Source organism: Gopherus evgoodei, chromosome 2, assembly GCF_007399415.2.
Source record: "Gopherus evgoodei ecotype Sinaloan lineage chromosome 2, rGopEvg1_v1.p, whole genome shotgun sequence".
NCBI classification, from domain to species: domain Eukaryota; kingdom Metazoa; phylum Chordata; order Testudines; family Testudinidae; genus Gopherus; species Gopherus evgoodei.
Genome location: NC_044323.1, coordinates 18,369,747 through 18,441,835, shown reverse-complemented (window position 1 = coordinate 18,441,835; position 72,089 = coordinate 18,369,747).

Below are 72,089 nucleotides of genomic sequence, written 5' to 3'. Positions count from 1 at the left end.
TCAGCGCTGTTTGCAAACTCAGGAAACACAACCATAAGTTGACTTATCCTCAGTTCATATTTTCAAGGTTATCATAAGGATCAGTTAAGACTTGAATCCAGGCCTCCAGGTCTATTAGGCAACCAAGAGCCCCACACTTGCAGTCAGTGCTACCTATAAACAACCCCACATCACAATCCAGAGAGGCTACACATTGCGAGAAGTCCCACTTTAAGTGATCTGACTGACAGTTGTCTTAGTGATCCCTGATTGACTCCTTGATCCTAACTAAACCCCTGGGGGCATACCTGGAAGTGTCCTGGCAACAAAGTGGATCCCTAGCTAGCTGCCATGACCTGCTTCTCAACTCCTGATATTGACTCCAGCTTGACTCGGATTCTGACTCCTGATTGTGGCCTGGAACTTTAATGCTGACCATGATTTCTGATACTGACACTGGCTCTGATCCCTGGCTTTGGATTCTGGCTCACACTAATTCTGCCTACCTTCACCGACGATTCTGAAAATTATTTTCACAACCATACAAGCTAGAAACATCATTTCTTATACACAAGATTGTAAAACTGATTAGAACAATCATAGTGGGTCAGACTATGTCCATCTAGCCCAGTATCCTGTCCTTTGACAGTGGTCAGTGCCAGGTGATTCAAATGGAATGAACAGAACTGGTCAATTTCTAGTGTTCCATCCTCTGTCATCCAGTCCCAGCTTCTGGCAGTCAGAGGTTTAGGGGCACCCAGAACATGGGGTTAAATCCTTGACTATCTTGGCTATTAGCCATTGATGGCATGAACTTATCAAAAAATTTTTTAACCCAGTTATACTTTTGACCTTCACAGCATCCCCTGACACTCACGGATTAGTCAGAATGTGTTAAGGATTAATTACAAATAATTAAACCTTTTGATAATTTATGTGACCTCTTTGTTCTGGTAATGAAAATTCCTGACCATTAAAAGTAAATTATTAGATTCATAGATTTTAAGGTTATGAGACCTCTGTGATCATCCAGTCTGATCACCTGCATAACACAGACTCCAGTCCTAGAGTCTATGAGTCTATGAGCTCTTATCCATGCCCCAATCTCTTCCATACTCTGGGAAATGCATTCAACACCCCTGTTAGGACTGAATGAGTCACAGAAATAGACCTTTCGTACTAACCTGCTCAACAGCCCTGTATGAACATTGAACAAGAGGGGGACAAGATGGAACCTTGCAGAACCTTGCATTAGAAAGCCCTTAGAAGAACTACTGTATAAATATTCCCCAAGACTCATAGACTCTAGGACTGGAAGGGACCTCAAGAGGTCATCGAGTCCAGTCCCCTGCCCTCATGGCAGGACCAAATACTGTCTAGACCATCCCTAATAGACATTTATCTAACCTACTCTTAAATATCTCCAGAGATGGAGATTCCACAACTTCCCTAGGCAATTTATTCCAGTGTTTAACTATCCTGACAGTTAGGAACTTTTTCCTAATGTCCAACCTAAAATCTCCTTACTGCAGTTTAAGCCCATTGCTTCTTGTTCTATCATTGGAGGCTAAGGTGAACAAGTTTTCTCCCTCCTCCTGATGACACTCTTTTAGATACCTGAAAACTGCTATCATGTCCCCTCTCAGTCTTCTCTTTTCCAAACTAAACAAACCCAATTCCTTCAGCCTTCCTTCATAGGTCATGTTCTCAAGACCTTTAATCATTCTTGTTGCTCTTCTCTGGACCCTCTCCAATTTCTCCACATCTTTCTTGAAATGCGGTGCCCAGAACTGGACACAATACTCCAGTTGAGGCCTAACCAGCGCAGAGTAAAGCGGAAGAATGACTTCTCGTGTCTTGTTTACAACACACCTGTTAATGCATCCCAGAATCACGTTTGCTTTTTTTGCAACAGTATCACACTGTTGACTCATATTAAGCTTGTGGTCTACTATGACCCCTAGATCTCTTTCTGCCATACTCTTTCCTAGACAGTCTCTTCCCATTCTGTATGTGTGAAACTGATTGTTCCTTTCTAGGTGGAGCACTTTGCATTTATCTTTATTGAACTTCATCCTGTTTACCTCAGACCATTTCTCCAATTTGTCCAGATCATTTTGAATTTTGACCCTGTCCTCCAAAGCAGTTGCAATCCCTCCCAGTTTGGTATCGTCCGCAAACTTAATAAGCGTATTTTCTATGCCAACATCTAAATCGTTGATGAAGATATTGAACAGAGCCGGTCCCAAAACAGACCCCTGTGGAACCCCACTTGTTATACCTTTCCAGCAGGATTGGGAGCCGTTAACAACTACTCTCTGAGTACGGTTATCCAGCCAGTTATGCACCCACCTTATAGTAGCCCCATCTACATTGTACTTTCCTAGTTTATGTATAAGAATATCATGCGAGACTGTATCAAATGCCTTACTAAAGTCTAGGTATATCACATCCACCGCTTCTCCCTTATCCACAAGGCTCGTTATCCTATCAAAGAATGCTATCAGATTAGTTTGACATGATTTGTTCTTTACAAATCCATGCTGGCTATTCCTTATCACCTTATCACCTTCCAAGTATTTGCAGATGATTTCTTTAATTATCTGCTCCATTATCTTCCCTGGCACAGAAGTTAAACTAACTGGTCTGTAGTTTCCTGGGTTGTTTTTATTTCCCTTTTTATAGATGGGCACTATATTTGCCCCCTTCCAGTCTTCTGGAATCTCCCCCGTCTCCCATGATTTCCCAAAGATAATAGCTAGAGGCTCAGATACCTCCTCTATTAACTCCTTGAGTATTCCAGGATGCATTTCATCAGGCCCTGGTGACCTGCAGGCATCTAACTTTTCTAAGTGATTTTTTACTTGCTCTTTTTTTATTTTATCTTCTAAACCTACCCTCTTCCTGTAAGCATTCACTATATTAGACTTTCCTTCAGACTTCTCAGTGAAGACCGAAACAAAGAAGTCATTAAGCATTTCTGCCATTTCCAAGTCTCCCGTTACTGTTTCCCCCTCCTCACTGAGCAGTGGGCCTACCCTGTCCTTGGTCTTCCTCTTGCTTCTAATGTATTGATAAAAAGTCTTCTTGTTTCCCTTTATTCCCATAGCTAGTTTGAGCTCATTTTGTGCCTTTGCCTTTCTAATCTTGCCTCTGCATTCCTATGTTATTTGCCTATATTCGTCCTTTGTAATCTGACCTAGTTCCCATTTTTTATATGACACCTTTTTATTTTGTAGGTCATGCAAGATCTCATGGTTAAGCCAAGGTGGTCTTTTGCCATATTTTCTATCTTTCCTAACCATCGGAATAGTTTGCTTTTGGGCCCTTAATAGCGTCCCTTTGAAAAACTGCCAACTCTCCTCAGTTGTTTTTCCCCTCAGTCTTGATTCCCATGGGACCTTACCTATCAGCTCTCTGAGCTTACCAAAATCCGCCTTCCTGAAATCCATTGCCTCTATTTTGGTGTACTCCCTTCTACCTTTCCTTAGAATTGCAAACTCTATGATTTCCTGATCACTTTCACCCAAGCTTCCTTCTACTTTCAAATTCTCAACGAGTTCCCCCCATTTGTTAAAATCAAGTCTAGAACAGCTTCCCCCCTAGTAACTTTTTCAACTTTCTGAAATAAAAAGTTGTCTGCAATGCAGTCCAGGAACTTATTGGATAGTCTGTGCCCCGTGGTGTTATTTTCCCAACATATATCTAGATAGTTTAAGTCCCCCATCACCACCAAATCTTGGGCTTTGGATGATTTTGTTAGTTGTTTGAAAAAAGCCTCATCCACCTCTTCCACCTGATTAGGTGGCCTGTAGTAGACTCCCAGCACGACATCACCCGTGTTTTTTCCCCTTTTTAGCCTAATCCAGAGACTCTCAACACTTCCATCTCCTATGTCCATCTCCACCTCACTCCAAGTGTGTACATTTTTAATATATAAGGCAACACCTCCTCTCTTTTTCCCCTGTCTATCCTTCCTGAGCAAACTATAGCCATCCACACCAACATTCCAGTCATGTGTATTATCCCACCAAGTTTCAGTAATGCCAACAATGTCACAGTTGTATTTATTTATTAGCACTTCCAGTTCTTCCTGCTTATTACCCATACTTCTTGCATTTGTATATAGGCATCTAAGATACTGGTTTGATCTTGCCTCCCAGCTTTGCCCTGGCCCTCCTTTCTCTCTGCCATTATAGCCCGTGCTCCCTCCTGTTTCCAACCCATCTCCCAGGTCTTGTTCCCCACTTACCTGTGGGGTTTGCTCACCTGTCCCCGTCGAACCTAGTTTAAAGCCCTCCTTACTAGGTTAGCCAGTCTGTGCGCAAATATGGCCTTTCCCCTCCTCGAAAGGTGAACACCATCTGTGCCTAGCAGTCCTTCCTCGAATAGCATCCCGTGGTCGAGGAAGCCAAAGCTCTCCTGGCGACACCATCTTCGCAGCCAGGCATTCACCTCCACGATGCATCTGTCTCTGCCCGGGCCCCTACCTTCGACAGGAAATCGAAGAGAATACCACCTGCGCTCCAAACTCCTTAACCCGTACTCCCAGAGCCCTGTAGTCACTCTTGATCTGCTCAGTGTCACACCTCACCTTTCTGAATCTAGTCATTCAAGGGCAGTCCCACCTTCCTCTTCCCATGAGTTGCTCAGCGAGAGGGGAGACTGTGGTGCATCATGGGTGATGTAGTCCAATGAAAGAGTTCATCCCATTGCAGAGAACATGGGCATGAAGGACCTGAACTATAATTCCCATGAAGCCACAGCAGCATTTTCAAATAGAAAATTCCAAATTTGGGCCAATAGTGTTTGGTTTTTTTTGCCAAGAAGTCAAAATTTTCCATTAAAGACACCCCCTCCAATTTTCTGATAGTTCTACCCTATAGACAAACACAATCATTTTCTAATTGATATTCTAGGAATCAGCAGCAAGCACAACAATGTGGACAAAGGACAAACACCAGAATGTTTTAATGTTCTTAGAAAAGGGGTACAAAGCAAAACAAAATAATTCCGCAAAAACCTGTAAAAATCTGTAATTTTTGAACTCTTTATTCTTTCTGTATCAATTTATTTTTCATCATAATTCGAATTGTGCTCACAGTTTATATTCTCTGTCTTTTATTTTGCCATTTAAGTTATATTTTCACAAAATAAAGGCTTAACGTTCCTGTTAAATCTGAACTCTGTAATTCAACCTTAACTACCACTGCAGCGCAATACTTTCATAGAGGTACATTTCTCATGTTTAGCTATCAAATGCCTCTTCTCTTTTAACTTCCAGCCAAGCTGGGAACAGAATTAGATCCAGCTTTAGGGCACAAGCACTCCAGAAGCTGATCACCCCTGGCCAGTGATCCTATGTAGCCATGTCCACTGGGAAAAGGATTTGCTTAGAAGAGAGCTATGTTTAGCAATTTGTCTTCAGTAAAACCCACTTTTCATGGAGCTGGTTAGTGGTTTCCAGGGGAAATTGCAATCCTAGACCATTTCCAGCCACATACTATATTAAAGGTACATTGATTAATAGTTAATAGAGGGTTAATAAATGAATAGATGTTATAAGCCTGTACGTAGAGTGTGATAGATAGTTATAATCATGTTAATAGATGGCTTTATAGATGGTTATATGACATGGTTATAATCAACCTAGTTACCTGTTGGATTCTAATTTCTAACAATTGATTAACCATTTATTAAAACAGCAACTAATCATTTATTAACCCTTTATAAACTATTTATAAATGCAATCAATGTACAGTGTGACCCCATTCTCCTTTACAACCAATTTCCTGCAGAGAGATTGATACAGGAAGAAAACTGAGTATTTCCCCATCAAGAAACAGCATGAGCTAAATACAAAGGAGTAAAGACTGAAAGAAGGAGAGAAGAGATAGAAGAGAGGGAAGAAAAGAGACAGAGAGAAAAAATAGAGGAGGGAGGGGGTGCAGATGGAAAATTACTACAATCCTAGTCTAGTGAACCCCTGCAGCCGAAGTACTTTTGCACAAGGATGGAGCTTCACACTGTAACTGATTAGAACCCAAATCAGTTTCCCTCTGCAGCCCTTTCTTTAGTAAAGCTACTGCTGTGATCCTGCAGAGAGAGAGGTGGAGAAAACAGCATGGAATCAAGTAAAAGTTTGCGGACGATACCAAACTGGGAGGGATTGCAACTGCTTTGGAGGACAGGGTCAAAATTCAAAATGATCTGGACAAATTGGAGAAATGGTCTGAGGTAAACAGGATGAAGTTCAATAAAGATAAATGCAGAGTGCTCCACCTAGAAAGGAACAATCAGTTTCACACATACAGAATGGGAAGAGACTGTCTAGGAAAGAGTATGGCAGAAAGAGATCTAGGGGTCATAGTAGACCACAAGCTTAATATGAGTCAACAGTGTGATATTGTTGCAAAAAAAGCAAACGTGATTCTGGGATGCATTAACAGATGTGTTGTAAACAAGACACGAGAAGTCATTCTTCCGCTTTACTCTGCGCTGGTTAGGCCTCAACTGGAGTATTGTGTCCAGTTCTGGGCACCGCATTTCAAGAAAGATGTGGAGAAATTGGAGAGGGTCCAGAGAAGAGCAACAAGAATGATTAAAGGTCTTGAGAACATGACCTATGAAGGAAGGCTGAAGGAATTGGGTTTGTTTAGTTTGGAAAAGAGAAGACTGAGAGGGGACATGATAGCAGTTTTCAGGTATCTAAAAGGGTGTCATCAGGAGGAGGGAGAAAACTTATTCACCTTAGCCTCCAATGATAGAACAAGAAGCAATGGGCTTAAACTGCAGCAAGGGAGATTTAGGTTGGACATTAGGAAAAAGTTCCTAACTGTCAGGGTAGTTAAACACTGGAATAGATTGCCTAGGGAAGTTGTGGAATCTCCATCTCTGGAGATATTAAGAGTAGGTTAGATAAATGTCTATTAGGGATGGTCTAGACAGTATTTGGTCCTGCCATGAGGGCAGGGGACTGGACTCGATGACCTCTCGAGGTCCCTTTCAGTCATAGAGTCTATGAGTCTATGAGTCTATAAACAGGAAAGACTGAAAGAAAAAAAGAACTGATTTAGGAGAGAAAGAAAAGGAGGGACAGAACACAGAAAAAGGAACAGAAAGAAATGAAGAGAAAAGAAAAGAGAGGAAGAGGGAAGAGTAAAACTATGTAAAAGAGATACACATGCTGGAAAGGCACCGCCTCCTATGCATAAGCGTGTGTGTGGAGAATACCTTTGTAAATCATGCAAGGAATCCTGGGATGCCTTTGGCAGAAAACAGGCATGGAAGGCCCCAAATCCAATCTTTGCTTAAAGCTCCATGACTCCTAAACTCAGCTCTGGGTGGAAGTATCATATAGCAGACTTGTTCTCTTAGCCTTGTTGTCATGAAAAGAAGGAAGGACTTCCAAGAAGCTTGCTGCCATGGGCTTTCTGGTCAATTTTGCAGACCCAGGAAGTTTGGGTAAGGTTCAGACAAGCAACCAAGTAGTTGTATAACCCCAAATGCAACATTTTTGTTGTTTACCCATCTTTGTAACAGCATGTTGTCTTCTCTAACAGACCACTGACAACTGGCAGTCTAGGGATCTTCAAAAAATGGAACTACTTTCTGGTTTTGTGTAAGGTGTTTCCTTTCTAGGGCCAGATTCAGATCTCTGGGGTCTTGATCGTAATCATGAGTAACCCCACTGAAGCCAATTAAAATACACTGGTGTAAAAACATGTGATAAAAATTAGTCCTATTAGATTTGTTTAGGACATACAGAATAGCAACTAAGCTGGTTTGTGGGATCAACGATTTACCAAGAATTTAACTACTTAACTTACCTAGAATATTCCATCATACTGCTCTGAGAGATGCTGAAGGAAAGAAAGTGGTTGAAGTTGTTTGAGATGGTAACATTTACATTAAGAGGCTAGGAAATGACAAGCCACATTACCAAAAATTTCAGAACTTCTTTTTGCAAAAGCTGATTGGAATGTTGGCCACATGAACAAACTCAGCCAAGTAATCTGTACAACAGAACAGGGAGAGAAGCGGTTGTTTGGAATAGGCAGGTGCATGGGGTATACTCATTAACTAGAGTGATGGTGTAAGATGACAGAAAGAGGTTATGATGGGGTTATAAGGGCAAATCCTTATTGATCATATGGTCTCACCTGGACCTCAAGGTTTCTGTGTTAAAATCAATAACCTTATTTTACACCAGTTTTACATCGCTGGAATCAATGACATTACACTGGTATACAACTGGTGTGACGAAGTCTAGAATCAGGCCCAATTTTCATACATGGTAGGTGGAGTTAGAAATGGAAAGTCATGGAGAAAAGAATGTTCAGGGTCTTCATGGCAGCTGTAGATTAAAATCTGATGAATTTTAAAAAAGCCTTCCATTCATAACTCACAATAAAGCAGAAGAGTCATCATCGGTGCATATTACTATTTCTTTTTGCAAGTTGATTATTTTAGTTAAATTGCTGTCAATAGGAGATGATATAAAAATGGAGCATAAAATTTGTAGCAAAACAATGCTACATATATTATAATGCTAGCTAGAGTAACAGTTAGGAGCAGTTTATATAGACGTGGAAAGGGAAAACAAACAAATATTAATTCATTCATGGACAGCAAGCTCTGTGTCTCTTTTTAAGGCAGGGACAGGAGGAGATTAAGGGGACACAATTATTATTTTATTATTATTGTAATTGTTTTGTGATAGGAGCTCTAGTCGTGGATCAGGATCCCATTGTGCAAGGTGCTGTACAAGCACAGAACAACAAGATGGTCCCTGCTCCTGAGCATTTACAATCTACTGATTATGGTTTGCTAGGGAATATTTTATATATTAAAGATAAAATAGCAACAGTGTAAGTTTGAATGATTCAGAACAATCAGGCTATGAATAGTGTCACCTTTGGTAACAGCAGGATTTTATCACTGTTACCCTCATCCTCCTTCCTCCCACCCTCCTTATGTTGTCATGTTCCCATGTTGTATCTTGTATCAGTGTTGCCAGCTCTTGAGATTTTTATCATGAGTCCTGCAAAATCAGGTGTTTGTCTTAAAGACCTCGCTGCTGGAGTCCTGTGACTACATGTAACTCTAGCTTGCTTTTTTTTTTTTTAAAGTAAGGCTGTGTATAAATGGGAATGTTTACCAATTATATCAATATAGCCATCCCACTGTAACCACCTCCTTCTTATGAATGCTATTATTGTGGTATGAGTGCTTTTTTTGGGTTAGGTTAATACCCTTACCGAGTGACATAAACTAAACCAAAAATATTTACTTTTATACTGGAATAAGTGTCCACATTGGGCTATACCTGTATAACTACATCAGTTTAAATGTGTTCCCGAGATAATAAAATGATGATTAAAAAGGCATGGAAATACCTATTCTAAGTGCCAGCTTTGGAAATGGAAAATGGATTCTCAGAGGTCAAAGCCTCACCCAGTGCACAGCCTGAATGGACTTTGGTTCTTCCCCAAAATTGTGTGAATCTGTGTATGGGAAGATTGTCCATACTTTGACTGCATCCTCTCCCTGGCCCTTCACAGACTGTGTGTTACCCTGGGATTGTAAGCTCTTTAGAGCAGAGATCATATGTTTCTGTAAGCTCGAATGGTGTCTAGCACACTGGGATTGCCAGGGCCTTCTGCCTTAGTATGACCTGTGGCTGCTGTTGCAATCGATAGAATTATTAAATAAAACAACAACAAGAATAATGAAAGGAAAATGATTTTTTACATCTAACTCACCTGAGAGCAAAAAGGAAGTAAGACTATCAGCATACCAGCCCTTACTTCTTGCATAACTTTCCTATGCTGTTCCCCACTGAGTGAAATTTACCCAAGTGCAGAGGGCTCATAGTAGGCGCTGTGCACCACTTGAATCATAATTAACCCCTTAGCATGGGGTTTGAATGGTGCAAGTACTATGTTTTAGGAGTGAACTTTTCCTAGTAGTGACTGTTATTATTGTTTCTATAGCAGGAGTGCCAAGAGGCCCCATTGTATAGTCCTGTACATGCACTGATGTTAGAAGTTTTAAAACATACTGAACCAGAGCCTCAGCTGGTGTAAATCGGCATAGTCCCATTGACTTCGATCTGACCTACTGCTTTATGAGTGGTATAATGATGTAATCTGACTGATAACAGACGTAAATCAAGACCCAGGATATGTATAAAGCAGGGACCATCTTTGTTCTGTGTTTGTTCAGTGCCTAGCAGAATGGGGTCCTGGAATATGTTAATATAATGATAAATAATATTAATGAAAGACCTCTAACTGGAATGTAACAAACTTCATTATATTTATCATAGTCTACAGATTCTCCAATGGATGAAAACGTTCATTTAGTTTATATCAGAAGGCACAAATAAGAACATGAGACCATAAGATTGGCCATACTGGGTCAGACCAATGGTCCATCTAGCCCAGTATCCTGTCTTCTGACAGTGGTCAGTGCCAGCTGCTTCAGAGGGAATGAACAGAATAGAACAGTTTTGAATGATCCAGCCCCTGTCATCCAGTCCCAGCATCTGACAGTCCAGACAATGGGGTTGCGTCCCTGACCATCATGGCTAATAGCCATTAGTGGGTATATCTTCCATGAATTTATCTACTTCTTTCTTGAGCCCCGTTATACTTTTAGCCTTCATAACATTCCATGACAACAAGTTCCACAGGTTGACTGTGCGTTGTGTGAAGAAATGCTTCTTTTTGTTTGTTTTAAACCTGCTGCCTATTAATTTAATTGGATGACCCGTGATTCCTGTGTTATGTGAAGGGGTAAATAACACTTCTCTATTCACTTTCTCCACAGCATACATTTTATAAACCTCTATCATATTCCGCCCCCCAGTTGTCTCTTTTCTAAGCAAAACTGTCCCAGTCTTTTTAATCTCTCCTCCTTTTTAATCTCTCCTTATCCCTAATAATTTTTGTTACCATTCTCTGTACCCATTCCAATTCTAATCTATCTTTTTTTGAGATGAGATGACCAGAACTGCATGCAATATTCAAGGTGTGGGCATACCATGGCTTTATATAGTGGCATTATGCTATTTTAAATGTTATGATTAAATATATTTCCTTGGAGAAAATGTAAGCAAAAGTACTGAGAAAAATCCTACAGGGTTACTGATCTGAGTAGTCCTGTTGTCATTAATGGTGCTGCATGTGTGAGTAAGGTGAGTAGGATTTAGCCTAATATTTGTACCAAAAATACTTTCAACAGATACTTCAGATCTAATAAGGAGCTGTTTCATGTCTTTAGTCATGAGACAAAATTACCTTTTTGCAGCCTTTGCATTGCAGAGAACAGCTCTAATAAACAGATTCAGCAACATTTTATTCCTATTCATAAAAAGTTAGCAAAAACAAAAATTTAAAGTAAAGCGATTACTTGTATTACAGTACATAATATCAACATATAATCGGTTTGCAATTCAATCTAATGATAATCTGCCACCCTTTCATTTTTTATGCTAGCAAACATTAAAGAGTGCAAAATTATCAATCCAGGTGTTTCCTTTAGTATTGCAATTTTATAGGACTGATTCTAGTAATTCAAACTTGTTTAGGGAACTTCTAGACCATATATTTTGCACAGATAATATAAAGAACATTATGCACTAAATAACACTTTGACGAACTTGGCACCTTTTTCGATTTCAGAATTCACCCACACTTTATCCTCCACTGAGCACTAAAACGGCTTTATTTTTAAAACCTGTCTAAACAAATAGCTTATGGCTCTAAGTCATCATGGTCCTTCAGCAAAGGTTATTGCAAAGGCCCAATGAACAACCCATTTGAAAGTGTGCTGGCAAAGCAGTAGGCAGGGAGTTATTCACATGACTCCTGTTACCAGTAATTCTTCTCCGTGCACTGACTAAAGCAAAAGCTTGCTCCGTGTATTTTATAATTATTGTCATTAAATGTGATTTGATGTGTCTAGGTGTTATGTTTGGGTGCGAATGATTCCTCTAGCAATAATAATTGCTGGAATTAAAATGTCAAAGCTGCCATTTAATTCGGTGTTTTCAATTATATAAATTAATTTTTGATTTGACATTCCGTAACTAGCCATATTAATTAATAGGAAAAGATGCTAAGATTAACTTGTTTCAGTGATGAATCATGAAAGGCGACATTTCAACAATAACTTTTTATTACCAATCAATATTTTCCTCTCCTTCCACTTTATGTCTCATCATTGTCACTTGCTTTAAATTTTTTACACCCACTTTGGGGCTTTTGCAAAAGACACCAATGTAAAGTTGTGGCTGGCTGAGAAGAAAGAAAGATTTTCTGACACCTTATTCAGGAGCTGAAACCTTTCTGTAACTGAGATGGGGAACAATGTACTGCTTGTTGGGTAATCATTTAACCCACAGATGTTTACTGGCTAATCTAGACTCATGAGGCCAGATTTTCTGCTGGATCCATGGCGTGCAGCAGCACAATAGTGAGAGAGAGAGAGAGAGAGAGAGAGAGAGAGGCCACAAAGGAGCTAGGGTTGGTTCTGTGTTGTCCCCAGCCTATGCATAATACAGAGCTGCCTGGAGGCTGGTTATGCCCCACAAGGTGCTGTCTGCCAGCCAGGGATTTCCTGGGCTCAGTAGCACTTTCATGACACACCCCCCTTGCACACTCAATACACCCACTTATGTGCTGGGGGGCTGCAGGAGGTTGAATGGGAGCCAGCTAGGGACTCCCCTCACTGAGGGAATCCCAAGTCAAGAAGTTCAGACAGCTTTCTTACTTCTTTGTGCCTCCGAAGCAGCACCCTAGGGGTTGGAGCAGGGAGAAAAAAAGTGGCCCATAACCTATAGGATTGTGAGACATTTTAGGATGGGACTAAGAGAAGGAATAAAGCGAGACCTATGAAATCTTACCAATCGATGTGAAGAGTAAACACACTGCACAGACATTGTGAAACTGTATTTATTTTATGTTTTACGTCAGCAGAAGGCTCAATGGTGAGACATTAGCATTTACCCTCAGGCAAAAGCCCTATCCCATGGAGTGTGCCATCACTTCTGGAACTACAGTACTGCCTCCTCATAGAGACAACAAGGCATAGGTAGCTAAATGCTGTCTTACCTATGGGTTCAGTCACAACAAGCACCTGAGTGTTTGCAGAGAAAAGTCTGATCTATCTATTTATGAATTGCTGCCTTATCATCACATCTTCTCATGCCAATGCACACCCTGTGGCTATTGGCCAAGTCATTGGGCCTTCATGTGCCAAGATGTGGAAAGTTAATTTCAACACTTTGAAAATAACAACAGTACTTAAACCTTTTGATCTTCAAAGTGTGCTGCAAACATTAGCTAATTAGTTAATCCTCAAAACACCCCTTTGCATTATTATCCCCATTTAGCAGAGGGAGAAATTGAGTCAGGGAGGTGAAGTGACTTGCCCAAGGCTATAGAAGAAGTTGACATCAGAGCTATGATGATGGAGAATTCCTGGCTATGATGCTGTCAGGGCTATCATTGGGAATTCCTGGATCCTTCTGTCAGGGCATGGAGCCGTGTGGGACTTTCTGTGGCTGCTACTGCAAATCTGAAGCTGCAGGAACCCATGCTGCTCTAGCAGCAGTGCTCTGCAGGAGGCAATGGTAGGCAGATCTGCATAGAAGGGGATCCACAGGCCCCTAGCCTCCAATACTCTCTGCATAGCAGCACATAGGGAGTACCTAGTGAGCTAAGCTTTGCAATGTGCCAAGGTCTGAGCTTTGGCTTGGGCTCCCCAAAACTTGCTTCTCTCATCCCGTGCAATGGACTTACTGATTCGGCTCTGCTTGAAGGCCTCTGTAGTTCCAAGGGAGAGCAGAGGCAGAGGGGAACAAATTTTCCTCTTTAAGCATCTATGCAGACATCAAACTGATTCAGCTAATTACAGTTCATAATTATACTTATCCTAGTAGTCCTACATTTAATAGGATTCAGCGATGATAATGGCTTATAGTGTGCAAAGAAAATTAGAGACTGTTGCTCAAGTTCCATAAAAAGTTTGGGATGATAATCTAACACAAATGAATAAAATCATAAAAATAAACTGTCTTAACTTCTTTGGCTCTATGTATCCTGACAAACTACGCAGTATTACCAGATATCCAAGATGAAAGAGACCTAGGGTTTCAATAAAAACTAACAGTAGTTAAAAGAAAATCCAGGTATGGAGTGGACATTTATAAAGGGTCACAACAGTGAAAGAATTGTTCTCAGGTTAATACAATAATGTGATATGAAATTGGAATTGAGGGATGAAGAATAAAATGGAATATTTCTTTGTGGGAAATCTCTCATTTCTAAGTGATTATGAGAACCATTTCTGAGTTATACCAAGAGGAAAGGTTAAATATAGAAAAATAGGCCCCCAAATGCATGAGACAAACACACAGAGATCATCTAGGTACAAAACAAAAATTAAAGGATAATTACTTCTTTTCCAATGTTCAAAGGTTAAAAAACTCCCACCTTGTGTAATGATATATGCTATTCATTTAAAATGGCAATAAAGGTTTCTTTAAATCAAAATGGAAGCCTGGTGTGAACAATCAATGATGTGAATTTCTTTCTGTGTATTGTTAAGAACTTGTTTAAGAACAGCCAGGGGGAGCCATTTTTATTTGTATTGGTCTAACAAAACTCCTGAGCTATGCTATGTATTTGTGAGTGGCATCCGCTGGCACCTTATGTGTTAACTAGCTATTTACATATCTATAGAAAGAGCACTCTGTAACAAATAGAACATTCCTCTGTCACTGGCTAGGTAGTAAATGAACATCAACAATGGGAGAAGAAAAGCAGAAATTGTTGGTTAACTAAGTGAACACATGTACACTCTACTCATTGGGCCAAACACTGTTGCATTCTCGACCTTTTGCGCTGCTCTGACTGTGCAAAAGGGCTGGATCTAACCAGCTGAGAAATCGCCTCACATGAGGAAGCTCTCAGCTGGTGTGGACCGCTGTATCTTGCACCTGGCATCACCCCCCTCACCTGGCCACAGCATAAGGCGGTGTGTTGGGTATAGAGAGGCACGTTGAAGGGATGTGGCTGTAGCTTGCTGCCCTCTGGTGGTCCCCAGCTGGCATACCATCTCCTGGGGACTATTGTCACTTAGCATAGATTAGAAAAGCCTGGAGCTGCACTGTTTATCCTACACTGGTGCCAGGGCAGAATGAGGCCAGAGAATCAGGAAGCCATTTTCTGAGTTGAGCAGAAACTTGGTCACAGATCTTCTGGGTCAGTCACCCTGCTCCATGTGAAAGCAGCCACAGTCTAACTGACCCTCATCAGAGACTTCCACTGTGTCTGCAGAGATACATTACCCAAAAAGCGTCCAACCGCCTCCCTGTCATCTGACTCAGGAGGCAAGTATAACCACTTTGCCCCTGTGTGCTTCAGCCATGCCTTGAAAATGTTTAGGCAGTTGCTAGGATCCAGATCAAGTGGGTCTCTCTAATTATTAAGGGTCATCTCCTACAGCCTGTGGAACAACTAACGAAGGCTCCAAAGGCAGCACAGACAATGTGGGGTTGCTGTGCTCTGTGGAGATATATCTAGGGGCAGCTCTCTCTATGCCACCCAGCTGGCACTTTGGGATGGCAGAGCGGTGCATAGGAAATAGGCCAGCAGGACTGTAAATAGGGATGTCCGCGGGCCAACCCCTGCCCAACACATGCCTAGGGAATACAACACCATGGTAATGTAGGCTGCAGAGCTCATCGGCTGGATGCTGTCCCCTTGTGGCCCTACAGAAAGTGCTCTGGTAAAACCCAGAATAAATGGGATTTGCACAGATGTCAGAGTTTGCACAAAGAAAATATGTTTCCTTCTGGTATCCATTGTGAGACTGGCTTAGCTGAATTAAGAGCTGCTGCTTGTTCCAGCAACAGTTACCTACGGTACTATACAAATAAAGACTTTAGTTGATATAAAATGACTGTAGCAGGTACATATATGTTACCGCTACACTTGTGACTGTACACAGTTGCCTGTGTTGTTCTGTCATAACTCCCCACCCCTTGACCACATCTGAAGCCCTGAAGCACATACCTGCAGGAGACTGCACAGCACAAAAGCTAGCAAGGATGACGGGTGTAGATACGAGCATGCCTCCATGGTGGCATGGCCCTGTACCTGTTCTACAGTGCAGTGTGGATGGGGCCAAGTGGCATGTACCAGGTCTTGGGTATCAACAGTCCTCCAGGCCACTCCCACAACGCATTGATCCCTTTGCAGCCTGGCCTTTTCCCAAAGGTAAAAAGGTCCCTGGCCCCCTCCCCACCATTGTCAGCAGTGGTAGTGACCTGTGCAGAGCACCTCAGAACAGCTGTACTGTGAACTCTGTTCATGAGCACATCACTCATGGATCATGTTCCAAGAGCTGCTGCCTGGTCTGCGGAGCATGCCACGGTGCTGATCAATGTCAATGTGTGACCAACGAATCCCATCCTGCACAATATACAGCTGAACTGGGACATTTCAGGCAGGCTGGAGCAGGTGGGCATTCCAGTGCCAGGAGTGGATGAAGGACCTGACGCTCCTGTGCTGGAGGCTGAAGGACTCCAACAATCACTCCAGGAGGGGACCTAGCATATGCCCCATGCTACAATGAGCTGGACTGGGTGCTCTTCAGGCCTGTGTGTATGGAGCCTGAAGTGTTTCATGAACCCCCCACTTTTTCAAGCCTGCATGTCTCATCCTACAACTGGACACCAATGAGGGGCAGGGCCAGGAGGCAGCAGGGACCTCAGAGGAAGTCCTGGAGGAAGCCCCAGGAAACCCTGAGAAAAAGGAACATCTGCTTCTGCATCTCTACCCAACAGACAAGGTTGAGGAAACCCCTCCCAGTGGAGCCTGAGGAGGACCCCAGGCTGCTGCAGAACCAGACCCCAAAGTTGGTATTTTACAATATCCTCCCACACTCACCAGAAATATCCCCTCTTGCTCTGGTAATACATGCCTGAAGCTGGTCCCCAACCCTGACATGGTCCCTGAGCAAGACATGGCTGTAAAACAATGTCTTTATTTCAGAGTGGTAGGCGTGTTAGTCTGTATCAGCAAAAAGAACAAGGAGTACTTGTGGCACCTTAGAGACGAACAATGAAATCCCATGAAATCTCCACCCACTGGGTGGGGAAATGACAGTTTTATGACAGTTATGGTTGTGCAATGACCCAATATCACCCTTCTTCCACCCCCAGGTCTTTCCTTCTCCCACCAATGGGAGCCACATGGAAGAGGGTTCGGGGTACTTGGTTACTTGTGTGAAAGCCGGGAGGGTCCTAAGTCCAGGAAGGGAAAGGAAATAATTTAGTTGTCCAAGGAAAGTCAGAGCAGTCCATTCTTGCTGTGATCATTTCAAACATTAATTACCGTTCCCTGTCCTTGGTGTCTGTCCTCTCCTTGCACAGAGCCACTCTGCAGAAGCCAGGAGAAGCGAGGGTGGGTGGAGCATCCACTCTGGAGGTTGCACAAACACAATGTTGTGTCCCTCAGCTGTGGAGGGGCAACAGGCTTACAGAGTTAATCTAAAAGTTCAGGGAAGAAAATACACTTGTGGTGTGACTGTTTCCCTGTCCCTTTCAGTGCTGTTTCCTGGGCACAGGGGCCAGACCTTTTGGTGAGGTGGGAAATCTAGGGAGTGGGTGGACATTTTCTGTGGATCTCTGTTCCTCTTCCATAGGAACGCTGTCTCCTAGCATAGAATACTCATAGACTTTAAGGCCAGAAGGGACCACTGTGATCATGTGGTCTGAGGTCCTGCACATTGTGGGGCACCGAACCTCACCCACCCACTCCTGTAATAGACCTTTAACCTTTGGCTAAGTTACTGAAGTCCTCAAATCATGATTTAAAGACTTCAGGTTTTAGAGACTCCACCATTTACTCTAGTTTAAACCAGCAAGTGACCCCCATGCTGCAGAGGAAGGCAAAAACAACAACCCAGGGTCTCTGCCAATGTTACCCAGGGGAAAATTCCTTCACAACCCCAAATACGATGATAGTTGAACCTGGGCATGTCAGGACGACCCAGCAGCCAGACACCTGGGAAAGAATTCTCTGTAGTAACTCAGGGCTCTCCCCATCTAAAGCCCCATTTCCAGCTGTTGGGGATTTTTACAATTAGCAGTTGCAGATGGGTCACATGCCATTGTAGGCAATCTCTTCGTACCATCCCTGCCAAAAACGTATCAAGCTCAGCCTTGAAACAAGTTAGTTTTTTGCCCTTACTGCTCCCCTTGGAAAGCTGTTCCAGAACTTCACTCCTCTGATGGTTAGAAACCTTCATCTAATTTCAAGGCTAAACTTGTTGATGGCCAGTTTATAGCCATTTGTTCTTGTGTCCACATTGAGGCTTAACTTAAATAACTCCTCTCCCTCCCTAGTGTTTATCCTTCTGATGTATTTATAGCGAACAATCATATCTCCCTTTTAGATAGGCTAACAAGCCAAGCTCCTTGAGTCTACTCTCACAAGGTAGATTTTCCATTCCTCTGACCATCCTAGTAGCTGTTCCCTACAGCTGTTCCAGTTTGAATGCATCTTTCTTAAACATGGGAGACCAGAACTGCACACAGTATTCCAGATGAGATCTCACTCTCTCTACTGGAAATACCTTGCCTGATGCATCCTAAGATTCTATTAGCCTTTTTTTACAACCGTATAACCTTGGCATCTAATAGTCATTCTGTGCTCAACCAATACACCCAGGTCTTTATCCTCTTTTGCTTCCATCTGATACGTCCCCAGTTTATTGCTGTGATGCAGTAGGGAGCGGGGAGGATTGGCCTGGGAATGTTTAGTTTTACTGGGACTATCTGCATGGGGGATGGGAGAGCAGGGGATGACTTTAGGTGAGGGACGGTACCTGAGCCTGTAACCTGAACCAGGAAGGGGGTTGGGGGGATTCAACACCGGACAAAGGGAAAGGGGAAGAGAAGGAGGGGAAGAGAGTCTGCTGGAGGGGTTTTTGGTTTCAGTTTTGGGCCGGCTGGGCAGAGGCAGGGAACCCCAAGTCTGGGATCTAAGATCCTTGCCCAACAGAGGGACCTGGCTCAGGGGTCCTGGTTGTACCTACAAGCCCTGCTTGGGACTGTGTTCCTATCATCTAATAAACCTTCTGTTTTACTGCTGGCTGAGAGTCACGGTGAATGGCAGGAAGTGGGGAGGTGCAGGGCCCTGAGTCCCCCATACTCTATGACAATCGCAGAAAGTCTTTAGTTCCTGAATCCATGAGTTTGCACTTTGCACTATTAAATTTAATCCCATCTCTATTACTACAGTTTTCAAGGTCATCCAGATCTTCTATGATGTTTTGGTCTGCCTCCATGTTGGCAATACCTCCCACCTTTGTGTCCTTCACACATTTTATTAGCACACACCTACTTTTGTGCCAAGGTCTCTAATAAAAATGTTAAATAAAATTGGTCACAAAACCGATCCCCGAGGAATTCCACTAGTAATCTCCCTCCAGCCTGATGGTTCACATTCCAGTATGACCCGTTGAAGTCTCCTCTTTAACCTGTTCCTTATCCACCTTTTAATTTTCATATTAATCCCTATCTTCTCCAATTTAACTACTAATTTCCCATATGGAGTTGTATCAATTGCTTTTCTGATATCCAGGCAGATTAGATCTACTGCTCATCCTTTGTTTAAAAAATCAGTTATTTTCTCAAAGAGATCAAGTTGGCCTGGCATGTTTTACCTTTTTGTAAAACCATGTTGTATTTAATTCCAGTTACCATTTACTTCTATGTTCTTAACTACTTTCTCTTTCAAAATTTGTTCCAAGACGTTGCATACGATTGAGGTCAAATTAGCGTGTCTATAGTTTCCTGAATCACGTTTTTCCCTTTCTTAAAAATAGGTACTATATTAGCAGTGCTCTAGTCATAGGGTACAAACCCGAAGTTTATGGATTCATTAAAAATCCTTGCTACTGGGCTTGCAATTTCATGTGCCCATTCCTCTAACATTCTTGGCTGGAGATTATCCAGCCTCCCCCCCCGCCCCCATCATTTGGCCCCATTAAGCTATTTGAGTTTCGCTTCCATCTTGGATGTGGTAGTTTCTACTTCCATTTTCTCATTTTAATTAGCCACTCCGCCACCACCCCTAAGCTCCTCATTTCCATAGGCACCGAGTTCTGCTGGTGCCAGTGGGTGCTCGACCCGCACCCCCACCCCTGGCTCAGCCCCAACTCCACCACTATCTTGCTCCCTCCTGCCCCTGCCCCGCATCCATTTCAACTCCTTCCCTAAAGTCCTCATCCCGGTCCTGCCTCTTCCCTACCTCCTCCGCTGAGTGTGCCTTGTTCTTGCTCCTTCCCTCTCCCTCCTGGAGCTTGTTATGAAGCAAAACAGCTGTTTTGCGGCAGCAAGCGCTGGGAGATAGGTGGTGGAGTGGGGACGTGGCACACTCAGGGGAGGAGGGGAGGGGAGGGGAGGGGAGGTAAAGTGGGACAGGGAGGGGATCTTGGCTGCCAGTGTGTGCAGAGCACCCACTAATTTTTCCCCATGGGTGCCCCAGCCCCAGAGCACCCATGGAGTCGGTGCCTATGCTCATTTCCCTTATTAAAAACTGAGGCAGAGTATTCATTTAGGTGTTGAGCTATGCCTAGATTATTCTTAATCCCCCCCCCGGCCCCATCCTCAGTGTTTAGCGGTCCCACTTCTTCTTTCCTTGCTTTCTTATTTATATGGCTGCAGAATCTTTTACCATTGGTTATAATTTCCTTTGCAAGGTCCAGCTCTGCTTGGCTTTTGACAGTTCTCACTTTATCCCTACAGTTTTGGACCTCCAAGAGGTAGATTTCCTTGCTGAGCATCTCATCTTCTATTTCTTGTCGGTGTTTTGCTTTCTCTTTATAACCTGTTTGAGATGCTTGCTCATCCAGTTTGGTCTGCAACCCTTCCCTAAGAATTTTTTTCTCTTGTTTGGGATGCCAGTTTCAAATAGCTTCTACAACTTTGATATAAATTAATTCCAAGCCTCCTCCACATTCAGAACCAGTCCAGTCCACCTCCCTAATTCCCTTAATTTTTAAAAGTTTTTAAAGTCTTCCCTTTTGAAACATTTTAAGAACAGCACTGCAGGTATCACATCATTTTTATCCTCAGCTCCTTCTTCGTGGGCTGCACAAGTAGTCTGAAGGAAGGAGTCTGTAACAGTAGCATTTCTGGGATGCTAAAAGTACCAGCATTGTGGGCTTTGGAAGCATAATTACATTATATGGGGGATATTTCCCTCAAAGGAGAAATGAGATATAGTGATAACCTTGTCTGACTTGCCACGACATTCTGATGTTGACTGGGAAACTGTTCCGCCAGTAGAGCAGGGACAGCACCTCAGAGATAACAGAGGCTGATGGAGAAGGACGTTGGCAGATTTGCTGATTGTCATTGGCAGAAGGACTCAGGAGCAGTTTGAGTTCTTTATGGCAAGGGAAGATTGGACTCTTAGGCTGGATGAGGCACTGCTGAACTGGTTCATGGATCCTCAGAGGGAACAGGACCATAAACTCGTGCAGTCACAGGTACAATGGTGGCAGAATATTTTGGGGGCCTGCCCACTGTCATGGCCACTGCTTCTGTCCAGGAACAGGCAGCACTTCCTCCTCTTCTTCCTTCCACTGCTTATCCTCCTCCAGCTGCTGCCCAGGCTGCTGCAGAGGCAGTGAATCCACCCATCCCATTCCACCAAGGGGGAGGAACATGCTGGACACCAGGCACATCACCCACTGGCACCCAAAACCCCTCTCAAGGAAACCCCCCAGAGCATGCAGAAGGGGATTGAGGAGACCTACCCAGCCCCTGTAGCTCAGCCTGTGTTTGGCCCCAAACTCCATGCAAGAGACATCCCCATTTCTCCCCCTGAACAGAATTCCACAGCCAATCCCCGCTTGCCAGGGCAAAGGAGAGGGAAAAAGCCAGAGACAGTAATGTTTGCCCACCTTTTTAGGGAATTTGAGCAGGTATTTTGTTGATTTGTTTCTGTTGCAATGGTTTTAGCTCTACAATCAATGTATGTCTGTAAAGAAAAGTTACTGTTCACTTCACTTGTGTGTGCACTTTGCATTCTGAGTACAATCAATTTGGTATTTCCTACACATTTGGGATGGGTCAGCAGGATTCACAGTACATGACTGTGAGTTCTCTAAATGTGCTGTGCCAAAGAAAAGCAATGAATTCTGCCCCCCCGCCCCTTCCAACCAGCCATGAATTTCCTACTGTTTGTGTTCTTAAAAAATAGAGTTTATGACAATAAAGTAAGCTACGAAACAACTGTTGCTGTCAAAAGCACCAGAATGCAAAGCAGAAGTTATCAGAAATGTCCTTATGGCTTTTTTAACAATGTATTCGACAATATAGACAAAGAAAATAAAAGGAAATGAGCAGTGATCATATCTGATACTGACCAGCACTTTTACGGTCCCTTCTTCCCTCACCCCCACCAAAAGTCACCACTCGCAACCATGGGAGTACTCATGCATAGCACCTGATAAGTTCTGTGAGCAGTGGTGTCAGAAAGCATTGTGAAGAAGGAATTGTGAAGCCCCCTCCAAAACCATGCAGAACTGTTTTTAAATTACTTTAACAATGCTTAAGGGCATCCATAAAGCACCCTGAAACAGAGTTTTTAACGTATAACAAAAGTGTTGCTCAATAATGGCATTAAAGTGTATAGACACTTTCCACAGTACAAAACCGTGGCCAAAGGTGTTAACCTTGAGGCCCCCTCAGCCACTTGTCTGCTTTCAGTTGGTACTTTAATGTCAGCTGCAGGGGATCAAATCCTACTGTGGTATGTCACAACACAAGCATGTGATGATGCACAATTGAGCCTTTGCAGTAGCACCATAGTGTCCCATGTCAACCTCTGGCTCCATACTGATTCACAATGTGCAACCAAATGGCATCATGAATTTCCTTTGCCCACTGGGAACCAAGAGCAGCGTGCATGTGGTGGGATCCATCTGCCTGTACAGGCACTGAAAAACAGATCTGTCCTGGACTGACTTGCTTTAGCTTCACATATGTTGTGCAAGGCACAGAAAACCACAATAATGTGAACTGCACTGACTATGTTGATATCCAGACAGGTCTACAGGCATCACCAACAAGTTTTCAGATGTCCAAAAGCGGACTCCACTACTATTCGGCAGATGTTCAATCTATATTTGAATTCTCTTTTTCTTAGATTGGCAATGTTAGGGTATGGCTTCATGGGCCATGTTAGGAGTCGGTATTCAGGGTCTTCCAAAATAACTGTGGAGACAGAAACACCATACAGAACCACATCAGTTGTGGAGAAACTAGTCCTTTCTTCTTACAGACCCAACACTTTGGCATTGAAAATCTTTCCTGTGTGTCCAACATTAGTTGAACTGACCCCTGTGTGCCATGAAGCCTCAGAGAATTAGTGAATAGAAACTTTTTGGTTCACTTATTCATTTGCTCCTTCTGGTGGGCAAAGCATTGGGATGTGTGTTCCATCACTGGCTCCTCCACAGTGTGGAAACTCCATCTTCTGAAATCCCACTATAACTTCGGAGATGTCAGTTATGGCAACCCCCCATGGCAGCATTGATAGCATTGCAAACCTGTGCAACCATAACCTCGACAATTGACTTCCCATCCCTGCACTGATTTTCAACTGACTGGTAGCTGTCAGATGTTGCCAGCTTCCAAAAGGGCAATAGCCAACTGGTGGTATAAGTTTCCAAAAAAAAGTGGTCTGGTGCTGAAGGGTTGGTGCAAGCTACTCACACAACTCCATGAAAATCAGCTTCCTCATTTGTAAAGTTATCATCCCAGGTTACTAAGAAGATGTGGTCCCACCACACCAAGCTGGTTTTATGGGACCTGAAGTTCCAGTCATTGCAGTCCAGGCATTCAACACATCTATTCCATGGGACCCCAGTGGATTTTCATTCACCCTCTTGGTAGGTTAGCTTTGGCATCTCAAACTTTTCTGAACCAATTCTATCCTGTATCCAGTACCGGTTCATTGGAACATTTGTTCCACATGGAGCAGCAGGAACAGAACCACATCGTCATGGACTTGATCCATGTCTTGACAGCAGTTTGACAGAAGGAAGAAATGACCAGGAGCTGCTGTTGCCAAACATATGAAGGCAGCATAATGTACCAGCAGCAGTCAGCCAGGCAGATTCCAGAGTGTCTCCTGTGAGTCTGCAATACTCTCCCTGAAATGGGAGCACTATTGTTTGTACCAAAAAGGGGCAGTGCTGACATGGTAAAATGCCTGTGCACATCGTACCGCCATGCCCCGCACAGTATACGTGGACACTCAGTGCATGTGCGGGGTACAGGCATTAGCAGCATATGGCCAAGTACTCAGGGACGTGCGCAAGTGTAAACATAGCCACAGTACCGGGGAAAGTTAGCATTTCCAAAACAGACATACAGTGCGTCCATGTGTCTCCAGACACGGAGAAATTTTTCTACATTTTTTAATGTTATAGTGGAGCTATATGGAGTTCAATATGTTCATACTTGAAAAGAATTGTTCATGTTACTGGCAAAACCAAACTGACCTGGGAGTTTCCTTTGTTAGGAATTAAAGGACCTCACAAAATTATTGCCAGCTAGACATCTTCATGGTACTAGTGTGTTTTGCTATAATGATAAAATATAGTAAAGGCTTCTAACATGGATGTGGCAAGCTCTCTGAAGGGAAAAAAAGGTTCCCATTTGCAGATTTATCTTTTAAGCAAAAGCATAAAATTTAGCCATCATTTACCCTCAGTGTTGTCTGATAGTGTTTCCTGGAACGAACACTGACAGTTCCATGATTAAATGAATGGTGTGTATTCTTGTTACTCAAGGGTTAAAGTAGGCCTCATAAATAAATTATGGATGCATTTTTAGAGCACTTTGCTAAGAACAAGAATGGCAGAAAATATCACAGGGCTGTCAAATCAGATTAAAGCCCATGTGCTCTGAATAATCCGTGGGGAAAAGTAGCAAACGGTATTTTAAACATATTTTTCTAAAAAGCTGATTGGCTGAATGGATGTAAAAGTCCACAATTCTTTTCTCTCCTTCTCTCTCTGATAGGCCTAGCTTTAACATACTACTTACAAAATATCTTCAGTGAGCCATGTATCCCATATAGGTGAAAAGAATCCATTAATGGCTATAAGAGTAAGGAGAGCACTATTTTAAATGTAAACATGTGCATAAAAAGCCACACAATCTATGTAAACTACCTCAGTAAAGTTTTCTACCCAATAGCTCAAACTTGCCACTCATGATGTCTTGAAAACTGTCTTTACATCCTCTGCTGATGGCTCCATGGCATATGCTTGGGCAACTGAACTGGGGTCAGAGGCAACAGTGCACTTTAGATTTAAAGAAGATACAATGTTTGAACATGATGGACAAGCAAAGCTCAACAGTGATCGAGAAAATGAGATAATTGAGAATCCTTGATGGACTATCACCTAAGATAGGGACCCTTGGAAGTCAGGAAATCTAAGGACTTGGTGAACACTGAGTGATATAGATGCCTGATGGCCTAGTTGAGATCAGACAGAGGAGCTGGAGAGTCAAGGAAGGGAAAGGAAAAGGTTTTGGTTGGATTGAGAGGAAGAATGGATGGAGAGAGTGAAGTGTCATATAAGTTAGGGGGAGAAACAAAAAGGAGAACTCAAAGCTAACTTTAGATAAGCATCTGAACATCGGGTGATTTCAGAACCTTCAGTATCCTCAAAGAAGTACTGAAAACTAGGGGCTCATCTGAACAAGAACTCCAGATATAGGTCACACCGCGAAGGGCCAATTCTAAGGTAAATCCTGAGTAGCTGTTAACTTCAGCAGAATTGCCTTGGATTTTCATTGACAAGAGTGAGAGCAGAATTTGTCCTCATATATGTATAGTGGATAGAACAAAAACTTCTGATCCAAACACTCAAAAGATTTGAAATCCTTGTCTGAATCTGAACTTTCCCACAGTTTAGAGTGTTTGAATTCAGCCTACTGTGTGGTGAATTTGTAATCAGATCTGAGGTTTTGGTTTGGGTCCATCACTATAAGAATAAAACCAAAACTCTTAAAGGAACCAGAGAAATTCACGTAGCTTTAAAAGGTATCTTCCAAATAATGAGCCTGTATGTTGGCAATGACTTGCTTCCTTGTTGGTAAAGAAATGAATCCTAACATTTTGGAAAAGTCAAAAATTGAAAACCCCTAATGTTAGTTTATCTTGCAAACTAAGCATTTTCTGAAGAAAAAGAGAAGGCTAAAAAGCCAGTAAATAGGTTTCAAAAACTGAAGTATTCTGTATATCACTAGCTATAATAAAACTCCTTTTTCCTAAAGTCACTGTTCCAGTATAGTGCTTAAATTATATCTCATTTTGTTGCGTTGACCTCAATATTGCAAACACTTGTGCGCGTGATTAATGAAACACATACCTGACAAAAGTCCTAGTGATTTCACCCAACGTTACTTACCTGTATAAATGTTAGTGGGATCAGAGCCATCACCTGTAACTTTGCAGTACTTTAAATACACTGTCCACGGATTCTCCCAGTTTAAGATATAAATCTTGTCGCATATGAAGTTCACATTCCAGTGCTGCGTAATTCAAAGATCAACATAAATATCTGAAGCACAAAGGTGAATAGAAATGTCAGTGGTTCCAAGATGAAATATGATGTCATGGTATATGATCATTTAGGCCCCCATCCAACAGAGCACTTAAGTAAGTGTGTGCTTGAAGTTAAAGACATACTTAAATGCTCTGCTGGATTGGGGAACAAGTAAGGTTACTGTGTTGCTTTCTATAATTAGATATAAACTTAAATCATATTTTGTTTTCAACTCAAAAGGACAGTAGCCATTACATCTTCCTCTACTATACGTTGAGATTTATAATTAAAAGCTTGCATGTTTTCACATACTAAAAATCTACTACCAGTTCAAATAATCCCAGTAAACAATTATTTTATATAACTGTAAATATAAAAGTTTCCACAGCACGTAGAATTAGATGCTTAAATACCAAACATGTGAACACAAAATGGAGACTCTGAAATGCAAACATAAGAACATAAGAACGGCCGTATCAGGTCAGACCAAAGGTCCATCTAGCCCAGTATCTGTCTACTGACAGTGGTCAATGCCAGGTGCCCCAGAGGGAGTGAACCTAACAGGCAATGATCAAGTGATCTCTCTCTTGCCATCCATCTCCATCCTCTGATGAACAGAGGCTAGGGACACTATTCTTTACCCATCCTGGCTAATAGCCATTTATGGACTTAATCACCATGAATTTATCCAGTTCTCTTTTAAATACTGTTATAGTCCTAGCCTTCACAACCGCCTCAGGTAAGGAGCTCCACAAGTTGACTGTGCGCTGTGTGAAGAAGAACTTCCTTTTATTTGTTTTAAACCTGCTGCCTATTAATTTCATTTGGTGACCCCTAGTGCTTGTATTATGGGAATAAGTAAATAACTTTTCCTTATCCACTTTCTCAACATCACTCATGATTTTATATACCTCTATCATATCCCCCCTTAATCTCTTCTTTTCCAAGCTGAAGAGGCCTAGCCTCTTTAATCTTTCCTCATATGGGACCTTCTCCAAACCCCTAATCATTTTAGTTGCCCTTTTCTGAATCTTTTTTAGTGCTAGAATATCTTTTTTGAGGTGAGGAGACCACATCTGTACACAGTATTCAAGATGTGGGCGTACCATGGATTTATATAAGGGCAATAATATGTTCTCAGTCTTATTCTCTATCCCCTTTGTGGCAAAGTACCTGTCTCTCCTCTCCTAGCTCAGTCCTCCTCAGCCTTGGAGACACAGGCTTGGGCAAAGCAAAAGCCCTTCACAGTCACGCAGGGTCTGGCTGATCCCTTCTCAGTCAGGCCCTTGTTCTGTTTTCCTCTCCTTCTGGGGAGAGTGCAACCTGCCTTGCAAGAAAAGTTTTTAGAGTTCAGCTGCCTCTACTCGCTGGCAGCTACTCTACTTCTCTTCTCCCCCCACCCCCCGCTTCCCTGCCAGGGAGGGTTTAAAAAGGTCTCCAGCCATTGGGGCCAGCTGAAACTAATTACCTCCCTGGTAACCCCTGTTCCAGCTGAACCTTATTCCTCCATGGTTAAGCCTTCTGGGACTAATTTACTACCCCATGCTTGGTAGCTAAGTGTCCTGAGTTTGCCACACCTTCTTAATGATTCCTAACATCCTGTTTGCTTTTTTGACTGCCTCTGCACACTGCGTGGACATCTTCAGAGAACTATCCATGATGACTCCAAGATCTTTTTCCTGACTCATTGTAGCTAAATTAGCCCCCATCATATTGTATGTATAGTTGGGATTACTTTTTCCAATGTGCATTATTTTACATTTATCCACATTAAATTTCATTTGCCATTTTGTTGCCCAATCACTTAGTTTTGTGAGATCTTTTTGAAGTTCTTCGCAATCTGCTTTGGTCTTAACTATCTTGAGTAGTTTAGTATCATCTGCAAACTTTGCCACCTCACTGTTTACCCCTTTCTCCAGATCATTTATGAATAAATTGAATAGAATTGGTCCTAGGACTGACCCTTGGGGAACACCACTAGTTACCCCTCTCCATTCTGAGAATTTACCATTAATTCCTACCCTTTGTTCCCTGTCTTTTAACTAGTTCTCAAATAAACAAATAAACAAATAAAAACAATCATTAACAATGGCAACGAGTATAGTAAATGGCTGAGATTACTCAGCATTAACAGTGAAAAACATGAATTAACTAACATCTCTTTCACATAAGTTAAAAATCCTGCCTTAAAGTAACATTTTAATTATTTCAGCTGGCATTTTTCAGGTTATTTAAGACAAATTCACAACACACGAACAAATTCTTCAAGTAATTTCACTTGCAAACTTGTTAAAAATTTTTAAAATGTACAATCTCATAATCACCAGGAAGAAATGGAAAAAATATTGAAGTAAATGCTAGTGCACAAATACAGCAGTGGCACAGAAAAACTTGCACGTTTTACTTAGAATGGGTAGCTAAGGTTAATTCAATAATCGCCAGTATTCCTTTCCTTGTACTTACTAGAGGAAATACCCTGAATGCTGCACTGACTAAGGTAAAATGTTGAACTATAATCACTGCCAAAGAAATTTATCAGCTATGAAAAAGGTAATAGCTTGGCATGAAAATACGGACTACAATTCTAATTAGAGATGGATGAAGCCCAATTCCAAACAGATAAGTATTTTTGAACTTCTCCAGCATTCAAATTTGAGTTGACTATCTTGCAAGAATAGGCCACATTAGGACAGCAGCAGCCATGAGTTAAGAAGCAGAAAGTCACATCCTCACATGCCATCTAAATAACATCAAACCAATGTAACATCGGGCTGTTAAGAAAGCGCTCCCAACCTAACAGCACCCGCCATCAACAGATAAAGAAACAATTCTTAAGATGTTTACAGAAAACTTTGCTTGATAGAATTCTGTTTGGCAAGGAACCACTTATCAACAAATGTGATTGTGAAACCTATACTGCTTTATTGTTTTGCCATTATGGTCCCTATTTCTTTGTTGTTTATCTGTGTGGTTTCTATCTGATTCTTTAATTGTTTCTGTCCATTGCATAACTAATCTTGCAACATTTAAATCAACTAAGGTGGTGGAGTATGATGGGTTAAAGAATTGTTGTGTGATGGGCTAGGACTGGTGAAAAATATTTTTTTGTAGTACTCTGATTTAAAATTATTGGTTAAGGTCTAGCTAAGTAGGACTCACATTTTACTATATAAATTGGGCTCCAAAAGGAAGTTCTTTGGAACCTAACCCCAAGACAGAGCCCAAGATCAGAGCTGCCAAACCTCAATATGCTGTCAATTATATCGTGCAGAAGCTGGAGTCCCTAGATGATCTAATCTTGACTGGCCACTAGGAAAAGTTCATCTGCCCTATTGGGAGTGGTGAGCACTGTATTCTTAGCATATGTATTCTGTTTTGGTAACTGTTAATAAACAGAGATTAAGGATATTACTGTACAAGGCTCTTCCCCTGGTAGAAGGTCCCGCAAACCCACAGAAGATTATGCCCTGAGCCCTAGGACCTGGGTAAGGATGGGGACTGAAATTAACCAGGTTACACCCAGAGCCTTAGGAACTGGGATAGGGTGGGGTGCCTAAATTAACCAGGTTATGCCTTAAACCCACAGAAGGGTAAAGGTGGATGCCGTAGAATGTGTGAGTAACAAACTACTCACAGTACATAAGATTAAGCATGTGTGTGCATTTCTGCAGGCTTCAGAGGTTCCAAGGCCAGAAGGGACCACTGTGATCATCTAGTCTGCCCTCCTGTGTAACACAGGCCATCAGACTCTTCCTGTTTGAAATAAAGCAAATCTTTTAGGAAAACATCCCGTTTTAAATGTCCATTGATGGAGAATCCATCACAGCCCTCAGTAGTTTTTTCCCCAGTGGTTAATTATCCTCATTGTTTAAAATTATTTCCAGTCTGAATGTGTCTAACTTCAACTGCCAAACACTGGATCTTGTTATACCTTTGTCTGTTAGAGTGAAGAGCCCATTGTCAGTTTTTTGTTCCCTATGCGGGGACTGATTGGTCACCTGTTAAACTTCTTTTTGTTTAGCTGAATACATTGAGATGCTTGAGATGCTTGAAATTATCAGGCAGATTGTTCTGATCATTAATCACTCTTGTGGTTCTTTTCTGAATCTAGGGCTTGTCTATGAGGAAATTTACTGGCATAGTTATTCTGCTATTGGGGCTAGTTGGGAATTTTTTGACAGAATATTTTTTCCATATGAAAATGTTGATTTGTTGAAACCAAAATTTTGCAGAAGTGTACTGGTTTTAATGAAACTTTCATTTTCAAAAGATTCTGTCTTTGTTCCTATGCAAAATAAAAATAATTTTCAAATCCTTGACATTTTTAATGAAACAGAATAGTATTCCAGCCAGCCCTGGCCATTATACTTATACCACTACAGGAGTGTCAACATGGGGGAGTTATACTGATACAACTAGAGTAGAATAATTATGCAGGTAAATTTTCCTATGTAGCCAAGCCTTTAAATATTATGGTGATTGGTGCCATAGAAAAATAAATAGATTCTGCCCATCTACTTGCATTCAAGGCTGGAAACATGATAAGATGAATATATTTTATTTCTACTAGTGATACAGCACTGAACCACTCTCCCGCAGCATGGTGGGTTTTAGCTACTCAGTTCTGACAGATAAGTTAGAGAGCTCTGCATCCCAGTCCGAATCTGGCGCTGATTTTTTAGTACTAGAGCTATTCAAAGTCTTGGTCTGAAATGGTATTTTTCTGAAATGAATGTTTTTGTGAACATTTTGCTTTTTTGACCAAAAAAATCCCCACTGTAATGGAGGAAGGGCAGAAAAAAAGATTGTTTTCCCCAGTTTTTCACTGAAAACATGATTGTTTTTATGGGAAATATAAAAAATATTTAAATATAAAAATATTTTAAAAATATTTAAGAAATATTTTAAATAAAAATAAAAATATTTACAAAATATTAAAAAAATATTTTTTTCTCTTTTTCCAACTCATACCCTAAGTGGTTTGGCTCATAGCGAGGACTTGAAACTCACATTTACCAGTGGGTTACACTGGAACAGCACAGTAAGCCTTAGGTTAAGTTCCTAGCTTTTTGTTGTTGTCTGTAATTTATAGGGAATTAAAAGGCTGCTGTTTGAGGGAATTATAAAAAAGGTGGAGTTTTAGAAAGATTTGAAGGACAAGAGAGAGGCTGGATGGCATATATGGGGCAACTTCCCCAAATTTTATGGGTGCTTGGATTCAGAGTTTTAGTTTGGGCCCATCTCTATTTCTGTAAATTGTTTCTAGCATTTTCCGCGTTAGCAACAAAAGGCGTTGGTGAGGAAGACATCAATATTAGTTATTTGCACCTCAGGAACATTCTTTTAAAAATATTATTATGCAAAGTCAGTTGAGACAAGGTTTTAAAAGTGATTTACAGATGTTGTTGCCTCATTTTTTGCATGCCCATCTCAGAAACCTTAAAAGGGGCTTGATTTTAAGATTCCTGTAGGTGAGTCAAGTCAGTTACCGAAAAAGCGAGGCACTTTTGAGAGTCTTATCCTAAAGTAGGATTTTGGGAACATGCTAGGAATGAAATATGGTATTTGTGCATAGCTGTTGTTTAAGATGGAAGCAGATGTATAGTGATGTAGCACTGCAAAGTAATGACTAAAGGCTACGTATACCATTTACTACCACATGGAATGTTGTACCAGCTAAAGTGTGAGTCATATTTATATGCTTGTGATTGTAGTTAGCATACTAAGGATATGAGGCCTAATGACAATACAGATAATGGAGATCCTCTTTTTAGCAAAGAGTTTTTTTCAGGAGTTCTGATGCCTTGCACAAATCATTGTGACATTCCTCAAGGTACAATCTGGAGTACCATGTCCCTTTCCTGCCTGAGATGCATTTTATACTGCTTTGCTGGTGAATAGCAAACCCCTCCAGGCTCTTCTCACTCATTGCCATAAGCATGTAAAGCTGCTCCCAGCTGAGTGCATGAATGCTATGCTCAGCCATCCATGAATTACATACAGGGTGACACCTGCATATTCCCAGTCCCAGCCTTGCTCCCCAGAAATGTGCATCTTATACTGTTCAGTACCCTCCTGGACAGTATAAGCTCATAGATAGTCTGTCATTCCAACATGGGGAATGATTATGCATCAGCCTTTGTTATTTCAAGTAGAGGTTTCCCAAACACTATAATCAAACACACTGGTTTAGATAAAACTATAAAACAAGTTTATTAAGTAGAGAAAGATAGATTTTAAGTGATTACAATTGGTAAGGCAAAAAACTCAGAATTGGTTACAAAAATATAAAAGGATAAACACAAAAGCTAATTCCTAAACTTTAACAAGGTAACAGGCTTAAAAGCAAAAAAGTTTGTCTCTTCATGAGTTGCAATACATTTCACAGGCTGCGTCCCTTTCCAGCCTGGCACCACTCCCTCTTGTGTTCAATTCTTTGAGCGTTGCTGTTGTCATGAGCTGAGAAATGGAAGGAGGAGAGATGTGGCTAGGGACATTTCTCCCCCCTGCCCCCGCCCTTCTTTTATTCCAACTCTTTGTGCTGGAAAAAAATCATTTCTGGGTCATGGGGGCAGGCAGTTCCATGGCATATTGGAGCTCCAAACTGTCCTTCAGATGAATTGTAAATTTCTTGTTTACTTTCCCCCCTTTTGGCAGATGGCTGCTTAACTAAGCGATAGCCCACTTGACTTTGTTGACACTTGTCTAGGGTTGCCAGTGTATCTTTGTCCCTGAAAACTTGCTTTGTGGGTGTTACCCAGAAATACAACATATTTCAGTAACAATCATATAGCAAAATCTCATAATTGTACATGTAGTGTTGTTACACACATTTCAACCAAACAATAATAGTCAGTAGATTATGAGTTTTCAAATGATACCTTACAAGGCATACTTTGTACAAAATATAATATAATCATACAAAAGTAGTGAACTTGGGGTACAGGGTGTCACATGGGGTACAGGGTGTCACAATCATCACACCGTAAGGATGCATATTAGGATTGATTTTTATTCATTTTCTGTGTCAATGGTCTTGAAAAAAACAGAATGCTTACCAGAATTCACTGATGATTCAAAAAAACTAAGAGCAATGCAATTCAAAGTGACTTGGGAGCACGCGCAGACAGGTGCAATTTCTGCAACTGGAGAGAGAGAAATGTAATGAAATGAGGACATAGACATAAGGGAAAAAAGAAGGAATAAATTAAGGAAATGGTCATTTGTTACTGAAAATGCTGTAAAAATGTTTTGAAAGCTGGAAAGGGCTCCAAAAAGCTCTAAAAGAGTGCTTATCGGGAATTTAAAGGTAACAAAATGCCTGTATTCACAGACAGCAACATAGGATAAGCATTTGAAAATTTCTTGGACCTCTCAGATCTTCACCAGAATACAGGTGGTTTGAAGAAAAGTCTCATCTGTCTACAACTGCAGATTTAATATGCTGCTGAAATAAATTTAATATTAGAGCTGGTTGAAAATTTTTTATCCAAATGCTTTTTCAAAGGAAAATTCCTAAATAGAATTTTTTTGCAAAAAAAACCCAAACTTTTTTTTTCAAAAAAATTCTGGGTGTTCTCTGCCTGGAAATGTTTGGTTTTCAGTTTTTCACTGATAATCTGTAAAAAGTCAAAGACAATTTTAGGTAAAAACAAAAAAAATGTAGAAATCATTGCCCAAGCAGCTTTAATTATTGATATCTAGATCTAATCTAATCTATATGTACCTATTCCTATAAAATAACTTGTGGATTAAGTGTTTACAGAGATCAGTACTCTATCCTGGTGCTCAGCTCCATCCTCTCTGTACTCTGCTGGTGGTTCAAAGGGGATAAAAAACTGCCTTAACAGGGCAGCCAGGAATTCGCTTGATGATATAGGGGGAATCACAAGGTGGCAGACAGACAGCAATTTCTCCACCCCCAAGAGTAGGAGGCATTCATAGACAGAATGGGAATGGAACCAGAGCACATTATACCCCAATGATTCCCAACTAGTGGACTAGTCCCTGGAAGACTTCTCTGGGACCCATAATTTACAGCAGGCATTAGCGTAAAAAATCAAGGGAGTGGAAAAATGGTTTAAGGTTTTACTGGACTCAGGGATATGGCTCATAGAGTTGAAAAAGGCAGTAATTAGGGAGATAGAATTAATATTAAAAAACAACGGAGAAGGACTGCAATCCAAAATAGGGAAAGAATAGGTTAAAGAATATTTAGATAGCATAGATGTATTCAAGTTGGCAGGGCCTGATTAAATTTTCCCTTGATTATTAAGAAATGAGCTGAAGTAATGCTGGAAACATAAGTGATAATCTTTGAGAGCTCATGAGGATGGATGAAGTCCCAGAGGACTGGAGAAGGGTAAACATAACACCTATCTTTAAAAAGGGAACAAAGGGGACCCAAGGACTTGCAGGTCGATTAGCCTAACTTTGATACCTGGAAAGCTACTGGAACAAATTATTAAACAAACTATTTGTAAGCTCCTGGAGGATAATAGGGTTATAGGTAACGGTCAGTGTAGATTTGTCAAGAAGAAACCAGGCCAAACCAACCTACTTTTTTTCTTTCACAGAGTTACCGTACTAATGGATAGGGGGAAAGCTGTAGATGTGATACATCTTGATTTAAATAAGGCTTTTGCTACAATCCCACATGACCTTCTCATAAGCAAAATAGGGAAATGTGGTGTAGATTAAATTAGCATAAAGTGCAGGATGAACTGCAAAGATAGCTCAAACAGGTCAGGCAATGATACTCATAGGAGATTACATTTTTAAATGGCCTTCTTACCATTTTTACCTAAAGAAGAGAATTTACAGTCAAATCATTATGAATCTGAACACTAATGATGACCTTTTACCACCCCTCTAAAAAAGAGAAAGAAATACTGAAATGTGAGCTGGATCCTTTAATACATAATAAATTGTATCTTCAAAAAGCAACGTGGATACAAAATTCAAAGTAATCTTTTCAACCCATATTCCCAGCATGTAGATCAATGCATGTAACATTTATATCAATGTAAAAATATTTTACAACTAATGAAGTATTTAGGGGGATGAATCAGAGCTCTTTGACCCCAATCAGCTTTAACTCTATTGAATGTAACTGAGACCCACTTTACCTGACACCTCTGAACTTGGCCCATTGAGTCTGCATATAAGGGGGACTATATTCATGTAGCCTACTGGTTAAAGCTCAGCAAAAAGGAGCACAGCAGGAAAAGTAAACAGGAGAATGTAATAACATCTACATTAAAGTAGGTCACCCTTGAGCACAAAGACTGCAGCTGATCCTAGCCCCTGTGTTGGCACACTTTTTATAACAAAGAGAACACCATCTACTGAACTCACCTACGATCCCTGGGAAATTGGAATGGGTTGTTAATTTGTCATATTGAGTTTTTCCATCCCTAATGTTTATGCTGTTTAGAGCTTGCTTCCTCTTTGTATTAGAGTGATCTCATAATAAGACTGTAGGAACTTCAAGGGAAGATAAATGTTTCTTTTACTCAAACTGTGATAGAGATCCACCTGGATATTATACTGTACTATATCTGGGTGGATCTCTATCACAGTATATATACTTATGATTTATGTATACATATATAATTGATTGATTGATATATAATATATAATTGATCAATTGATGATTGTTCAATTATTCTGAAGATTTCAAAATTTTATTTCTTTATTGTTGCAGATAGAGTGTCTTTTTGTTGAAAGAATTTTTTGAAGTTTTCAGAACAACTGAACAATCATCAATTGATCAATTCAGTCTATCATGGATTTTTTAAAATTTGTGAATCACTTCAGTGCTGGTAAAAGCAGTTGTATTCATAGCCCTGTAAACTGATTTTCCTCTACTTTCAAAAAGAACATATCCAGTATTAGCAAGAGACAATGCAAACTTCCCCTCATGGCTTCAACAGCATTCTGGCCAAGACCAAGTTGGGGTGAAAGGATGGTTTTGGCATCTGTGGGGAGACTTCAAGTGACAGCTCACATGCAGGTCTGCCGACAGCAATTCCGGGCCCCAGGGAAGAACAGTCAATGGGCCCCCAAGCCCGGCGTGGCGTCACCACAGGGCGCAGAGTTGGACCACATGCAGGAGCTGGTGCATGCACGCACAGGCCTCACCCACATGGATGTGGTCCACCTGACATTTGGGTGGTGCTGTGCCTGCACTGGCTGGTGCCCAGCGAGCTGCTGGCTGTGCTGCTGGATGTGCTCTTCCGGTATGGCCAAGGCTTCAACATGCCCGCCCAGCTGCCTTCGCTGCCTCCGGTACCACCCCACACGTGCCTTGAAGTCTTGTGGCCTACCTGGGTGATTTAAAAGGGTCCAGGGCTCCTGGCCACTAATACCATGGCAGCAGTGGCAGGCAGGGCCCCCTGGATCCTTTTAAGTCACCCAGGCCTCTGGGCAATTACCTCTGTTGCCCGCCCCATTGGCAGGCCTGCTCACATGTGATGTAGAAACATATTCACTAGGAACTGGATCGAAGCTGCTAACTCATTCTACATAGACTAATGAACAGCCCTCAGACAGTAACAATACTTTGGTTCAGATCAGTTTGGGCTGGCTTCAAGTTGGTTACTTGGAGTGACAGACTCCATAGCCAATTACCACCTCCGTGAGCTATCCAGTCCTATGTTAAACTAGTTATGAAAGAACAGAATAATCCAATTCATTAGATAGTCAGTCAGTTTACTATCATCACACATGATCTGACATTATGCAGCATACATGATACATGAAAAGATGTGTTGGAATGTCACCCCCCATGCTTGAATACATTTGTCTGCAAATGCTTCAGTGATTTATAATGACCAATGTAATGAAATCCCATGAGCCCCTCATTATCAACAAATAATCTTAATAAATGACCTGAATTTTATTGAACTTTGTTGACTGAATTCCAGAGCTTTGGTCCATTAACAATAGCTTAAAGAGAGGAGGGGGACAGCTATGATGTATAGACATTGATGAAGGCACAATCTACCTATCACATTCATTCATTCAGAGATAATCCTATTAGGGAATGTAGTAAATCTGCAAAATGCACTTTCTAGTTTGAAAGTGAGGTATTAAAAAGATCAAGAGGGACAATTCACACTGGGGGAAAAATTCTGTGCAGAGATTTTAACATAGTGGATTCTAACTACCAAAGTCTCCTGATTTATTCTTTTAACTCTCTCCTTTTCAGAAAATATGAGTTACATCTTCATTACGGAATTGATTCTCCATTGCATCAAAACTCTGCTCTTAAGCACAGGGGAGTGGAAACCACTGGGGAGTCAGGTGTAGCTCCATGGTTCTTAGTCATCCAATGCTCAAGACTCAGGGGAACACCTTTAAGTTATATCACTGATACGAGGTCTCTCTGGGACTTCTTGCCAGTGGAGAAGCAGGAGTACTGGAGTCTTGTGCTGCTATGCTCCCTCCCATCTCTACTGCTTCCTGGCCCCTGCTGCCAACATGCTCCCTCCGTGCCCTTCCCTTCCAGAGAGGGTGTTCTTGTACTGCAGGTGGTGAAGCCAGTGGCAGAGTGGTCACAGGAGGCAGCAGAGTCACTTCTGACACTTTTACACTGGCAGAGATTTCCCCTTATACAGTGAGCATTCTCCAGAGGCAAGCTAAAGCTGCTGTAGGTTTATATGGCACAGAATGAATAGAGAATCCAGTCCTCTATAACGCTCCATACATGATATTGCTGGATTTGTGTAATACCCACTGTGATACACATAGAGTGTTACTGCTTTTAAAGGGTCATTTGCAATCTCATGTATTCATAGGAGATGAGTGTATACTGCCAGCAATGTGGTCTTGCTGAGCTGTTTCCTCTCTTCACCCCATTTCCACACCCACATCTATGGCACTCCCTATGCATGGTATACCCTCCTGATCTCAGCTCACCAAGCCAGCACCCTCTCTTCATTCAAGTCATCCTAATGTTAACTTCTTCCACAACAACAATTCCCACCACCGCCACCACCACCACCACCAAACACATCTTCTAAGGGCCAGAGCCCACAGCCACTGAACGCAATGGCTGCTTCCATTAACTTCAGTCTGAGCACTGACTCCAGCCCCATGTTAGTCACTCCTGGGTTTCCAACTCTGTCCTCTCTTCTTGTGCCTGTCTCATAGCTTGAAAGCACCTTAGGGCAGGGATAGTCTTCACTTTGTGCCTTGTACAGCACTCAACATACTCTCTGTGCTTAACAATTAATAAACTAATGACAATAAGATGATATAATACAAGTCTACTGCCTTATTCTCTTAACTTTTATTTGTCCTTTTCAGGAACATTTGTATCATGCCTTTCACATTATATTTTTAGTTCCAAGACATCATAAAAGGTTAAGTTTACAATAATCCATAATTATGGGAAACCAAGGTACCTATGCCAGAGTAACAAGATTAATATCTTTTTGACAGAATTTAATAATATGGTTTTATAATATTTAATTTTGTTCCTAAAATCTCTCTCAGTGGGAAATTTTTTTTTTTTACTTACCTAAACATTATTGCTTTAAAACAATTTAATTCATATTTCCTGGCACAAAGCATTTATTATGCAGGCTTGTTGGGAACTGATTTTTATAGGATCGTGAAAGGATTAACTTCAACTTAATTTGGACATTCAACCAATTTTGACAAGTATAGTTCTCTGAACCTGGGCTAATAACAAAATCCTTAATTCATTCTCCTCTTTTAAATGCCCTGAGCACTTTAAAATCTTGATTTATATGTTGCTTTGGCTAACACAAACTGTTGTTGCTTTTGTTTTCACTCATGAAATGAAGACCCCATCAGTGGAGCTGATGACATTTTCCACTCTCCTTGGGTCAATTTACATCCAACTGGGGTGAAAATCAATGAGAATATAGCCCCTTGCCTCATATAACAGAGTCCAACCTGTTAGCCAAAAGTTTAACATAATATTCCTGCCAAACTTTTTAATCATTGCACTGTGGGGCAGAAAACACTAATTTGTTAATGCAAAACTATACGTGTGCTCTCCTATGAAGTTATCTATAGTGCAGCAAAATCTGTATCCATTATGATGCACACAGTGAGCTTGCAAAGCACTATCTGAAAGAAAAGAGAGACCTATGTCTCTTCACGGTTCTCATAGGGAAAGACAATTTTATTTCAGTTCAGACCCAGCCCAGTTTTGTAGTGATGAACAGGTTGGTACCATTTGATGGTTGTTTGGTGGCCCATGTGGAATGACTGGGGCGGTCCCACTCCAGTAGATCACTCATTGGTACTCTTATAGGATTCTCAAGAGAGATTCTCAATAATGAAAGGGGTATAAAGGCTGAAATTGCCTACCTGATAGCAGGGCAGGGGTCTGACTAATCTGTGGGACAAGGAAGAGACAGTTCCCACTGAATCTGACTGTGCATAAATACTACATGCATCACCCAACATACTGTAAAAATCTGAACAAATCCACTAAGTGTGCAGTTTATATATCAATGGGATTTATAACTGTACTTTTAGTTACAGAAAATCACTGGCAGGTGCAAAACAACGGATGTGAATCAAAATTACAAATAAAACCACAAACCAAAACGCAGTATTTTGCAGATCATACCTAGTGCTGGTCTACCCCTCTCTATATTAATCCAGCATATAGTTAATATTGTCTAAAACCAGGCAAAGATAAAGAAGAAAAAGGGATTGGGCAAAAGAAAATAAATTTACATCAGATTGTCCAGTGATCAATGATCAAACAGTAGAATTTTCACTAGCAATAAAAATAACCTGTAATCCTTCACTACTGCTTACCTGTCAAGATGCCATTGTCTGTTCCAGAGACTTTCACTCCACTTTTCTTGCAGTTATTTTCTAATCAACGTCTAAAGAGCAGTGACAGATAATCTTCCATTAGGTCATTGTACTTCCACATTCTAAACTAACAGAAACTGTGATAAAATGGATGATCCAAGTCACTACGCAGCTACTGTGGTCACCATTCATAAGCTTTGCAAGTACATAACGTTAACACAGCATTTACTTGCAGTGATATCATTTTAAAGATTTTAGTGACATCCACTGTACATAGTCATATGTTCCAACAAGCTCATGCAGAGTTCCAAGCCTGTGGGTGCTGGACTGCAGGAATTAGAGAGACAGAGGAGTTTGTGAATCAACAGGACAAGAAAGAGGTAAGCTAGAAAAATAAATCAGTGTAAGCGAGGAAAAATAATTGGCCCTTTATCAGAATGTATCTGAACATGTTTGGCTAGAAATTTTATGAGAGAAAACTTTAATAAGAGCATTTGTCTAAGTAGGGAGCAAAAATACAAAAACAAGTTTACCAAACTTTTTTCCAACCCAATAAAATATTTGATTGAGGTCCAAATTTTGGTTGCAGCTTTAGAACACTTCTGTTTTAATGCAATCCTGTTCACACATTCCTTAAAGCAATCACACATTTCTCTTGTAACATAATTTTAACAGAAGTGATACTGATCAACATGAGATTCTTGGCAATGCTTGGCACTTCTTAAAGCCTGCATGGGCATGCAAGGAGGGGATTCCTTCTGCTTATATTTGAGAAACACCTTTATACATATTTAGCCAACCCTTCATAAACTTCTTGCATATTTTGAAGGCTCTGATTAACAAATAGGCTTCTGAAAACGGTCCTGCCTGGATGCCCTGAAACACTGTAAAAATGAAGGTATGGGATGCCAACAAAAGTGAAAAACTGATTAATAAAATCCTTGCAGATGGGTAGGTGATTTAACACGTGAAGAGCAGAAGCATCTCATTATAGCTGTCCAGAGAATTATGCCGTGTGTACATCTGTGCTTTCTTTTCAAGTGGGTTTAACTTTCAAGTTAGCAGTATATTAATGTTATTATTAAAACTGTGCACAGGCCTCTTCCAAAGCCAATATATATTTTAATTATGGCCACTTCTTTTTAAGCTTTCCATTGTATTTTAACATCTTTGCTTCTTGGCTTACTACTAAGTAGTGTGAAGGTCAAGGCTTAATGTAGACTTGCAGTAAATTACACTTCTTCAATTGCACTTTCAATACAGCTCCGTCGAAAGTCTTCTAGGAAAACTGCCATTCCCACTAATGACACATTTCATATGCTGCCTAGTCTCATTCTCACTAGGGTCCATTCAAGGCTCGCATTCAGAAAATGACTCAATTAGTGCAGACTTACAGATGCTTCTGCAGGAGATTTGTGAGGAAAAATACCACTAGATAAATGTATGTCTTTCTTCAGCTCAGGCGAGTTCAGCTATGATTATGCAAAGTGATGTCACTTAATTCATAGGGTTTTTTTCAAAGCAGGCAGCAGGTGAATAATAAAGGTTCATCTCAGCAATGCAAAAATTGGAACATTCTCATTAAGGTGGTTCAAACTTGAATATAGTTGCAAATATTTTACAAATAAAAGGGCACTGATTTGTGAGGTCATACTGTTTATTCAATGCCAGTTTTCACACAACTACTGTGTGAAAATGCTAGTGAATCCCAAAAGTTTCATGAATATTGGTGGAACTTATGATCATCTATCCCAAAATTCATACCAGAAAAGTGTTATTTGTTATTCTCCTGTTTGAATTCATTCTCCGTAATGAATGGTGGATACTAGAAGTGAACAACCCAACCAATCCATAATCTAAAATATATTGACCAAAAGTATCTGACAAAAACATATATTGATGAATAAAACTGATCATTTCATAGACTATTCACTAGCCAAAAATGGGGCTCAATTTGTAATGAATATAGTTCATTGTGAATAATTCAACCACATCTTTTTGCCATAATAAAGTCAGCATTTTCCCATAATTGCCACACAGCGGTATGTGACATATTATCATTTTCCCCTAGGCAGTACTTTGAATAAGTATTAACTGTGTAGTGTGCATTGGTAAATGTTTACATTTTAATGATAACCATCACAGAGTATCTGTTCATGGAAAATTGCAAAACAATTCAAATGCCAGACTGGTGGCACAGCACCTATGTAGTGAGCTACTATAGTTGATATAAACATTGAGCCAAACCCTTGGCTGGTGTAAATTGGCATAGATCTGTTGACTTCAGTGGAGCTGCATCATTTAACACAATTTGAGGATCTGTCTCAAAAGCAACCTTGGAATTCCCCAAGCAATTAATATAAAGGGGCAATTTAAAGATAGCAGATTAGGGTCATGGGAGTAAGTGAAGAGAATCAAACTGAATAAAAATGACACTCTTCCCAAACTTTACATAAAACTCTAAGTGAACCAACCCTTTTATTGAGTTGTGAAATAGGTTGGTTCCAAATTCCCACCCCCAAACTCTTATTTTTCACTTTTATCCATGTCTTGTATTTGACCACGAAGTGGGAGCACTGATTTATGAAAACACTGCTCTAATAGTAGCCTCTGTTTCTTTTGCAAAGCAGGAGCTCCTGGAAATCAATCCAATTTTCCAGACTCTATTTGTATGAGTAGTCTGAACTTGTGTGATCTTCTTCAAACCACACCAATCACCCATCATGAATAAGCAAAATCTTCCCTTTCATAAGTAAAATTCACATTTTGATACTGATTGAAGCTCTGTTTAGAGTAGCCCCTGTTGGTTCAGTCCTGCAACGATATTAGTGAGAGCCTCCTCTTAGATATCTATACACAAACACAAGGAGTATGAGGAATAAGCAGGGAGAACTGGAAATATTAGCACATAAATTAAATTATGATGTAACTGGCATCACAGAGACTCAGTGGGATAAATCTCATGATTTAAATATTGGTACAAGGGGTATAGCTCATTCAGAAAGGACAGGCAAGGGGGAAAGACAGGAAGTGTTGCATAGTACATCAAAATATATACCCTTGTACTAAGCTCCAGAAGGAGGTAAGAGGCAGACCAGTTGAAAGTCTCTGGGTAAAGATAAAAAGGGGAGGGGGTGACATCATGATAGGGGTCTATTTTAGACCACCAAATCAGGAAGAGTCGTGGATGAGGCATTTCTAAACCAAATAACCAAAAACATCCAAAACACATGATGTGGGACTTTAGCTACCCAAACGTCTGTTAGAAAAGTACTAGACAAAATACAAAATTTACAGTAAGTTCTTGGAATGAATGGGGGACAACACTTGGTTTTAGAAGGTGGAGGATGTAACCAGGGGGACAGTCATTTTAGATTTGATTCTGACCAACAGGAAGGAATTTGTTGTAAATCTGAAGATGGAAAGCAGTTTGAGTGAAAGTGATCATGAAATGCTAGATTTCCTGATTCTAGGGAAAGGAAGGAGTGAGAGCAGCTGAATAAGGACAATGGGCTTCAGGAAAACAGACTTTAACAAACACAGAGAACTGGTAGGTAAGGTCCCATGGGAAGAAAATCTAGGAACTGAGGAGAGCTGGTAGTTTCTCAAAGAGACAGTATTAAATGCATAACTGCAAACTATCCCAATGGGAAGGAAACATAGAAAGAGGGGTGAACAAAGAGGACACAGGGAATTATAGACCAGTCAGCCAGCTTTGATACGTGGAAAGCTACTGGAAAAATGTATTAAACAACTAATTTGTAATTGCCTAGAGAATAACAGGGTGAGAGGAATAGTCAGCCAGAATTTGGCAAGAAGAAATCTTGCCAAACCAACCTAATTTCTTTCTTTGTCAGGGTTACTGACCTATTGGATAGGGGTGAAGACATGATATAGCTTGATTTTAGTAAGGCTTTTGACACAGTCCCACATGGCATTCTCATAAGCAAACTTGTAAATGTTGTCTAGATGAAATTAGTATAAGGTGGGTGCACAGCTGGTTGAAAGACAGTTCTCAAAAAGTAGTTTTCAAAGGTTTGATGTCAATCTGGGTGCATGTATTTAGTGGAGAACCACAGGGATCCTTCCTGGGCCTGGTCTTATTCAATATTTTCATTAATGACTTCAGTAACGAAGTGGAGATCAAGATTATAAAATTTACAGATTACACCAAGAAGAGGTTGCTAGCACTTTGGAGGATAGGATTAGAATTCAAAATGAGCCTGATATATCAGAACTGGTCCGAAATCAACAAAATGAAATTGAATACAGGCAAGTGCAAAGTACAACAGTGAGGAAAGGAAAAATCACATGCACAACTACAAAAGTGGGGATGAGCTGGCTATACGACAATACTGCGAAAAAGGATCTGGGGTTATAGTAGATCACAAATGGAATACAAGTCAGCAATGTGATGCAGCTGTAGAAGATTCTAATATCCTTCTGGGATGTACTAACTGGCATGTCTTACATATGACACTGGAGATAATTGTTGCACTCTATTCAGCACTGGTGAGGACTCAGCTGGAATACTGTGTCCAATTCTGGGCACCATATTTTAAGAAGACGTGGACAAATTGGAAAGAGTTCAGAGGATAGCAATAAAAGATTTAGAAAATATTACCTTTGAGGAAAGGTTTCAAAAAGCGGGCATGTTCAGCCTTGAGAACAGAAAGCTGAGGAGGGGACCTGATAGCAGTCTTTAAATATGCTAAGGGCCGGTGTAAAGAGGATGCTGATCAATTTTTTCTCCAGGTCCACTGAAAGTAGGAAAAAAGTAATAGGCTTCCTCTGCAGCAAGACAGATTTAGGTTAAACATTAGGAAAACCTTTCTAACTATAAGGGGTAGTTAAAATCAGGAATAAGCTTCCAAAGGAAGTCGTGGAACCTCCATCACTGAAGGTTTTTAAGAACAGGTTGGACAAACATCTGTCAGGCATGGTCTACATTTACTTGGTCCTGTCTTAATGCAGAGGTCTAAAACTTGATGATCTTTTGAGGTCCCTTCCAGCCTTACAAGTCTATGTTTCTGTATGGATGTGAATTCCATCCACCTAGTGCAGAAAAAGCTGTTGGAATTTGAAGCAGCAGAAGAAAAGAAGGAAAACAGATGGCTTCCACATATTCAAGAACTTGGGGTGAAATCTTGTCCCCACTGAAGTCAATAGGCATTAGGCCATTGACTTCAATGGGACCATGATTTTGTCACTTGCTCATCCTGCCCATAATAATTATAAAGGGTGTATCCAGCACAAAAGGAGCCCTCTCCCCATGCAAACTTGAAACCTATTTCAAAAGACTTATTGACGAACATGGAGCCTGATTCACCACAATTTTTCATCTTTTTTACAGCTGTGCAAAATGAGTAGATGAGTTCCAGATAAAAATGATAGCATGTCACACCTACGTTGCACAGGTGCAAATGCAGTGAATCAGGCCCATGTTATCTTGTTCAGCAGCTATTAATCCTTTTGGATTAAATAATGTGTGAGTAAATGTAATGATTTCATGCTTATAGAGCTTTATAGCTCCCCCACATGTCCTGTCCCTATTACAAAAATAAAATTATATTCAAAACATTACGGAACTTTGCATCCAAACTACCAAAAAATGATCCGATTTAGCTACTCCTTGTGGATGTTTTTTTTTTTTTAATTGGTGAAGGGTTAAGATCCATTAAGTTCATAACTATGGAACAATGCAAACAATTTGCTTGAGTGATCTTGTTGATTCCTCACAAATCAAGCAACTTATATGATCAGACAGATGACTGGATAACGAGTTAATTTATATCACTGGAAAATTGGTTGAGTGACTCAAATCTAAATATGCTGCAGAGCTCTCGTTGTTTGTAAAAATCAATTCAATATCTAGTTGCATGTATTGAGAGAAACATATCTGTGATTTTTATATTCCCACCAGACTTACTCTGTCAATATTAATGTCCAACCAGTGCTATTTTCACTCTTTGTTCTGCTATTAAAAATGAACTGAACTTAGGCATTAAAGTAAATATATTATTAAACCAAGATGCTTCTACTAAGTATTTAACTTTGACAAAAAGTTAGGACTATTAAAAAAACCAGGTCCTTGGTATTTTTTATTTACTGATGCATCTGTTCTACTGACCCAAGTTAGTATTGTAAGGGAATAAGAAGCAGACATCAGAGTGCATCATAAGAGTTTGACATGGGATATTGAAAGAGGCATAGAACATAATTCCTATTACTGAAGATGACTGAACAATTAATTACACATAATATTTATTACTAACTGATGACTAGATCCTGAAAGTTAGACACTTAAAAACCTTTGAGCACCTAGGCATTAGCCCCTCTTTTGGGTCCTTATCTTGCAACATATAACATGAGGGCAGACATCACTGGGGCTCTGGTGGGTTCAGCACTGTACTTGCATACTAGAGAGGAAAGGCAGTCCAGTGGGTCTGATGATAACAGGGGATTGCTCAGGAGATCTAAGTTCAAGTCTGTGCTCTGCCATGATTTTACAGATGGCAAACCAAAACGGAAAGATTAAGTGATTTGCCTAAAGCCACCGAGGATGGTGTCAGAGATCATTTCAATGGACTGAACTCAGAAAACCCTGGCTCAGTCCTGTGGACAAGCCAGTAGCTCAGCTGTTATAGAAAGGTGAAGGTAGTTCCTTATATAAAAATCAGCAACATTTCTAAATAACAATTTGGACAATTAAGACAATTAAACATTGCACAGGGTTTTGGCCAACAACAATGGCAAATAGTGCAGTAAAAATTCCTGGACAAATAATCATTAATACGAAAACTTGTGAAATGTTCAGGATTCACGACTGGTTTCATGAACACTGAAGTTATCCAAATATTCATGAATACACTCCCAGCGGCCTATCACAATGAAGTGGATTCTGCCCCTGGAGTCACAAAAGCATTTGTGAAGCAGGTTTTGTTTGTTTGCTTACACTGTTTGACCAGCCCTACTTGTAACATATTTTAAGTTAGGTTAGCCTGTCCATAGGACTAGCCTGTCATACAAACTGTAAATTAGAAGTGTTCACGGGGAGTCAGGCCCTCAGCTGTGCCAGCTGAGTACTTCTGAAGTCCTAACAAGCCAGCCAGGCTGCCTGATTGACCATCCTGCCTGATTAGCTGAGGAAGCTAACAGTCCAGTTCTTGAACCTAGCAGTAGCAGTAGCTCAGTGCACACACCCAGGGACTCTCTGCCTCCCTGTGCTTGTCTCTCCAAGCCCTGCTCCTGTTTTGCTCCTCCACAGTTCCAGCCCAGATCCTTCCCTGAATCCAGCCTTGTTCCCATCCTGTTCCAGCCTTATCCCTGCCTTCCCTGGTTCCTGGTAATCTGGTTCCAATCCTTAGCTCTGGTTCCTGACTCAGATGATGCCTCAACCTTTGGCTCTGGCATTTGGACTCGGCCACTCATTAGACTTGACTCCAGCTCCAGTTGCCTATGACCTGGTCCGCTGACACAGGGCTGCATACAGTCAGAATTCATGGCTGACAGCCAAATTGCATGCAGTCTATGTGGTTTAGTGAAGAAAACCCAAGAATTTTGGTTCTAAACCCACAGGTACCTATTACAATCTCATATACCTATACTAGCATTAACATTTACAGCTTGTATGGGGGTCAGACACTGGAAGTAATACAACCATACACCTCTCAAGAGGTCTAACATCTAGTCCAGCAGAGGGCAATGGTGACTCTATTGTGATAATTGGGCCTACAAATTTATCTTAATTGTGAGCTCAACTATAAAATGTGAGTGTATGTTCAAAAGATGCTATTGTTACCTATGATGACAAACATTGAAGGGACAAGATACGAAAGGGAGACAGAAAGACTGAATTAGTACAAACAAAAAGGCCTCCTGATAAGATCTGTGTTAAGATCTTAGCTGGCAAACAAGACAGTGTGAGACTGAAAATCTCCAAAATTAGTGTGGCAGAAACCAGGCCTAACTGGTGGAAAAAATAATGAGGGACGGTCTATTCCACCCATCATTCCCTTTTGGGGTTGTTAAAGAGAGAGACTTTGGGAGAAAAATTGACTACTGGAGCTCACCATCATGGTGACCAGACCAGACAGAGGGAGCCAGATGACATCACCACCTCCAATGGTTTCAGCTAACGCCTGAACACCACCTGGGATGTGATATTTTGTCTCTCTCTCCCCACACCCACATGTCCTTTTCCTCCCCCAGCTTATTTCTTCTCTTTCCTATCCCTTTTTCCTTCTGGCTAATCTTTTCTCTCCCCTTTCATGTGTTTGTCTTGTTTGGTCTCCTTAAGAAGTGGGATCAGACTTTAACAACAGCAGCAACAACAGTTCTATCCCACCTCAACTAACTTCTTCTCTTCCCCCCCCCCCAAAGGTAGTTATTACCATCTTTGATGCCATCTAAGGGACTCTCAAACAAGAGGGTGGTGGGGGGAGGTTCCTTCTAAAAACTCTCTCCAGCAAGGTAAAAGGAAACAAGGGATGTTATTAAAATGAAAGCCTTACTTAATCATTTGCATTTCAAATGTTTTAACTGGTTTTCCTTCTTTTCTGTATCTTCAATAAAAGGATAAAAGATTTTTAAGGGTGTGTTTGCCATGGTACTAAGCAAATTAAAGTCTGATTGACAAACCTTGAACCTTGTTTTAATACTGTTTAATGTTAGACAGTGACTGGGTGATGCTGACACCTTTGACCATTTATTCCATCTAAATTAATACAATAAACCCCACAGATTCTCTTTACAAGAGTGGGAGGAGGATCTCCATGGAGAACCCACAGCATCCAATCATTATGCCTCACGCTAAGCTAATATCATCAGTCAGTGTTTGTGATCCTGGCCTGATGTTGGGGATCTCAAAGATTAATACAGTCTGAAGAGAAACCAGAATAAGGACCTCGAACTCACCCTGACGTTGGGCAGATACTTAATGAACATTTTGCACATGCCCCCTAAAAGAGTGAAAGAGATCTGATTATCTCAATCCTGACTGAATTGTTCCCAAAGTGGTGTAAAGACCAACTTGAATTTCCTGCCTCTACTAACAAAAGAGCATAGCGACGAGTTCTCTCTGCTTCATATCAGCGTAAGGCCCTAAGGACTAGCACTGATGTCGCCCTGACATTAGAACTCACAGACATCAAAAAACAAAAACAGCATGTAGTAGAGTGAAATAAACATTCCATAATTGCTAATGTTTCCTTTTAGATAAGTAAAAAGCCTCAGCACATTAAATAAAAAAAAAAAGATTTAATTTCTAGTTTAAATACAGCTGCAGTAATTCTTATGCACCACACAGCTGTTCAGAGACCTGGCAGCTGTCCATATCTTATGTGTCCTATCATGCATTTTCCAGTATTGTCTTCTTGACACATAAAGAACTTTATTTAAATATTTGGAAAAGAGTTTATTCATTTTCAGGTAGACTCTGCTGCACAGTTAATGTATCTGTAGCTCAACACCAATGGCTTTTGCACCTGTCAAACCTCTTTAATAACTCGTCTATGACTATGTTGTTTTTATAGAGGAAGATAATTTGTTTTTGCCACTTCTCTTTCTGATACAGTCCTGCCATACTGACAGCAGACTCCAAATTGTACACTTGTTTGTTAGACGCAACACAAATATCACAGATAACACATGTTTCTATTGTGAAAACAATTAGGATGACAAATGTAAAGACAAACACCAACAGATGCATCAGTCCTCATGCCAGTGTATACTGGGCAAATAAAACAAGTTATTTCTGCCAATATATAATGTCATTCTGGGACTAGAATATTGGCTGATACAGAAAAACTGGGAATGATTGAAGAATATCTCAAGCAGTCAATTTGAGCATTTTTGTAAATAAGCTTCAAATTTTTCATGCCAACAGTCATTAAAAAGCAGATACATAAATAAATAAAAATAGATGTTACCACAACACTGCTGTTCAGACTGTACAGAAAACGTTTTACGACAATAAAATCATATTTTGCGTTTCTACAATGCTGTTCTTGCAAAGCCCTTTGAGTGCTTTATAATATTAATTAATAAACCCTCAAAAGACCCTTGTGGGGTACAATTAGTGGGAACATTCTCATTTTACAGGTGGAGAAACTGAGGCACGGAGCAGTTAAGTGAATTCTCCAAAGTCACACAGCAAGGCTGTGACTGAGGTAGGAATAGAATTGACACCTTCTGCTTCCCAGCCCTCTGCTTTACCGTCTAGACAATACACCCTCTCATATTTTATACTCTAGAATTACTAGAGTGAATGCACAGCAGAAAAGAATGATGAAAGTGTATTTTAGTGTTAGGCAATATGGTTTTAGGTAACTTTACCTCCTTTACTATTATTACATGTAAAATTGAATCAAAGGATCATGAAGACTGTACAGTTAAGCACTCATTAATTCAGGAAATACCAACATTAAGTTTAAGTATACAATCAGAGTTCTGCCCATTGTGCACATACATTACAGTACAGTTTTCAATTATATTGTTCAATTTTTTCTACAGCCATACATACAAAATGGTAGCATATGGTAATCCCTCACCCCACACCACTCCATTCTTGTACACTTAAACTAATGTCATTGTCCTACAATTCCAGTATATTAATTTAAGACTTTTTATATGATGAGTTCTCTCCTCTCTAGGATATGTATTTAAATAGCTTTCTTAGTGGTTTGTGTACTTTCACTATTACTGTGTTGTGATACTTCAACTGTGGTTTGTTGTCTAAGTAGAGTTGCTGGAATACACCAAATAGTAACTACAAATGTTATACCTGCGTATCTATGGATGTAGAAAAAATATATTAGTTGAGAAATAGCATGACATTATAGACTATATTGTAATGCTTATGCAGAAGGGAGGCAAAGTTAAGGTTATTTTTTGAGACTTAACTTTTAATCAAAGTGTTCTGAGTGTTTAGCTCTCAAATCTTGAGTCTTTTAACAGAACTTTTAATTTCCTACATGTTTTGTTGTTTTAAAGAGAAAAAAAGAGGGTGGGGAGCAATTCAAGAGAAGGATCCTCGCTTTCCTTGATTTGAAAGTGTTGATGGTTTCCAAAAATCGCAAATAGAGGTTAAGATCCACTGGTACATTGTGACTGCTCTGTGCCATGCCCACAGAGCAAACAGCTGTAAATCTAGCTTACCTGCCCAAAGGGTGCAAGTCCCATAACACAGAACTGTTGGGCTAGGTCCCTGATGGAACAATGTCACTCTTGAAGGAGGCCACTGGAACCAGGCCATCCAACTTAAAAAATGTGTCTAGGCCCATTCAGGGAACCCAAAGGACATAAGGAGATCAGTGTGTGCTTAGCTACTGACACAAGTGCTCTGCTCATCCTTTCTTAGACCAGACTTAATGAGCAAAGCAACCATCTCCATGGCACAGGCTCTGGCTGTGATTTTTCAAATGCACAAGTTAGTAAATGGAAACCCGATTCCTCCCGAAGAAAGCTGCACACTCTCTCTCACTCAGATATATTTCCACGAACTTTTAAACTTCAGCCATTTCATCTCGAGTCCTATTTGGGTTGCACTCCATAAGAGTTGTTAAATAAAAGGAATTTTGAAGGCTTCTTGGTAAAAGTCACCGGGACAGAAGTTGGCCCGAGGCAACTTTAAAATCACAGCCATTTCAGACCAGCGAGGTCACAATAATTTGTGTATCCCGGGAAAGAATTTTTTCACTCACGCTCAGAAATAGCTACATCACAATTGCTCAAATTTCAGACACATTTTATCCTTGAGCAGAGACTAGGATGGAAAATTTCCACCCAAAAGGTGAATGTTCCACAAAATTATAATTTCCTGAAATTATATCATGGCGATGTTTTTGTAACCTTAACTAATGGTCACTCCAAATGTCTCACTATTAAGCTTTGCCTGATATTCAACCAATATTTTCTTTTTCTTAATTTTTAACTGATTGTTCCCATATATTCTTCCTTAGGCCATTTTAAGCAGTTCCTCTCCCTTCCTTGGTACTTACACCCTCCACATACTTATAGACATTTATCATGTCCCCCTTTAGCTATACATATTTAGCTCTTTTAATCTTTCATCATAAATCAGTCACTCCACTGCTTAATCATTTATCTTACTCTTCTCCAAAATTCTCTCCACAGTTTCTCTCTCTTTCTAGCAGCGTAAAGTGCCCAGAATAGAACTCAGTATTCAAATTGCATCATCAGAAACAGAGGCATGATCAATCTCCTTGCTTTGTGATGCAAGGTGGCTAAACTAAGTAGAATTTTTTAAAACATCATATTGGCCCGTGCACCATAGTTGTGGTTTGCAGCTATCAGCCAGTGATTTCGTTTTTGCCTAAAAAAAGTAGTGTCAATGCAAGTGCTAGTGTCAAATTTCAGAGAGGGGTCAAACCACTCGGTCCAAAACCCTACAAAATTTGGGAGAATCCAGATCCAGATCAAAACTTCACAGCTCAGACCGATCACTCAAATTTGTTTTTGAATGCAAGGGATTTTAATTTTATAACTAGGTGAAAAAAAGACTGCACAGTCATAGAGTCATTCTCAGACCAGAACGACATGTTTGTTCTTGTTACCTTGTACAATGCTGCTGGCCGCCCTAGGGTGCTATGGCTCACCCTAGCCAGAATCCAATCTTGTGTAGGGGCTGCTAAAGTAGATCTCACGCTCCTCTGCTGATGGAGACTCCTTCCACTTACAAAATGATGCACCAAAGGCAAATTATGCATCAGAATTGTACAGGTCCAAACTCTGAATCTTCAGCTATGGGATCTGGGACCCCAGATCCATCCAGAGTTTTGTAAACCAAGATGATTTGCATTGTACTGTAAATGAACGACAGACAAAGAAAATAAGTCAGAAGAAAAGCAAGTAGATAATATGAGGAGGACTCAGAGGTTTAAATACGCCCCACTTAGAGGGACCAGATGTCCCGATAAAATTGGGACTGTCCCGATTTTAAGGAGTTTGTCCCGCATCCCGACCAGAGTACAGTCGGGACACCATTTGTCCCGATATTTTGTTTCCTGGTCTTCAGCAGCAACTCAGCAGAGAACCCTTCAGTCGCAGACAGTCTTCGGCGGTATTTCAGTGGCGAGTGCTTCTGTCTTTGGCTGCAAGGTTTATTACCCACTGCTGATATACTGCCGAAGACCATCCACGACTGAAGGGCTCTCCACCAAATTGCCGCCAAACTCCCAGATGGGTGAATGTAAAACAAACAAAACAAAAAAACACCTCCTCTGCGGTGGTCCCGATATTTTCCCCTTAACATCTGGTCATCCTAGCCCCACTGTAGAAGCTATCCTTTTGCATTTTGCTGTAATGTTCTACTAGGGAAAGCAAATAAAACTAACGACCCTGTTGTCCCACTCTGCTGCTTTAGTATGAGGCCTGAAGTGTTCATACCTCTTCCCCCATTTTTTGGTGGGGAAAGTTAAAGGGGTTGGTCCGTCAGTATTCTCTTTATAATATGTTCTGTGATCTAAGTGGGTTTCTGAACATACACAGAAGTTTTTATAAACCAGGATTCATGCAGGGAGAAGCCATGCAGACTCAGTAGCAATAGGGCCTAGCATTTGGAAAGTTGCTATTAACAGAACACTAGTGCAGAATACAGAGACTAAACTGGAGAATTTGAACCCAAATATCAAGTCTGACAGAGGAGCTACTCCTGGTGGTTTAAGTAAGCAAGGCACTTTTTTTCTCCTTCAAAGGCAAAACAGAAACCAGGATATTCTATTTATAATTTGGGGGATTTTTGAAATCATAACTCTTTCATTATAAAATGCCTTAAGCCCTCAGACATAGCAATCAAACGCAGTAATATCCGGTGTCATATAACAAGCACCTTCTGTATTTTAACAAACATCATCAAAGGGCTCAAGTCTAATTTATGTTAGTTATAAGAATGTGCTGATAATCTTTATGATGGGTGAATTTGCTTATCAAGAATAGGACACCAAAGAATTTCATAACTGTAGATTATTTTCTGTTACTACTTTCATAATGATCTTCTAGGCCCTAGTTTAGGAAAGCATCCTGAATCAGAAAAGCATTTAAGCATATGCTGAACTTTAATTGTTGGCATAAGTCATTGAAGTCAATTGGGACTAAAATGTTGATTTTTACAGCACAATAGGTCTTTTCAGAGATTTTTGTGGACATGTATCAAATTATACCCTCCCCCGTTCCCAGAAATACTTTATGTAGTCTGTGCTGTAATTGGTTTTCCAAACTGTTGCTTACCCTAGAGATATTAGAATGCCTCTAGAAACTTCCATCCAAAAGGTATCCATTCACTGGGGCCCTGATTCAGATAAACACTTAATCATATGCTTAAGCCTATCCCTGTTCAGGAAAGCATGTAAGCATGTAAATAAGTTTGAACATGTACATGTACCAATAGCAAGGTACGTATTCCTTCCTGTACTTTTGGATCAAAATAGTTAAACAGGCTTCAACCTGCCCTATAGTTTTGTGGGCACAAGTTTGGGTCCATTAGTTGCAAACTCAATAGATTATCTGCACAGCTGGTATCATCCAGCCCACTAACTACCCCAAATGTCTCTGAAAAGGAGGGGAATGATCATGTCCTGTCATCTGTGCCCATAATTCACTGTGGGGTGCAAATATGTAAATATAACTAAGTTCAGGTTCAAAACTGAGCCTCTAATTTTCAGACAGCCTATCTATATCAGGCTCTTGAAGTAGAAGAGATTCTGCACTAAGTGAAAATTCTGCAGTGTAGCAACTGTTGACTTTTTAAGGCTATGTCTACAGTAGTGCTTTTGACGGTATAACTTATGTCGCTCATGGGTGTGAAAAAACACCCCTCTGAGTGACATAAGTTACATTAACAGATGTGTGGACAAAGCTATGTTGACAGGAGACACTCTCCCGACAACACAGCTATCGTCACTTATTGGGGGGTGATTTAATTATGTCCATGGGAGAGCTCTCTTACAGCATCACAGCTGCTTCGGTACAGCTGTGCCATTGTAATGTCTCTAGTACAGACATGGCCAGAGTGTAAGTATTGCACTCCAGTGTAAAATAATGTTAAGTTCCACACAAGCTGAGGTTAATTTCGACATAAACTGTGTTTAATATAAACCTTTAGATCCATTTATGAAATAATCTCATATTCTGAAATTTTCCCCTGCTACATTAAATTGTTGGAGGATGTGAAATATTTGGAGCACCTTGACAAGATCTGATGTAGTGTCATTCATATGCAATTTACCTATCCTTTATTTCCATAGAGACCTGTATTTCAGGAGTGCTGAGTTCCTACAATTCCCATTGGCTTCAACCTCTGACAATCAGGATACTTTGAGTAACTTAAAATCGAAGCAGGAAGATGTGATATCTGAATGGTACAAATCCACACACATATGACTGACAGGCTAGCCAAGTGTATGCCTACTGTAAATACTATTAATTGGAAACTGGCTTCCTGAGAAGAGATGAGCTGCATAAAGAAGCAAGCTGTGACAGTGTCTGTCACTTGACAGACTGCATGCTAAGGAATATAACACTTACCTGTAGTTGGGGAAAAGCTATTTCAGTTTGGCTTGTTGTTTGCCTGGGATTCTTTACTGCTTGTTTTTGTTGGACACCTTCCTGTCTGTTACACTGATGGTTAGAAAGCATAGTTTGATTTTTGGGTCACTAGAACGCTCTATTTCTAATAACCTCTCAGAAGGTTATGGATTTCAATAAAATTCTGGCAAACTAGCAGGTAGTTTTCAAGCTCTCTCTCATATGCAAAGGGAATCTTGATATGATGGTTAAGGCAGATTTATAGAAATGGCAGCAGCAGCAGTGGCAGCACCTTTTTAAGTATGTGTGAAAAGAAGAATCTGTCATTTTTTTATTGCATGGAACTGAAATGACATCTACAGAATGCTGATAAATTCAGGGCTGATTTCTCTCTTTCAACATCTACATTAATTCAGGGGCGGGGGTTAGGAGTAGAAGGAGTTTTAAGTACAGGTAGCAAATACATCTGTTCTTTTAATGCTGCTTCACTATATTGTCACTTCTAGACCACTTTCACTAATGGGAAGAACTGAGGCTTCCTCCTGGCCCTTTCCTGATGCATCTGTCTCAGATTTTTGGACTGCACATCTGCTCAATGAATACTTGCATGCAATAGGTAAAAGGCTTAGTGACTCACAAAAAGAGTTGGTTTGTACCACCCTAGGGCAGGTCTTCAACGAGAGCTGAGGATTCACTCTAATGATATGCCAGTTTTTTATGAGTCTTTCTCTCTTGTGCCTGAGATATTTGTTTCCTACACAAAAAGTTTCTCTTTCCTGGCTACTCAGTCTGCTAGAACTACCACCACACTATGTTGGGTTAAATTTTACACCAGTATAAATCTGGAGTGCTCCACTGAAGTTACTAAAGACATTTGGTCCATTTATTCTTCACTTTAAAAAGGGCTAGATCCTTAGCTGGTGTAAATCAGTGTAAATGATCTGATCTATAACCTCAGTGGCTTAGCTCCTATGTAAGACTGTGTTTTAATGAAAATAGAAACCATTCTGTAATTAGATGATGCACCAATTATCTCTGATACAATCTTGAAGATGAACTCTGTGATGTTTACATGTTTTGTACTTTACCAAAACTCCCTTAGCAGCTTTTACTTGGAGTACATTCATTTCATTTTTCTGCCACATTCTTGTGCTCTGGTTCACTTCCTATCTTGACCCCGACACTGAGATCAGAATGTACCCTTAAAAGAGATGATAGCATTATATTACCCCCCAAAAAACATTTCTAGACAACTATGGTGATAACCATTAAAATCTTTACAAATAACATTTTGCCTGATTAGCATTGCCTTGATATTCCTTCCGCTGATTATAGGAGATAATTAGTAGTTTGCTTTATACATGTTGGTATATCGTGATAATCGGGAAAGGAGATTGCATACTGACAGGTAACCATCTTAAACACTCAGTGGAAGCCTCTTCCTGAGAACAGATCTGTGCACTGATCTCATATAGAGTGATAAGCTCTAAATACACATTTTCTTTAATAACCTGCATAGAATTCGGATAGTATTGTTTAGCCCTTCCTCATCCTCACTGTGTCAGAGATATGGAATTCATTAGATTTCAATAATTTATTGCATGATATTATGCTTTCCCTCTGTTCCTGCCATTTTGAGGAAAAGAAGCCAATAAATGGATTAAAGGTTTGTGAGGTGCTCAGATACACTAGTGATTGGAGCCAGGCAAATACCTAAGCTAGAAGTGGCCTTTTTTTCTTCTCACTTACACCAGTGTAAAACTGGAGGAACTCAATGGGCTTCCACTCACTTAAGAACATAAGAACGGCTATACTGGGTCTTTAGCTATCCTCCAGTCATTTGGTACAGAAGCTGATTTAAATGATAGGTTACAAAACACAGTTCGTAGTTCTTGCACTAAATGTTTAGTGCCTCAAAGACTTCAATGGAGTTACCCCCGATTTACATAGGTATACGTGAGAATCAGACTCTTTATATAACTGATACTACAGAATAACTGACACAGAATCCCCATTTTTTAACATTTGTTGTGTACTGTAACAATGAATAGATATAAGACAAAATTAACATATGTAGTCTTGTTAAGTGCAAAGGGCCTGATTCCGGAACCCTTATTCATTCATGTTGAGTAGAATTCATTGGCACTAGTCCTATTCAATTTGCCCTCCATGCCAAATAGAAAAAATTCTACCCTCCTTCATGGGCTACTTGTTATCTACAAATGAATTGTGTCCAGTCCCACTTGATGTTCAATGCCTGTTGCATCAAGCAAATTAAGGACACTCAGCACCTTAACAGGATTGAACTGTATTTTAGAGCTAAGCATTATTAACTAAGATATCAATTTTATTTCCCCAAGATGGCAAAAACAGTTTGAGCACACTCTAAATTAGTCAACTGCCAAATTAAGTCTCTTTAAGTGCAATTGTCTGATCATGTCTGATGAAAAATTGGTGCAGTCTGGTGTACAGATGGAGGGAAGTGAACCACTCAAAAACCAGAACATTTTTGGGTAAAAGCACTGAAAATCAAAAAATTTCAGACTGAAAAACTAAACCTTTTTTATTTTCATTTTTTTGATTAAAAAAAAATCCTCCAGAAATAGTTCAGTTTTCATATAAATTTTATGCAGGAAAAAAGCCATTTTCCAAGCAGCTCTAGTCTATTCACATGTACTGAATCCTCAGACCTCCTTATTGTACTTTATTATATAGATTTTTTCAAAACATCTCTTTAAATGTCATGGTATTTCTTACAAAATCAGTTTTAATATTATTGAAAGAGGCTTCTAATGACACTGGGAAGAAAAAGAAATACCATCAGTGCCAATCATGGGGAAAATTATGCTTTCAAGCAACAACCACCTGGATGAATTCCTTGTTTCCTAAGAGCTTTGACTGGTTACTATAGCTTAGGCCACATAGTTGACCCACTATGAGTTTCCAACATCTCTTCTCTTCCCAACAACACATTTCTACTTATTCTTTCTATTTATATCCTTTCCATATATTTCAATTGCTTCTTCTCTTCCTTTGCTCCTCTCTTCTCCTCTTTCTTATTGCTACTTTATGATATTCACTTCTGTCTTCACTCAAGATGGTCAAATAGAACACATAGCCAAACAAAAAAACCCAAACCTGTTCTAGTCTCAATGGTTCCTGAAGTCACGTCATTCAAATGGCAGGCAGATGTTGTTCATCCCCTCCATTTTCATTTATTTTAGCATAAATGTTTTAGTCCTCAGACAACAGGAAGTGCAGTATTTATTCCTCATTATCCCATGCTCTCCTGTTTAAGAAGTTTTAGCCATGCAATGAGGGAATGGAAGTACTCTGTGATTCAGGTGACCAGTCCATAACATCAACACTAAATATTCTCACCAAATCATTCATGAAAAAATTAAGAGTCTGACATGTATTTGTTGAGCCTTCTGGCAAATATGAATAATGAGTATGTTTACAGAAATTAGGATTGGTTTGCAAATGATTCACTAACTTTAAGGGGGCTACATTTATGATATAATATAATTCAAATTGAATAGTTCATCAGCTCCATTCCTAACTTCCCATTGTGTTAGGTGCTGTATAAACAACTGACATGAAGACAGTCCTCACCCCAGAAAGCTCACCACCTATGTTTATGACCAGATGTGACGGTAGCAGTAATATCAGCTTCTCACTGGCCTATGTGACATGCTGTACCTCAAAATAGCACCCTGTAACTCCCATATTCATTATTCATATATGATTGTGATACTTCATACAAAGCATGTCATGTAAGGTATCATATGAAAGGTCATAATCTGCTGAAACCCATTGCTCTGTCCAAGTATGTATATCATTAAGGTGTATGAAGTTATGAGATTTTGCTGCATGGTTGTTACTGAAATGTGCTTTAAGTTTTCTAGTGACATTCAAAGGATGTGATTCCAACCCAGGAAGGTGTCCAATGCAGGGGCGGCTCCAGGCACCAGCGCTCCAAATGTGTGCCTGGGGCAGCAAGTCGTGGGGGGCGCTCTGCCAGTCGCCGCTAGGGTGGCAGGCAGGATGCCTTCTGCAGCTTGCCTGCGGAAGGTCCACTGGTCCCGTGGTTTCAGTGGACCTCCTGCAGGCGTGCCTGCGAAGGGTCCACTGGTCCCCTGGCTTCAGCAGACCTCCCGCAGGCACGCCTGTGGGAGGTCTGCCAAAGCTGTGGGACCAGCGGACCCTCTGTGCTTGGGGTGGCAAAATGTCTAGAGCCGCCCCTGGTCCAATGACCCAGTAATCAGCAGGGGAGTTGTAATCAAAGGATTTACAATTCAATGAGGGCTGCCCAAGCACCATACAATGGGGTCCGCTCAACTCTCTGACTCAGGGTATGTCTACAATATGGAATTAGGTCAATTTTATAGAAGTGTCTTTTTAGACATGGATTTTATACAGTCAATTGCATATGTCCACACTAAACGCACTACGCTGGCGGAGTGCATCCTCACTACCGTGGCTAGCAATGACTTACGAAGTGGTGCACTGTGGGAAGCTATCCCACAGTTCTCATAGTCTCTGCCACCTATTGGAATTCTGGGTTAAGCTCCCAGTGCCTGATGGGGCAAAAACATTGTCGCGGGTGGTTTGGGGTACATGTTGTCAGTCTGTCAGTCGCCACTCCCTCCATGAAAGCAACGGCAGACAATCATTTTGTGCCTTTTTTCCTGCATTACCCATGCAGACGCCATAGCACGGCAAGCATGGAGCCCACTCAGCTCAGCATCGCTGCTGCTATTGCATCAGAGAGGCTTTGAAAACCAGCCAGGCTTTGGTGTGACAGTTGTGCGTGTTTCTCGTTGATGAAAACCCACCCCCTTTGTTGATTTTAATTCCCTGTAAGCCAACCACCCTCCCCCCTTTGAAATAAAGTAACTATTGTTTTGAAACCATGCATTCTTTCTTTATTAATTACAAAAAAAAAGATAAGAGATAAGGTAGGAGTGGGGAAGGAGGGAAGGTCAAGGCCACATTGCTTATTGTAGCCACACTAAAAATCAAACTGTTTGAATGACAGTCTTCTGTTGCTTGGGCCATCCTCTGGAGTGGAGTGGCTGGGTGACCGGAGCCTCCCCTGCCACGTTCTTGGGAGTCTGGTTGAGGAGGCTATGGAACATGGGGAGGAGGGTAGGCGGTTATACAGTGGATGCAGCGGAGGTCTGTGTTCTTGTTGGTTTTCCTGCAGCTCCAACAGATGCTTCATCATGTCTGTTTGCTCCCCCATTAGCCTCAGTATCGTGTCCTGCCACTGCTTTTCGCACTCAATTCTTTCCTGGCCTCTGCCACTGAATTAAGCTGTGCCCTATCAGTGCGGGAGGACTGCATGAGCTCGGAAAACATATAATCGCAAGTGTATTTTTTTAGCCTTGTAATCTGCGATAACCTCAGGGAAAGAGATGATAGGGGGAGCGTAGAAACATTCTATGCTCTACGATTCTGGGGGCTCTGCATGGTCACCTGTGCTGCTGAGTTCGCCATGCTGATCAAACAGGAAATGAAATTCAAAAGTTCCTGGGACCAGTGTACCTGGCTAGTGCATCGGAGTTCAAAGTGCTGTCCAGATCAGTCACAATGGAGCATTCTGAGATAGCTCCCGGATGCCAATACCATCGATTTGCGTCCACACTACCCCAACTTTGACCCAGCAAAGTCTATTTTAGCCCTACTCCCCTCACCAGGGAGGAATACAGAAGTTGACTTTAAGAGCCCTTTAGGTCGACTGAATGGGGTTGGTTGTGTGGACGCATCCATTTTTAAATTGACCTAACGTGCTAAATTCGACCTAACCCCATAGTGTAGACCAGTGCTCAGTTGCACAAGACCAAACGAAGTGGATTACTCAACCTGGTGACTCAGCAAATCCCACCAGGACATGTCTGGACAAGTGTATTCTAGGCACATGGACTAAGGATATAAAATAAGAAACAGTGGCAGCCTGCCTTTGCCTTTCTACTCCCCCACCTACGCTGGAAGCAACAAGAACACTGAGAATACGACAACTTCACCTGAGGAGACTGGTCCAGGTTTAAGAGGGAAGCCTGTGTATTATGAACTGTAACATCCAGTGGGGCGAGAAAACTGGTGAACTAAATACTGCCTAGTGTAATAAGGATTGAGATTTAGATTGTGCTCTTAGCTTTCGTTTTCTTTGGCAACTATCTCTGACCTTCTATGCCTATCACTTAAAATCTGTCTTTCTGTAGTTAATAAATCTGTTTTATACTTTACCTAATACTGTGTATTTTGGTTGAAATGCTTCAGAAACCTCAGCTCTTGTTGGTGCATGTCCTCTCTACAGTGCAGGAGGACAGACTGGGTAATGAACTTACACTGGTCAGGCTTCTGACGGGGGAAAACCATACAGCTCTGGGGTGTAAGACTGGGGAGCGGGGGAAATTGGCTGGTGCTTTTTTTTGTGTGATTTGTGAGTGGCTTTGGGAGCATTCATGTAAGCTAGCTGGGTGTGGGGCTCCACATGCAGTTGTGCTGAGTGATAACAGCACCTGGAGGGATTTGCTGCTTGTCACTATCAGAGCATTGTGAGAGACAACCCAGGCTGCAGAGTTAAGGGGGCACAGCGGTATTCCAGTTCCAGGCTGCACCGCAGGGAACCTGTCACACCTAGCTATATATGTTATCATTCAAGACATCTCAGTGCACTTGGAGGGTAAATTGCATAGTCACAAAAATGATCAACTTGTCAGCTGGTGGCTACCTCTGCATATGAAAATGACTTGAAATGTTCTGAATCAGTGAGCCATAACCCTATGGCTAGCCAATATGCTGACAAAATTATTGCTTTTCCAAGGTGCTGATTTAAGAGGCAATTTTCCTGCCTGTTTTGTGTTCACTAGGCAGGCTTTTAAATATGGGCATAGCTCAGGGCCAAGGCAAGGGTCTGACTTGGCTCTCTGTACATAAATACAGGTGAGTCACTGGATGTGCCTGTGCACAGCTTGAAAGAAAAATACCTGAAGTGATCCTTATGACTGCCAGGAACTAGTGCCAGAATATTCTCAGTGTCCTTTGCTCTTCCTTGGCTCATCCTCGTTCACTAACACAGTGCCAAGTTAGAGTCTACCCATCAGCTCATTTCATTGGCTGGCTCTGTGCTACAATAGGCATATTTTTAAATGAAAGATGGTTTACACACACGTAGACACATACATACACACAGTGATTGCTGCAGGATCATCACCAGAATTACAGCTCTTAAGAAAACTTTCAAATAGATTTTAGGCCTGGTTATCACACATCCCGAGACAGTGCTTCCAAAAGCTCTGTGGTGATCTGTCTATGCTGACAACTGCATACCCATGAGCTTTCCTGCTATTGGCTTATTACGCAGTGAATCTGGAGATCTTACTTCAGTATTTGCTGCATGGAACCTTCTCTGGTGTTTGAATTAATTTAAATTAAAGATGAGACTGACAGCAACATGCCATGGATTCCTACAGGTTATATAGGTAAGATATCCTTGTTAAAGGTGAAATTCACCCAGTGCCGAAAACCTGCACAAAGATGCAAAATCTGATCTCAGTTACTCTGGTGTAAAAGTGGAGTAATGCCACTGAACTCTGTGGAGTTATTCTAGATTCACACTGGAGTAACTGACCCCAGAATTTGGCTTACAGCCTTGTGTAAGACTTAAATGCCACCTAAGGCTGTAAGCCAAATTCCGGGGTCAGTTACTCCAGTGTGAATCTAGAAGTGGTGTACGCAGGCCCTTTATGCTAAAGTATATTTTACTCTTGAGGAACTAAACGTTTCCAAAGATGGTGTTAACGTGCAGTAACCTTCAAGCAGTTTGCAGTTGGAACTTAACTGGAAAAAGCTGCACTTCTTTGCAAAGTATTTTCCTCCTCTGTATAGACAGATTGCCAAAGGGAATACATGCTACTGTTACAGCCAAAGCTACTGTTATAGCCAAAGGAAGTACAAGTTGCTGTGGAAGTGGGCTGCCAAAGAGTGTACAAGCTACCGTTCAAAGTTACAGTTGAAGGGGCATTCTGAGCTTTAATGTGTATGATATTCTTAGCCCATCAATTAAATGTGGTTTTTTTCCAGCCAGCTGAGGCGCTTCTTAATGGGACATGGCGCCTATTCCAGTGCATGCCCTTAAAAAAAGTTTCCTTTTAACTTTTTACTCTTATGCAAGGTATTAATGGTACTCATGGTATTCCCCATTCTACGTACCATTGGGAATACCTGTTCATACAAGTAATAGCTTTACCTAACAGAAAAAAGGTAGTGGAGAAGGGTGCCCACCGTACAGCTAAGACACTATTGTGACGATCTCCCAGGTCAGTAATGGCTGTTCAATGGCCTACTGTATATGAACTATATTCATACACATTGCTGGGTCCTGAATTAACTGTAACTAGGCTGCATGCACACTTGAATGCCGCAGTGAACATACCTGCTCAGTGTGCAGTGGTGGTACAAAAATAAAAAATAAATAACATAAAATAAATAGCATGAGCAAAATGTTAGAATGGATAAAGAACGAGATTAAAAAATAACACTGAATATCAGGTTGAAAGTTTAACATCAAAACACTTTGGGGGAAACAAAAAATGTCGTGCTTAGTATCTGCTTTCCTTGAAAAATTTCAGTTTTTCACTGAAAAATTCAAGACCCCAAAACTGAAAAATTTTCCATGTATAAATTTTTGTTTTTCAACTATATATATATATTTATATATATTCCTGTCCCTCTCCCTCAACACACATTTTGGGGACTATCTCTATAGGAATGTTATGATTCCATTATATAATGTATGGTCTCCCTATCTCAATTTATAGTTTCTTACATAGTAATCCATCACCATAGCATCTGAGCACCTCTGGCACACCTTCACCTGGAACTTGTTCAATTCTAGTCAAGTCTATATTGAAAAGATTGAGACAATTTACAGCAGAAACTAAGTGCCTAAGATAGAAAAAAAGAAGTGACTTGACAGAGGTATATAAAATAATAAATGATTTGAGGGAGGTAAAATGAGTGTGCCTATCTACCCTCTGAGGAACATGGGAACACCCAATGAAATTTTAAGTAAACCAATTTAAAACCAGAAAAAGGAAATTCTTACACAATGCACAATTAACCAATTGTCACAAGATTTTGTGGCATCCAAGAGCTTAGCAAGATTCAAGAAAGGATGGGCTATTTATATGGATAGCAAGAAAATCCATTACATTAGGTAACATAAAATAATATTTGCAATTATTGTATCCTGTTATGGGAAGGCAGGAAAGATGCCTATTTTGTTGTATGCAAAGATCTGTGCAAGTTCAGCTGTTGACCCCGTCATCAGTCATTGTATGTGGTGGGAGGAAGGGGGAAAGAGTGCATATACCCCAAGCCTATACTGGATTTCTGGATGTACAGCAATGTTTGCCTAATCCTCAGAAACAAGCCAGAACTTGCAGGTGGAAAACTGATATTTTTCTTCACAATTTGTTTAGAATTTGCTCCCTATGTTTCAGGTACAAAGTTACATTTCTTTTATTTGTTGAAATGAAATTACCTCTAACTTTCTCTTTTATGTCTTCCACTTTTACATGATGTTTCTTCTGGCAATTTCAGTCAACTTTCTTTACCTCATTCTACATTCTGACTTTGCCAATATTTTTGTACTGCTGACTTTTGCACATATCCTCAGGAGCTTTTCTGATGATTCTGTGAACAGTAGACCCTGGATGTTTACCAACTCCTAACTTATTTATCGTACATGGCTCATTTCCTAGGACAAAGTGAAAACAGCATCTGTTCTTGTTGATTGCTAAACAAACCATGTAAGGAAAAGGTCCTTTAGTATGTCTAGGAACATAGCCTCTTCCTTGGGGACCCCACAGCTGCTGTCAAAGCCAGCACCTGCAAAATGACTGCTGTTTGAGCTTTAGTACAAGTCTCTCTACCTACATGTATATATTTTATTAACATTTTCCATGTTGCCCAAAGGTCTGCCAACTTCACTTTCCTGAGATTGCCTTTAATCTTTCCTGGGTTTTCCCCTACATTCTCTTTGCTGCAGTAGGTAACTACACATATTCCTTATTTTATAGTTTCACTCCCCCATAGAACCACATCTGTACCAGACTGTTAGTTTAAGTATATACATTGTGTAAACTCATCAGGGCAGAACAGCTGATATCCCTAGAACAAGAGGCTCCTGATCCTGATGAGAGTCTTTGGGTACTACCACTATTCACATACTCTGAACCCTACTGTGAATATCCACCATCTGGCATAGACTGCATAATGATAGGTATCATGTTACTCATACACAATTGGCTATGCCAATTGTCAATAGATGTGTTAAACACTGAGCATGCCCAGTGTGAAAGAAGTCTGCAATTTTCAAAGCTGCCTAAGGGATTTGGATATCCAGCTGTCATTAAAATCCCACCCTGGCTGTTCCCAGAAGACTTAACAGAGAGCTCATGTCGATAATGGAAGTGCTGTGCCTTGTCTCCAACTGGCCTGCCCTTGAGTGCTTCTCAAACATTACAGCCTGCATTACCCTAATCACATCATCTAGCTCTGTATATAGCTCTGCCTGGCAGTGTTGCCTTTCATAGTGTTCACATTCAGTATATAGCAAGGAAAATCAGTTTCTATTTTTTATATCTGCTAAAAATTTTCATTTCCTCATTTACAATTTTTTCCATTTTTTTCCTCTTTTAAAACTTGTATTACTTTATCAGGGCTGCTATCTCTCCTTAGTGATTTGAATGGTCTCCTCTATATATGTCTTACCCCATCCACTAGTTTAAAATTGAACATTATATTCTAGGGTAAAAGATAATTATCACTTATTTATGTAAATGAATATCATTTATTTTGTATTGCAAAATTTCACCCTTGAAGGGAGTTGGCTATCCATAAAACCTACCTTGTCTAAACTCCACTGTCTGATGCTATGTGGCCATTTAAGTCTTCCTCATTTGCACCATAACCACTTGAAATTCACAGACTTTCATCTTAAATAACCTAAAATCCATGGGAAAAAATCTGCACTGATTTTTACACCCATGAAGTCACTCCCTTCAAGTCACCCATGGAAAAGTTGGAGGGAGAAGTGTCTTGTTGGGTGGACAGAATTGAATGAAGAGGTGAACAGAGAGAAGAGAGACCTTAAAAAGTTTAAATCAATATCTGAACTTCTGAGGCGTTTCCTGAAGTAAAATTATCATCTAAATCTTTAAAAAAGAATATTTTCCAGCTTTTCTTTAAAGGCCTAACTCTTCTCATCACTCAAATAAAGAATAAGAAGCAGGTATCCCGTACAATCAGTTTTAGGTATTGACTTCGGGGTTTTGTAGTGTAGGCCAGAACTTGGACCTATGTTTATTTTTTAAAACAATGTGCCCACATTTACCCCCATTTTAGTCCTTTCAATACATTTGTTCACATAATGTCTCACAGTTCCAAGTCATCACAAACTTTTATTCTGCAACTATTTGCTATTGCTTTCTCAGTTGTAGACTTTATTCTCAGTACCTGCATTGTATCTCTAACAATACCTAGAATCATTTTTTTTGATCTGTTGCACCATGTGATTAAGAATGGAGGAAAAAGAATGTGGTTTTTTTTTAAATCTAGTACATAATGTATTTTTCCTAGTTTCACAGAAGAACAAAGCCATTCATTTTTGGAAATAGAGAGATTTACTTTAAAATGCAGAAGCCTCAATTTTTTTTGAAGTTTGGTTCAGCTCAGCCAAGGCTCCAAGAATTTCGATGCTAATCCAGGCAATTTAACTTTTTTTCCCTCTTCCCATCCCTATCCACATTCCCCTTTCATTTTGGTTTTCTATCTGCTTATATATCCCCATCACTGTAGTACCTGAGCCTCACAAAAACATTCATGAATATATTCTCTGACATTTATGGAAATATTAGTATCCCCACTAAACAGATGGGGAACTGAGGCACAGAGAGATTATGATACTTGGCCAAAGTCACACAGGGCATCTGAAGAAGTGGGTTTTTTACCCCTGAAAGTTTATGCCCAAATAAATGTTAGTCTTTAAGGTGCCACCGGACTCCTCGTTGTTTTTACAGGACATATGGGCAGATCTGGGAAGTGAGATTCCAAGTCTCCATCAAGTGCCTTATCCACAAGACCATTCTTCTGCACCACCATTTTCTAGAAACCCAGCTTCCACTTCCCAGTTCTTCAACTCCTAACAGATCTTTCAATCCTTCCAGTCACTGTCTCTAAGCTCCAAAGTTAGGGGCACACTTCATGTGATCAAAATCCCCATTGCACAGTCTAAGGTGTGAAGTCTTCCCTGTTTTAGTCATCTCTGACCTGATGAGAGAATCATGTGATATAACAGCATAGTTTCCTAATGTGGTTTCTCTTGTGCAAGCTTATTAGAGAAAAACATGAGTGGTTTAAACATACCGTTCATAACTGTTAATTTAACATTCTATGTTCCATATGAAGTATCCACATGAGCAGTTGCTCTGTCTACTGCATTCTCTCTGCTCCAGGTTTGGTGCCCTTTCCAGTAAGAGACGCCTTAGGTGCAGTAGAAATTCAGAAAGAGTGCCTGCAGTTGATATGAATAGCCCATGAGTCCTAGAACATGATTCAGAGACACTTTGAGAAGTATCCTCAAATAGCGAGGGAACTTATCCGGGGTTGGTAGTGTTGGAAGTCGCATACCAGTTCAAAAATAGGGTCCAGCACAGCAGCCCAACCCATCCATAGCCCACTGGTTGGACGTCTGGGCGTAGACTTAGCACACAGGTGCTCAAATGCCATCTTGTTGGGCACTGGATAGCTGCACAGATAGGAAAGTATATGGAAGCCTAGACTGAGCTTCCAGTATCATGCAAATTTGAATTAGGCACTCTAAAGGTCACCTAAGTTGGATAACTGGGCCTAAGTCCAACAAAAAGCTCAAAGACTGGCACTTCGAGTCCAATGCTTCTGCTGTTTACCATTCATTTTCTTTTTTAAAACTGGGGATTCAGGGGCAAATTCACCTTTGGGGTAAATAGGCATAACTTCTCCATAGTCAATGCCCCAAATGGACCAAAATCTCTGGGGCCGGTGAAGCTTAATATTTTGTTTTTTGCAACCTTTCGACTACATGAGTTCCTGAGGGGTGAGGAGTGGAAAAACCAAGCAGTTTTGACCTCTACTATTATCTTTCAGGGCAGTTAACCACAACTGAAGTAGGTTAGTTATATAATACTTTGGGTTGGTTCATGAAAAAAAAAATCACACAGCTGTTTTGGGTTTTTCTCTTGTGCGCTCTGATGCACAAATTAAGCCACAATTCATTGACAGGAATCCTGAGTTATGACAAGCTGAATTACAGCATGCAAATATTTGCATAGTGCTGCATGCCCATTTAAACTTGGACTTCAGGAGTGGCTTTTTCTTGAACACAAACATTTTAAGCATAATACAAGTGCAAAATGTAAGCTATTCCTCATTTATGGTGATGTAAATGGACAGACTGTGACAGGGAATCAAATGATTGTGTTGAGAGGCCTTTATATGACATAACTTGGGGAAGAATTTTCAAAGGTAACTGAATTGCCCAACTTCCTTTGCAAGTCTCCCCATAAAAGACAATATTTTTACTGAAACTGTGTCATCAATGGCAAGGATGCAACCTAAATTCTTGAGATTCTTAAATAAGTCTAGAAGTGGAGTAGCAGGGTCAGGGCCGGTTTTACGCTGATTCCACCAATTCCTCAGAATTGGTCCCTGCGCTGAAGAGAGTCCCATGCCTAAGGGGGCCCCGTTCTGGGGGGTCTTTGGTGGGGGGGTCCGCTCCAGGGGTCTTCGGCTGCATTTTGGTGACAGGGGGTCCTTCGGTGCCGTGGAAGCCCCAGAGCGGACCCCCCGCCGCCAAAATGCCACAAAGTCCCGGACTGCCACCGAGTATTCCAATCGGGCCCCGCGGGTCACAAAGTTGGCCCTGAGCAGGGTTAGCATTGCCCATAGCAATGAGGAAGGGACCAAGTGAAATGTTTAGTAAACAACCTGGAGTCAAGCATGTCAAGAGAAAAGGCAAAGGGTAAAATTTTCAAGAGTCCTTAAATGCCATTTTCAAAAGTAACTTGGGACCAGATTTACAATGGTATTTAGGTGCCCAAAGATGATGTTAGGCATCTAAAGGGATTCACTAAGCAGAGTAGGCACTTAAGTCCCATTGAGATGAGGCACCTCACTGCTCTTTGTGCCTTTGAAAACTTGGGCTCCTATATCACCCAGGGACTCTTGACATTTTTATCTCAAACTGTTTATAGAGTATGAGCACTTGGCAGTATGAGTCTGCTCATTATAATTATTTATTAATCCAATTACACAAGGGTTAAATGGGTTTAAGTCTACATTAGGAGTTTGCAGCAGTTTAACTAGATCAAGTTAAAATCAATTTAGTTAAAGCAGTACAACTTTTCTCCAAGGCCTAAGTCACCCAACCTCTCTGCTTTAGCTTTCCTAGCCATAAAATGAGGAGAATAATATTTACATACCTTGCAATGGTATTGTGAAGGTTAATGTCTCTAGGGTGCATTGAAAATATAAGGCAATATAAGGGCTAAACAGTATAAATACATGATGGCAATGTACAGCCCATGTCACTAATGTTCCTCATTTATTAAATCTAAGCACCTGCAGGCCAATGATATTTTGAACAGCTGTTGTAATATTAACCACATTGGAGAATTCTGAACATACTGAGACTTTTCAGGCCAGCTCTGATGGCCCATATTCAAGCAAAGTTTTAAATGGGAGTTCTGCTGTCAAAGGAACTGTCCTTCTTCAGGCTTTTATCCTCATGAACTGGTAGAGTGTGCACATTCTTGCTAGTTCCCTTTGGCTCAGGCCCCCTCATGCTGAATATCTCCCTTGTTATATGCCAAGTAAGCCATTGAGAAAAATGCAGTTGTCAGATAACTGACTCAGAGGAGGCTCCATTATGCTCTTTCGTAGCAAATGACAGAAATCCCATGTAAATAGTACGCAAGGTATAGATGACTAAAGTCCTTTACATTTTTAAATAATGACTTATGTTTCCCAATAACCTAATTATTGCTGGAAATGCCTGGCCAAAACATTCTTTGTGGTGGGTAATTAAATAATTCAGATTGATGAAGCACATGAAATCATTTTTTGAAGAAAAACAATTCCTACTGTATAATATTTCCAAGGGTTAGCTGTGTATCATTCAGTTAGGGGGCTGTTATGCTTAGCATCTTTAGGTCTAGACCAGGGATAAGCAACCTATGGCACGCATGCCAAAGGTGGCACGTGAGCTGATTTTCAGTGGCACTCACACTGCCTGGGTCCTGGCCACCAGTCCGGGGGGCTCTGCATTTTAATTTAATTTTAAATGAAGTTTCTTAAACATTTTAAAAACCTTATTTACTTTACATACAACAGTGGTTCTCAAACTTTTGTACTGGTGACCACTTTCACATACCAAACCTCTGAGCCCCCTCTTATAAATGAAAAACACTTTTAAATATATTTAACACCATTATAAATGCTGGAGGCAAAATGGGATTTGGGGTGGAGGCTGACAGCTCATGACCCCCCATGTAATAACCTCACGACCCCCTGAGGGGTCCCAACCCCCAGTTGAGAACCCCTGACATAGAACAATAGTTTACCATAGTTACATATTATAGATTTATAGAAAGAGATCTTCTAAAAAAGGTTTAAATGTATTACTGGGGCACGAAACCTGAAATTAGAGTGAATAAATGAAGACTTGGCACACCACTTCTGAAAGGTTGCCGACCCCTGGTCTAGACTGTTACTTATGACCTCTCACTATGCAGGATAGCGTCAGAGTCAGAACTTTCCTGACAGCCCTAGCTGGGCTGTTTACATGATCGATAAACTTCCCAGAGCAATGGGTAAGGAAAGGCAGGGAGACAGGGAATGGACAGAATCTTGACTCCACTCTCTTTTGACTGGCCAGCACAGCTGAGCCTGTACAGGGTGGTGGGAGAAGGGGTAGTGAATTACTGCTGGTGGTTTACTTTGCCCTGTAGCGGGGCAGAAGCAGGAAGAATGGAGCAGGAAACAAGCAGGGGCAGTCT